Source organism: Magnolia sinica, chromosome 4 (genome assembly GCF_029962835.1).
Source record: "Magnolia sinica isolate HGM2019 chromosome 4, MsV1, whole genome shotgun sequence".
NCBI lineage: Eukaryota > Viridiplantae > Streptophyta > Magnoliopsida > Magnoliales > Magnoliaceae > Magnolia > Magnolia sinica.
In genome coordinates, this window is record NC_080576.1 from 23,733,612 (window position 1) to 23,805,700 (window position 72,089).

General features: G+C 40.5%; 4 protein-coding genes across 7 annotated transcripts in view; 1 reads left to right on the top strand and 3 right to left on the bottom strand.

Annotated features, from left to right (window-relative positions):
* The window catches only part of LOC131242794 (MAG2-interacting protein 2), an 18,469-nt gene extending 5,797 nt beyond the window's left edge, over positions 1-12,672 (top strand). For all 4 annotated transcript variants that reach the window (XM_058241674.1, XM_058241675.1, XM_058241676.1 and 1 more), the window contains 6 exons: positions 238-1,208; positions 1,341-1,459; positions 5,559-5,918; positions 6,852-8,106; positions 8,915-9,180; positions 10,033-12,672. In XM_058241674.1, coding sequence (XP_058097657.1) covers positions 238-1,208; positions 1,341-1,459; positions 5,559-5,918; positions 6,852-8,106; positions 8,915-9,180; positions 10,033-12,657 — 5,596 coding nt within the window. In that variant the 3' untranslated portion in view covers positions 12,658-12,672. The remainder of the gene's footprint in view (positions 1-237; positions 1,209-1,340; positions 1,460-5,558; positions 5,919-6,851; positions 8,107-8,914; positions 9,181-10,032) is intronic.
* Positions 12,673-15,006: 2,334 nt separating this feature from the next.
* Positions 15,007-19,488, bottom strand: LOC131242795 (putative 12-oxophytodienoate reductase 11). Its single transcript, XM_058241678.1, has 5 exons — positions 19,297-19,488; positions 19,031-19,171; positions 18,758-18,888; positions 17,533-17,706; positions 15,007-15,729 (listed from the first exon to the last, which is right to left on the bottom strand). Exons 1-5 carry the CDS (start codon positions 19,392-19,394, stop codon positions 15,137-15,139), a joined length of 1,137 nt encoding a protein of 378 aa, XP_058097661.1. The 5' UTR covers positions 19,395-19,488; the 3' UTR covers positions 15,007-15,136.
* A 9,605-nt stretch (positions 19,489-29,093) lies between these two features.
* On the bottom strand, positions 29,094-36,607 carry LOC131244083 (putative 12-oxophytodienoate reductase 11). Its single transcript, XM_058243741.1, has 5 exons — positions 36,469-36,607; positions 36,214-36,354; positions 35,617-35,747; positions 31,040-31,213; positions 29,094-29,686 (listed from the first exon to the last, which is right to left on the bottom strand). Exons 1-5 carry the CDS (start codon positions 36,564-36,566, stop codon positions 29,094-29,096), a joined length of 1,137 nt encoding a protein of 378 aa, XP_058099724.1. The 5' UTR covers positions 36,567-36,607.
* An 11,043-nt stretch (positions 36,608-47,650) lies between these two features.
* LOC131244084 (uncharacterized) lies at positions 47,651-49,546 on the bottom strand. Its single transcript, XM_058243742.1, has 2 exons — positions 49,025-49,546; positions 47,651-47,914 (listed from the first exon to the last, which is right to left on the bottom strand). Exons 1-2 carry the CDS (start codon positions 49,544-49,546, stop codon positions 47,651-47,653), a joined length of 786 nt encoding a protein of 261 aa, XP_058099725.1.
* Positions 49,547-72,089: the final 22,543 nt, after the last annotated feature.

The following is a 72,089-nucleotide window of genomic DNA, read 5'->3' on the forward strand; positions in this document are numbered from 1 at the left end:
AGCATCCATGACTTTTAAGTTTTGTTGCATGACGTGTGATGTATATCTGATGTTGTATGTCATTAAATTTCCATAACATCATTGCCATGCTGTTATTTGGCCTTTATCAAAGTAAATGAGAGAAACTTAGCTGTGTTTGAGACCCTTATTCTGTATAAGAATCACTTCTCAAATGCTTTATTTGGCTTGTTGCGTTTGCTTATCATGATATCTAGTTGCTGATATTATTTGATGCAGGTTTTCTGCCCCCAAATACAGAAAATTCCGGGTTGTGCCTCTAAATGAAGCTGCTGTAACTCTTGCTGAAAGTGGGAAAATTGGGGCCCTAAACCTGCTTTTCAAGCGTCATCCATTTTCTTTGGCTCCTTTCATTTTGGATATTTTAGCTGCAATTCCTGAAACAATTCCTGTCCAAACTTACAGCCAGCTTCTTCCTGGTAGGTCTCCTCCCAACACTGTTTCTCTGAGGGACAGAGACTGGGTTGAATGTGACACGATGATAGATTTTATTGACAAAGCATCAAAAGATAATGAGAGCAGTATCCAAGTGAGAACTGAACTCATTGTGAAGCAACAGACAGGATTTGTTTGGCCATCAGATTTTGAACTTTCTCTGTGGTACAAGAACCGAGCACGAGATATCGATAGCTTAAGTGGGCAGCTGGAAAATTGCATCTCTATGGTGGAAGTTGCTTGTCAAAAAGGTATTATGGAGTTGAGGCTGTTCCATGAGGACATCTTATATTTGTCTCATCTTATATACTCTGATGTATGTGATGAAGAAATAAATTTCACCATGAGTGTTGTCGCTTGGGAACAATTGGCTGACTATGAAAAATTCAAGATGATGCTTAAGGGAGTTAAAGAGGAAACAGTAGTGGGAAGATTGCGGGAAAAGGCGATACCATTTATGCAAAACAGGTGTTACACAATGGCCTCTGCTTCTGAAGATCAGCGTTTCGAAGGTCATAAGCAGACAGACTCTTTTCTGGTTAGATGGCTGAAGGAGATAGCTGCAGCAAATGAATTAGACATATGCTTGCTGGTCATTGAGGAAGGATGCAGGGATTTCCAGACTGAATGGGTTTTCGAGGATGAAGTTGAAGCTGTAGAAACAACCCTGCAATGCATATATTTGTGCACTCTCACTGATCGTTGGAATTCAATGGCTTCCATTTTGTCAAAGCTTCCGCAGATTACTCTACAAGGTAAGACCACCCCAACTAACAAGAATTTCAGTTCAAGACTCGGAATAAGAGGTTTTTGGCCTCGTAAATTTTTAACACAATTCTTTATTTGGAAAGATTTACTGGATCTGAATTTCGGAATCTCTATATCAGGAAATACTGGAGGATATCTGGAGCCTAAGAATATTGACAAATCTGTTGAGAGCATAGAGAAAAGAGTCAAACTTGCAGAAGGCCATGTAGAAGCAGGAAGGCTTTTGGCATATTACCAGGCTTGTATCTTTTCCTTCATGCTCACCGCATTGTGCTTATGAAGCCATAATGTTTGAAATTTTAAGTAATAGGATCAGTACCTTAATCCACTAATAGGATTATTACCTTAATCCACTGGTGCTGAAATTTGGTTACAAACTCTATAAATTGTATCCTACTAGGAAACTGGGCCCTGTAATTTATAAATCACTAGTCCATGTATATTTTACCACACTAGGTTTCTCAGCTTTTAAGGTTACTGCATTCAAACTCATTGCTCAGTTTCACGTTCGAAAATTTTCTTTGAAATTAGTGTCCTAGATTTAAACAAAGCCTTATGCAACCGCTTATTGTGACTATCTAACCTAAGTATGGACATGCATGTTGTGGTTGATAGTAGAAATGAGATGTTTGGGGATTCTGGAAACCAGGATGCTGACAGATTGACACAACCATACTGCTGATATGCTAATATTGGAAATGTATGTTATATTAATAGTAGTTCATAGAGCAAAAGATAGGAAACCATATTTTGATAATTAAAAATATGTTAAGACTCTATAGATTGTGCACAAATAATAATAGAAATCAGGAAAAAAGATCTACCTGTGTTGACATGCATCTAACAGTTTTTTTTTTGGTTTTGGTTTTTAAATGGGGTGTCCTTGTTACATGGCTTAGAGAGTTGAGCAGCAAAACTGCATAGAACACATAAATGTTTGCAATGTCGATAATATTGGTCGATATATCAGTTGATATTATCGATATCGCATGTCAGCGATACGAAATTGGTGAGGAATAACAAAAGGATGCCCAAATTCCTGAATATCGGTGATAATATTGCCAGATATCACAATGTATTGGTGATATTGTCGATACCTCACAGGAAACACACATCGCCCTTTCCTAAAACCCTCCAAATTGATTTTCCCCATTTTTTCTTCAGATATCTCTTTTCTAACCTCGTAGTGGGTGGATTTCGGTCCATCCTTTGCTTGGATTTGGGAGAACCCACGTTTGAAATCAGAATAAAAATTTTCTTGCATTTGGGGCCGTTTCTCATTCAGTGAGTAATTTTTTGTTTTGATCATACAAAATAAGTGTGAAATCATAAGAATATTTGATTCTTCATGTTTTGCATGGAAAATTAATTATTTCAACTTTCGATTTCGAGATGTGAGTGTAGGTGGCCTTACCTGGGGAAAATTAGGAAAACTTTGAAAATTTCCCAATTTCTCTCAAATTGCTTGCAGTGTTGCACTCCAAACATGAAGTCAAGCATGTATGAGGCCTGATCTACTGATTTATTAACTTTTTTTCAAATTTCAGAAAATTAAAATTATTTTTAATTAAAAATTATTAAAATATTAATTTTTTTCTCCAAAATTTCCCTTCAACTAGCTGTCAAATGAGACTAATTTCTAAGTACTTAGGACTGTTTGATGAAATAAGTATCACATACACTAATTTCGAAATTCAAGTGTAGGTGGCCAAAGTTGGGGAAAATTCAAAATTTTTCCAATTTCTCCCAAATTGCTTGCAATGTTGATACCAAACATGTATGAGGGCTAATCTACTGATTTAATGGGTTTTTGTCAATTTTCGGAATAAAAAATTATTTGTTATTTAAAATTTTTTTTTTATTTAAAAAATAAAAAAATTATTAAAATTTATTTTTTTTTGAAATTTATTTTGGATATAGTATCTTGCCATTGTGCAACTCTATGTGTGTGTCTAGGCCATAACCAGTCACATCATTCATAGGTATATTTCTCAATTTATACTTCTTCTTTTGCTTTTGAATGAATAAGTTGTGTTTTCAGACATGTCTTTATACATTTATAAATGTTATGTATTCAATTGAGAAATTTATAAATGTTATGCATTTAACTTTTCTTTGCAGCTGGTCCGCCTCGTCTGCAAATTAGCGTTATTTTCCCTTTGTTTTTGCTTCTCCTTTTGCTTTATTAAAATTTCAATAACCTTCCAAAAAAAAGGAATATAGTTACATTAGTTTAATCAGACAACGCATGGCTTAGGATCCTATATAAAGGAAACCTTTTATGTGAGTTTTTTTTCTTTTTTGAGATGTTATGATTTAAAAGTGTATATAAAGGGTTTTTGTTTTTTTAAAAAATAACAACCACTGAAGTTTCATTGAAAAATTCAACCATTTTTCCAATGTTTCCCCATGTTTCCTAAAAGGTACAATAAATTACCTGATACAAACGATATATCCCATGCGAAACTGATACATATCTTTATCCCAAGGGTGCGATGTGTAACGCGATACAGATATTTCAAACACCGGTACAGATCCAATTAGTGAGATTTTTAAAGACTTGTGCCTTCAAATCTTGATGTGGATCAGCTTTCAGGCAACTCAAGCATATGCAACTGCAAGTACAGATTCAGATCTGGATCTTAATGCAACATATTTGGATCTGGCCTGCTTGGAGTAGATCTGGACGCTTTTTTTTTTTGAGACGGTAAAAGATAATTTTGTTGAAAAAGGCCAAAAAACACCAAAATAAGAGAAAAAGAACAAAAAGAGACCACACTACAAATCTAACCATCTAGATGGAAATTGAGCAGCTGGGAACACATTAGCTGCATGCACCCACTCAATTACATAGGAACCACCCCACAAGGTCTACGACCATCAGACCAATGGTGCTCATGACATCAGGCCAAGAGAAAGCTAACCCCATCATATTATTTAAGCAAAAGAAAGCATTGTTTTGTTCATGACCATCCATTGTTTTATACGCATTGTTGGAAGTCTAAATATGAAAGATAGAGATCCGACAGGGCTTTCAAATCTGAACTCTTGACTCCATATGACACAAGACAATAACTAAAAGATAACAATTTTTTGAAAGATTATAAATCTCATAAGGGCCTGTTTGGGACCTAGGAAAGTATTTGGGTGGAAAATACTTTCCAAGAAAATGACATTTTCCCCTGATTTGGAGTTCATTTTTTGGTGGAGAATATTTTCCAAGACTCAATTTTATTTTATTTTTTAATTAAAAAAATGACTTGAATGTGTTTTCATAGAATAAGTCGTAAAAAATTTTCCCAGTCCTCCCCCTCTTTTATTTTATTTTCTTTTTAATTTAATCTCTCCAAATGCTTTCTTGGAAATTACTTTCAAGGAAAATGTCACTCTCTCCTATTTTCCACTCCCAAATAGGCCCTAAAAGATATTCTCCAAAATACCCAAGACATCCTGTGTATGGGCTGGGCTGTTTTTACAATCAACATTTGTGTAGGTGAATTATTGCTATTTTTTGGTTCCTCTATCAATGGCTGCCAATCACATGTATGAACAAAGTGGGGCCCGTTCTGGATGCATGTGACCTGGATCTGGATGGATTGAGAGTTATAAGAAAAAACTCTTATTGGCTCTATTTTTCTAACTTCAGAACCCTGAAAGGAGATGCATGAACTAATGCATGTCCTGTTGAACTGTTAGGGTGTTTCAGTTGACTCCTTGCAGCAGTGCAACCTATGTGTCTCTGACAAGCTGTCTTGCACGTGGTGTGAGTCTATGCATGGTGTTAGTGCAAACATTTGGCTTGTATTCCACTTCTATTTTCCTGATGAATGGTCAAGCTAAGGCTATACTATTCTTTAATTGGTTAAAAAAACACTCCCCAACTTCTCAAACCATCCAGTAGGTGGAAAGATGCATCAATCGCTTGATAGCCAGAAGCCACCTATCATTTTCCTTTAGGAAGGCCTAAACCATTTGTGAAAAAAGAATATACTTACTGCCGTGGTTCCATCACTGATCATATAGAAATTAGGGGTTTCTCCTTCCTGTAATTTTGTTTCACTTGAAGTGTTCAATGATATGCTGAAAAGCTGTATTTCTCAAACTGGATGATCAGCTTAAGTGTTTTCTCTGATCTTTGATAACTAACTATAATATCTGATTCCAGATGTTAAACTCATGCTTCATGTGATTGAAATGGCTGTCGTTGTTATCTGATCATAAACCTGATTAATTGCTTTGGCCGTTTTCATATATACATGCTTTATGCTTTACAATTTTGAATATCATTGGTAATTAAGGCATGGGCTTGAATCCTCTCCGCTACTTGTTTATTTCAGGTGCCAAAACCAATGAGCTACTTTCTAGGAGCTCATTCAGATGAAAAGAGCGTGAAACAGCTTCTTCGCCTTATTCTTTCAAAATTTGGGCGTCGGCAGCCTGGCAGATCTGATAATGATTGGGCTAACATGTGGCGTGATATGCAGTGCTTTCAGGAAAAGGCATTTCCCTTTCTGGATACAGAGTATATGCTAATGGAGTTCTGTAGAGGACTGCTTAAAGCTGGGAAATTTTCTCTTGCCAGGAACTATCTGAAAGGTACAGGTTCCATTGCTTTGGCAACAGAAAAGGCAGAGCATCTTGTTATTCAAGCAGCAAGGGAATATCTCTTCTCAGCGTCGAGCCTTGCTTGTACAGAGGTGAGTATTCTTACGTCTGCCCAAACATATTGTTTTATACACACATGACACAACAGTTATCTGTGGGATTTAAAACCTCTATACCCTTGACTGTAAATTTTATCATAATCCATGATTGGCTAATTCGGCCAAAGCTTCTTTAGAAGATTTATAAGGTTGTGTCATGACATCATGAATGAACTTCCAAACTCAGTGGAAGGATCCGCCAGCCCAAGGTGCATCCCTTGCTCAGGAAGTTCACTTTCGCTCCCATTCTAGCCTATTCTCCCTTCTATCACCAGCTACCCCTACAATGACACCATCTGTTCATCATTTCCACTTTTAGCACTATCTTTTTTCAACTATTTATTTATGATTTGCTGTTTCTTATTGCTTCTGGACGATAGATATTGTTAAAAATTTTCATCTGTGTTAAACACATGGTAAACATTTAATCATAAACTGAGCTTCCCAGCTGCTTCATCTCCCCGATGGTTTGCAAGCTGCTGTCCACCTCCTGCCCCTAAATTCTGACCTGCTAATGGAACTAATCATCCATTTAGATATGCTTTTTACCCCCATGCAAAAGAAGGAAATTTTGCTTTGTGTGTGTGTATGTCTCCTCCTTTGGAATCTCCCCCCCTCCCCCCACCCGGTTGGCACACACCAGGTATGCATCTGCAGATATGAATGATTGGTATTTGCCTGTATGATTTAAATGTGTTCTTTTTTGTAGTTTCTTCATTCTTAATCTGAAACTACCATTTCCATTTTGCTATAGGCTTTTTTTTTTTTTTGGTATACTATCTGGGTTAATATTGGTTGTGTAAAGGACGTCTCATGTTAGAAATTTTAGTTTGGCGTGTTTAATTTTCTCATGATAAAGTTATGGTTTCTTGTCACACTCTGACACTCCTTATTTCACTAACAGAATATTGTTGTCTCTCTTTACAGATTTGGAGGGCTAAGGAATGTTTAAACCTTTTCCCAAATAGCAAATATGTTAAAGCAGAGGCTGATGTCATCGATGTTCTGACTGTTAAACTTCCAAACCTTGGAGTGACTCTTCTGCCCATGCAGTTTAGGCAAATAAGAAATCCTATGGAAATTATTAACATGGTAATTACAAGTCAAAGCAGAGCCTACCTCGATATAGACGAACTCATTGAAATCGCCAAACTTCTTGGTTTGAGCTCCCAAGATGATATAGCAGCTGTGCAAGAAGCTGTGGCAAGAGAAGCTGCAGTTACTGGGGATCTGCAGCAGGCTTTTGATCTCTGTCTTCTTTTGGCTAAAAAGGATCATGGTTCCATTTGGGACTTATGTGCTGCAATAGCAAGGGGCCCTGTCCTTGAAAATATGGATACAAGTTCTCGAAAGCTGCTACTGGGTTTTGCTTTAAGCCACTGTGACGAGGAATCTGTTGGAGAGTTGCTGCATGCATGGAAGGATCTAGATATGCAAATGCAATGTGAGAAGTTAATGACACTAACAGGGACTGAGCCTCCAAACTTTTCTGTCCAAGGTTCTTCAATTATCTCACAACCTGCCCATGATATTCAAGATATAGTTGGTCTAAGTAATTTCTCTGAAACAGTTGAAGGTTCCTCCGGCCAGGAAGGCAATGATGATCAAGAAATTCACTTTGAGAACATCAAAAAGGTACTTTCTACTGTTGGAAAAGACCTGCCTATGGAAGATGGGGCTAGTTGGGATACTCTTTTGAGAGAAAATGGAAAAGTTCTCTCTTTTGCTGCTTTACAACTTCCATGGTTGCTTGAATTGAGTAGGAAAGAGGAATATGGTAAGAAGATGACTTTGGACAAACAAATTCCTGGAAAACAATTAATGAGTATAAGAACACAAGCTGTGGTGAGTATCCTCTCGTGGTTGGCTCAAACTGATATAGCTCCCAGTGATGATCTAATTGCCTCTCTTGCGAAGTCAATAATGGAACCTCCTGTCACTGAAGAGGAAGACATTCTTGGATGTTCATTTCTGCTAAATCTTGTGGACGCTTTTCATGGAGTGGAAATAATAGAAGAGCAGCTGAGAACAAGGGAAAGATATCAGGAAATCTGCAGCATTATGAGTGTAGGTATGATATATAGTTCGTTAAACAACTACAATGTCGAATGCTCAAGTCCTGCTCAGAGAAGGAAGCTGCTGCTGCACAAATTCCAAGAGAAGCATGCATCACTCAGTTCAGGTGATTTAGCCTTGAACTTTTGTCACACTCTCTTATGTTATTGTTGTTATCTGAGTCTATCAATAGCACAACATGCCGGGTAGATGAAATTTTATGAAGAAGAAAATGGCATCGATTCTCATCATGTCACTGGTGAGCACAGTGTAAGTTTAGGATGGTAACTCCTCTTGATTACCCTAAAGTTGTGAAGGGCAAAATGACTGAACTACCCTAACAAGTAACAAGAAAGTATGACAGATGGGACTGTAAACATGAAAATTCCTGCTTCAAATCTTGGGAATGATTGGAGGAACATGATTCACAAAAGCTGACCCCAAATTGCTGTGACAAAGCTAGGATGATGACACGCACATACACAACATGTAGGAGTGGGAAGAGGCTCCACTTCAGGATTGAATTCATATTTAGTTCCAACTTGATTTCAAACACACCTGTTGCACTAAAATGACACATGCAAATTACTGTACTTATCTCTGGGCTAAATCCAAGTAATAAACAAGCCTGGTTAGTATTTTACTTTATCATGAAATGTGTACTTTCAGTAATCTTGAAATCCACCTCATATCTCATTTTTCACACAGACATCTTCTTTTTTTTTTGAGTTTATTTGTTCAGTTAGCAATCCTTGCATGCTGATAAGACAAAACTAGGTAATAGGCAAGCCAGATTACTAATTTACTTTATCATGACAATGCTTTTACTTTCAGTATTCTTGAAATCCAAATCATTTCTCATCTTTTCACAGGTATATCTTCTTCTTTTCTCAAGCTAAGATACTCAGTTTATTAATTTTTTTCATGTTGATCAGACGCAATGGACAAAATTGACAAGGCACAGCCTACGTTCTGGAGAGAATGGAAAACAAAATTAGAAGAGCAGAAACGGTTGGCTGATCAGGCAAGAATAGTAGAGCAAATAATGCCTGGGGTGGAAACTGCAAGGTTTTTATCTGGGGACTTGAACTACATTCGGACTGCTATTTTCTCCTTTGTTGATTCAGCAAAGCTGGAGAAAAAGCCTATCTTAAAGGAAGCGCTGAAATTAGCCGATACCTATGGCTTGAATCGCACTGAGGTCTCCTTCTCTCTCTATCTCTCTCTATCATCACTATTTTAATCCCACTGGTGAAATTAGGATCTCTAAGTATCAATTGGAACAGTGTTCTCTCATCTATAGTTAAGACACATTCCTAACTATTACTCAGAAGCTCATTTCCCAATGAGTGACACGGATAGCCAGAGGAATCCTGGATGATGGATGCAGATGCCTAGCCATGCCTCTTTGTTTGTTTGTTTTTAAAATTTTGGTTTTTTTTTTTTTTTTTCGTAATTTCAGTCTACAGGCATTTGTTTCTAAATCACTCGAGATGTACTTTAACACCGAACACCCTCAAGTATAGATCCAAATATTTGAGCACAGCCACAGTGTGTGTGTGTGTGTGTGTGTGTGTGTGTGTGTGTGTGTGTGTGTGTGTGAAGTAAACATCTGCCTTGTGGGTGGGGGCCATGGGGCATGGGGAGCTCCATCCATCCTTTCTAAAATGCACGAGGATAGGTACCCAGCTGGAACTTGAGCTCTTAGTTTTCATTACAGATGGAGTGGGAATTAAAGAAGCATGTAGATGTGGAGATTCATGGATGTGTCCCAATGTGAATGCTCAAAAAAAAGAAAGTGTCCACATGTGTTTTTGCTTATGCATGCACATTCTTGCTTATGTACATGAAAGCATATGCACACCTACATACTGCCATATTCCTATTTGATCTTTAAGCTAATGTGCTTACTGTGCTATTACTATTTTATCTATTAGCCAGCGTGCTTCTCATTGCATGCTGCCATATTTCTATGTGATTTAACATATGCCTACTGGCCTATTCCTATTTTATCTATTAGCCAATATGCTTCTCATCGTTGCTATTTCTCTAGGTGCTATTACGCTACCTTGCTTCTGCTCTTGTGTCGGAGCTTTGGGCAAATGATGATATACAAGCTGAAATTTCAGACTATAAAGAGGAAATGGTTACCTGTGCTGCAGAAGTCATTAATACTATTGCCACAACTGTCTATCCTGCAATTGATGGGCGTAACAAGCAGCGTCTTGCCTATCTGTATGGAATGCTCTCTGGCTGCTACTCAGAGTTGAAAGGAACTGAAGAGCTAGTTTTGGAACTCCACCACACTCCAGGGCAGACACATACTTCAGAGTTATCTCAGTTTTACAAGTTTCTCAAGCAAGAATGCAGAAGGATTTCCTTTATCAAAACCTTCAACTTCAAAAACATTGCTGGATTAGGTAATTTGAATTTCGAGCATTTCAATGAGGAAGTTTATGCGCATGTTCATGAATCTAGTGTGGAAGCTTTGGCAAAAATGGTTGAGTCCCTCACTGGCATTTATAAAGATTCAGTGGCCAAGGGTCTGATATCATGGCAGGATGTTTACAAGCATCACATTCTAAGTTTGTTGACGGTCTCAGAGACTGACATTTCTAAGCTACATCCTCTCAAACCTGATGATTTGAGATCCTTTATCAGTGAACTTGAGCAGAACTACGATTGTTGCGGGATTTATATTCGATCCTTGTCAGAAGGATATATTTTAGACATTATGGGTAGGTACTATACATCAAGTCTTCCTCATAATTGTTCTGAGAGTGTATCAAATGAATCGGAATGGCTGGATTGTCTCATATTGCTTCTAAATTTCTGGATCAGATTGGTTGATGATATTCAGCAGATTATATTCCATGAAAACTCCAAAGAGAAACAGAGCAAGTTTGATCCAGCAGGACTTTTAGCTTCTCTGAAGGTTCTCAAAAAGTTGATAATGGAGGATGAAATCTCGGCAAATCAAGGCTGGGCCACTGTTTCTGCCCTTGCTGAACGTGGGCTTATGGCCACTGACACCTCCAATCTCTGCAGAGCCATGGTTTTTTCAGGTTGTGGTTTTAATGCTGTTGCAGAAGTATTTTCTGAAGCAATAGCAGCATCTTCCACCTACTTGAGTTCAGTCACGGACAACACTGTTAATCTGGACGCCACTTATAATCTTGCCCATATTTATGTAAATATGACAGACTTGGCTTTGCTAGACTTGGGCAGCAGTGATTCCGGTGACACCCGTAATTTACACCATTTGCTGTTGTCACTTAGCAAGATGGAGGGCAATCTAGCGGATTTGAAAAGGGTCAGGTATGCAGTTTGGGAAAGGTTGAGCGCATTTTCTCATAACATGCAGCTGCAGAGTCAGATTCGGGTGCATGCTTTGGAGCTTATGCAGTCTATTACAGGAAGAGGTCTTAGAGGTCTTCCTTATGAACTTGTATCTGATGTTCAACCGTGGGAAGGTTGGGATGAGTCAGACTGTGCTGAAAGCAGGGAGGCTGCTGATCAAGGTGGCCCACAACAACTAGATGTGCCTGGCAGGTTTACAAATACTTTAGTTGCCCTCAAATCAACTCAATTGGTTGGAGCTATTTCAAACAACATAGAAATTACTCCCGACGATCTCATGACCCTTGACTCAGCTGTAGCTTGCTTTCTACGTTTATCTGCCGCTGCTAGCTCGGAACGGCATTTCGAAGTTTTACAAGCCATTTTAGAAGAGTGGGAAGGGCTTTTTAGCACAAGCAGCAAAGATGAGGAGGAATCTGGTGAAGTGGCCAAACCTAGCAACGATTGGAGTGGTGATGAGTGGGACGAGGGATGGGAAAGTTTTCCGGAAGAACCAGTTGATAAAGAAGGAAAGAAAGGCAGATCTGTTTCTGTTCATCCCCTGCACATATGTTGGATGGACGTTGGGAAAAAGCTTGTCGGGCGGTCCCAACTTGCAGACGTGATGAAATTAATTGACCGGTCATTGTCAAAATCTAAAGGCATCTTATTAACGGAGGACGAGGCCCAGAGCTTGAGTCAGCTTGTACTAGGGATCGACTGCTTCATGGCTCTGAAAATAGTGCTCCTACTTCCTTATGAAGCCATTTGGTTACAATGTCTAAGCACAGTTGAGGCTAAATTGAAAGATGGAGGCATTCTGGACTTGATACATGGAGACTGCGAGCTTTTAACTCTCATCTTAGCATCAGGAGCTCTTTCAACAATTGCCACTGATTCTTCTTACAGCGCCATCTTTTCATATTTATGCCAATCCGTGGGTCATCTCTCTCGTCTATGTCAGGAAGCCCAGTTATCCCTGCTCAAACACAGAGGGATGGGCAGAAATAGAACTGACACAAATGGGTTCTCTCTTTTCAGTCGAATCCTCTTCCCATGTTTTGTGTCAGAGCTTGTGAAGGCGAGGCATTGTCTTTTAGCAGGATTTCTTGTTTCATTGTTCATGCACACTCATGCTTCTCTCAATCTCATAAATGTTGCAGAGGCAAGTCTCAGAAGGTATTTAGAGGGGCAGGCCCAAGCACAAGAAAGTTGTGGGCCTATTCTTGATGAGATTAATGGCTGTAGATCCTTGGTAAATAGTGTTTCCAACTTGAAAGGTAAGTTGGGAACTTTGCTTCAAGCTGCTATGTTGGTCCTTTCAACCAATGTGAAATGAGGTGTTTTTCTTTTTCCCTCTCCATCAATTGCAACCTGAAATATGATTTTATTTGAAAACCGTTGTTCCTGGGGCCCAAACAAGGATACATGCCCTAACCTAAAGACAGGAACCATCTAGCCATTTGCAAGCTGAACGATTACAAGGGCAGATGAATTCGGCTGTTGGCCTCTGTAGTGACAAAACATGGGTTGGCAATATACCTACAGAGGCGCACACCTTGAATGCTTAGACTTGAGAAAGCTGCTGCTTGGACATTCACATCCTACCGTAGGTTGGTCAGGTACTTTCTCCAAGTTAAGCTGATTCTATTGATCCTTTATTTCTCGAAAAATGGATATTAATGTAAGATATATTGTCACAGATCAGAGCGGATGTGACTCCATTCCTGATCGATATTGTAACAAATCTTGGAGCAGCCGTGATTGCATGGGTGGTGGTTGAGGCGTCTTTCGTCCTTCTGTAAAATCCACATGTTTTTATCTTTGCCGGGTCTGGTCTCTCATAAGCACTTAAAGAATCATACATCTACATTTGAATTGGAGGAGATGTACACTGCTCGGTCTGAATTACCACATTTCCATTCCACCAGCATTCCAAACAGGCGGGTCCATTTCTCAGTTACATACCAGTACCATTAATCCAGTTGCTGACACCATGGATGAATGCTGCTGCACAATGCTTGCAAATAGATGGTTAAAATGAAGTGCAGCCAACAATCTCTATGTGCAGCCATACAAATACCACAGATAGGACGGTTGGGATCGTTAAATGGAAGATATCTTTTTATCATTGTGATTCCTACTGGTTGAGCAATCGGGATTGATGGAAAATGGTCCTCACTAATATGGGGTGCTGGCTTAATGAAAGCTGGGTGATTTAGCCAAGCATTGTATAATAACCGATTTAATCATATTCAATAGAAGAAGGAAATTAGAAATATTTGAGTTTCGAAGTACTGGTTCGCATGATACTTCTGGCGATTCTTTTTCCACAAAAAATTCTCAAGATTTATGATGTTCACAAAAAGAACATTTGATTTTTTTAAAGCCCCAAAACAATCCTTATTAGGGTAAAATACCAAAATGTTCTTTTCTTATAATTTTTTTTACTAATAAAAGTGGGGTCGAGCATTGCGGACCGGTAACATGTGTATGACATCCAATCTATCCAGCAGGCGTGCCTAATCATGATGATTCAAACAGCCCAAAAGTCAGGCCGATCGAAACAAAAGGTTGGTCAGATGTGAACTTGGATGTTTTGGGTGGTGTCACTATTTTCAATGGTGTGGCCTGCCTGATGATCGGATCAGCCTGATTTTTGGAGCGTCTAATCAACATGGTGGATGGGTTGGATTTCATACACAGCATGCCCCACAATGCTTTGACTCCACCTATTTGGAGAAAATATGCAAAGGCTATTTTGGTCATTGCAACCCTTGAAAAGTCTTTTGGGAAAGTCCAACGGCCTGTTTGGTTGCCAGTTTAAAATGAGTTCTCATCTTGGTAAGGACTAAAAATGATCTTGATAAATAATGATCGTGATCACTGATACATAATTATGATTAACTAAAATGAGATAATTTCAGTTTGAGTGGGACCCAAACAGGGCACCCCCCCCCTCAGATTTTTATGATGAAATTTCCGAACCTTCTGCTTGTTCTCGTTTGCAGTTTGTATAAATGGGCTTGTGGTTCAGCGATCCAGACCAATCATAGGTTTGTTGTGGCCCACTGTGGATGAATCATGACCAAAATCTCTAGCCACCAATCTTAGGTCTCTCTTAGGGCCATCCTATCCAGAAGATTTATAGGAGACAGTCTATTCACTTTGGAGGCTCAACTAATGGCCTCGATCAGTGAACCATGGGCCTCACTTCAAGCCAGCTTGTGTACTGTGCATATCATCGCATCAATGATCATGTGAAAATTGGGTAGCCATTCGCTTGAAAATTCATCTCGAATGTACAACAGCAAAGAAGTCTATTCAATCGTAAAACAGTGAGAAGATGTAGACTATTGACACAAGCTAATGTATCAAATCAAAGGGTTTTTTTTTTTTTTTTTTTGCTAAGCCCACATTCCGGTGAGAAGGGAGCCCATCTACATGCCACCACGTGTCAAAGTGGCACACATGTGCAAGATCCAGGCTGTCTAGCTCATGGATTGAGTTAATCTCAAGACCAAGTTTCCTAGTCCTCTAGAGTCTAGGAAAAGTCAGCGAGATTTCAAGCTGAGTTGAAATCTCACCAGTCGAGTTCACTCAACCGAGTTTTGAGTAAACTTGGTGAGTTTTAGTACTATTTATCAGAAATCAGTATCGGTGTGTCTCACATGGCCGGAGAACAATCTACACTAACTGCTACCAAACTTCATTATTACTCCCTTCTACACTTCATATTCCATGAAACTGAAAGAAGCCTTCCCAAACAACATCAATACAAAGATAACACATCTGCCATACCAATAAAAATTCAATATCTAATCGGTAGTAGATTCAAGAAATGGGTAGTCGGTGTAACCGAGAACCGGATTGGGCATGTAGACAGTGCTTCTGTTATACTTATTAAGTGGTGCGTCAAGTTCAAATCTCCTTGGTAGATCTGGATTAGCCAAGAACAAGCGACCAAATGCTATCAGATCTGCATAACCGCTGGCAATAGCTCTGTTCCCTTCTTCTCTATTGTACCCCTCAGCAGCAATGAAAGTCCCCTTGAAAGCATTTCTCATGGGTTGAAGGCTGTGGGGAGTTACAAGCTTCTCTATTATTGCCATCCTCTGCTCGATCATGTGGCAATAGCAGATTCCATATTGATTGAGCGATTTCGCCATGTAAATACCAAGAGCTTCTGGGTTTGAGTCTGTGCACTCCATCAACTCGGTGAAAGGAGAGAGCCTCATACCGACTCTATCTGCTCCAATCTCATTGGCAACAGCTTCAACAACTTGTAGAGCGAAGCGGCAACGGTTCTCTAAGCTGCCACCGTATTCATCTGTTCTGTCGTTGACTCCGTCTTTCATGAACTGTTCGATCAGGTACCCATTTGCAGCATGGATCTCAACTCCATCAAAGCCTGTACATGGAAGAAATTTGAATGCCGATTTTTCTGAGAGGAGTTTGTTGTTTTGTGTTTTTGTGTTTAACGAGAAACAAATTTTACACAGATGCACACACATAGATAGAATTTATTTATATTTATAAAATGTGGGTAGTAAGAAAGGGTATTTTTGCCAAACGAGACCTTGGTTCAAATCTGCATAAGGGCAGTTCATAAACACACATGATTGCTGGTTGTAGGGCTGCTTGAGCGCCTTTGGCACATTCATTGAAGTGCGTCAAAACTTTGGCACATGCACATGATTATATTTGAGCTTGAGAAGCCTTATAATTTTGATGAATGGTCTGGACCCATCGAAGCCATGGTACATCTAGGCATGAACAAGGGTTCCCATGAAGGGTCCAACCCACTAGCACGTACAGGGTTAGCAGCTGGGGTAACAATCTTTATCCAAATGCGAGAGTGGTAATTTGGCTCAATCGTAGATACTTTGTGTTTTAACACTAAAGTGTTATATTCAAGTGCACATGTGGGGTGAGCGTCAGTAGTGTGAGTGTCATGGAAAGCACAGGATTATTTGTTCTAGAATAGAAAGATAATTCAATTCATGAGAATTCACATGTTGCTTTATTTTGCTCTTTGACAATATCAACTACCATTTCTTGAAAATAAGTTCAATACTTAAAAAGGTGTAAATCTTTATATTGAGAAATTACTAGTATTTCTTGAAGATGAGATTAATACTTAGAGGTGCAAATCTTTGTATTGAGAATTTACATTGTGACTTTGTAATTCCGACTTCCTTCTTTTACACTCGATCCAGTATTCAAAAGCAGAGCATCAAATCTACGTTGAGATATTGGTGTGAAGTAGAGATTCTAACTTGAAACAATTACGACGGTAGACGCTATTTTTTAGGGTAATTATTTTTCTCGCTACCGGACGGGTGGACAGGCAGAAGAGGATTTTTAGGGTACGGGCGGACGAAAATACCCCTTGGTTATGCTCAGGTTCAGGTAAGAAGCAGGTAAAAAAGGAGGGTTAGTTTTGTCCGAAATATGTTGTCCGCACAAAGAGGAGTCTACTTTCGTATGTAAGTTTTGTGGTCGGTAGAGGCGGGTGAAATAGGTAAAAGGTTGTGTCTACAGTAAAAAAGAACCCCAACATTTTAACTTTCATACACCTATAGATGTTCTGATCTTAAATCCATGATTCCTCCATCGTGTGCCACTTTCTTTTCGACGTGTGATGACTCATAAGGGTCCTTACTCTTGCTCGGGTGGTAGACTCTCAGGACTTTCAACTCCCGGTCAGGGGTTCGAGTACCCATAGGTGGTGAAATTCCACTAGCGTGAGTGTGTAGGGTGTGTGTGCGTGTGTTAAAAATTTAAATTTAAAAAAAAAAAAAGGGGGCTGTGTATTATGCTTGAATTTTTCAGCTTGTTCAAGTGGGGCCATGATTTGTTAATTCCAGACCATTGATCAGATGGCTCCCGCCATGGATGGAGTTGATGAGGCGTGATGCTTTGAGAAACATATCTCTCCAGCCTTGTCCCTCTTGACCACCGTCCGTTTTGTATAGACCACCAGCGGAAATATCATTAGGACTGTCCTATTGAGGAGATCCTTGTATCGGGGTCCATCAGACCAGCGGTCTGGATGACTACAAGGGTCCCAGAAGTACTAACCAAGGACCTGAGGATACTCTACATTAAACACATACTCCTGTTGATGACTGTAGGATTCAAGGGACTAAATTTTCCATTTACTAATCATGCAGCAAAATTGAGAATGTGGTTAGATCAAGAGGCTTTCTACCAGCTTCAATGGCATTCCTTGCAGCCATCCTGAAATCATCCACGACCCGAGGGATCTCGTCCGTCCGTAATCGACGTGGAGGCGAGAATTCATCTTTAGTGCCATCTTGTCCCAGCTGAGATGATACCGGCTTGTCCGTACAAGATATTGGGGGTTGCCCGTTGGGTTGAAAGCCTGTGTTAGTGGGAATTCACATTAGTTCATATTTCAAATTAATCCTACAAAACCAAACATGTGTATTTACTCCCTCAGTTGCACCACCTTGGCCTTGGATTTGAAAATGAAAAAGATCAGATGGAGGATGGCCATCTGGCTTTCTTTTTTTTTTTTTTTTAAAAAAAAAATAAAAAAAATTATGAATCGTTGGCTCACAGACTGCTGACGGATGATGGCCACAACGACAAATCTCGTTTTTTGAAATTTGAATTTCTCAAGAGATTTTCATATCCTGATGATTTTTGGTTAGTTGGATAGTTTTCACACTTCATTGTTAGCCACCCCCATTAGGGAATGGATACCATGACCTCAGTGTTGAAACGAGGTATCTTTCACTCAGTCTACTACTTGAGCTATTTTTATTTTTATTTTAATTTTATCAATTATATGTAAAAGGAAATGAGTAATAATTATAAATTATTTTATTTATCTAATAGCTTGAAAGTATTTGACTAGAATGATTGTATTGCTTATATTCCTATGTACTTAATTCCTACCTTCTCCTCTTAAGTTTTTAAGAAGAATTTCTCACAAACATCACAATGCCCAAAATAGCTTTTGTCTGCAGCAACGTGGTGTGGGATAAGCTCCTGCGGTTAAAAGCTTGGTGGGGGCCACCATGATGTTTGTGAGAAATCCACCCGGCCCATCCATCCATTTTGCCAGATCATGTCAGGACAAGGCTTAGGATCTTCCAACATAGGAATGCGCTGAGGAATCCACCATCACCACGCAGGGATCCATCAGATCAACAGTCCAGATTAAAAAAAAGAAAAAAAAAACGAAAAGGGGCCTCATGAGAGAGCCCTAAAATCCTCGTTGCATGGTAAGTGTGGAACATCCGGACCGTGTGTACCTGTAGGCTCCACAGTGGATGGCCCAAAGTCCATACGTCTCACCGGTTAGGCAGTGCCAACAACCAAAACAGTAGAATTGCCCATCTATATTAGATGAACGGTCCAGATCTTTTACACGCGAAAGAGAGTACAACAAGATGGGAGTGGAATACCGTAATTAGAAACCCTCCCAGCGTGCCAAATCTGGCAAAAGAAGATGCCCCCCTTTTCATGAACAGCTTTCACGATTGGTTTCCATCCTTGTATCTGTTCTTTTCTCCAAATTCCTGGCGTGTTTGGGTACCTTAATAAAATAAAATAGAAAAAGAAAGGCCCACTTCAACGCGTTCATAAGATACGTGTGCTGAATGGATGATTGCAACCATTCATATACGTAGATGGATTTAGAACAATTAAATTAAGATGATTTCCATTTCCAACAGTACCCTTGAGCGGTGTCCGAAACGCCGGTAGCCTCTGTTATCAAGAGCCCTCCTTTGGTGGTCCGCTGCGAGTAATACAAAGCCGCATGTGACTGAGGCACATTTCCAAATGATCTCTGTCTCGTCATCGGCGCTAATACAATCCTGAAAACCCAAAAAATCAAACAAACCATACATGTGAAACTGATCAAAATAAAACCCTTTTGGGTCCGCCTTTCATGGCCTTATGGAAGATCTTACATCGTGGAAGGAAAGTAAACGGTACAGACCTGTTGGAGAGATGGAACATTCCCATCTGGTATGGAGTGAGGAGAGGTATCTCAGCCATCGATGCTTTGTCCTTCTCATTTCCTTTAGTCATTTCCATTTCTCTCTGCAAATGTTGGTAAGCTACGTTTCCATGAATTTGCCCTCATTTTCCACCGAAAACGATGTCGCTAGAAAAACGAGATTACGTGAAGAGAATGGTTAGAAAAAGAGACCGGCAACCTGGGATGATAGCCTTTGATAGGAACTTACTAGGAGGGGAAGCAACGTGGCCCCACCATGATATTTGTCAGAAATCTCTCAAAGAGAGCGGATTAGAAGATAACTGGCCTTACCTAAGACAGGTGCGGCCCTTACCGTGGGGTTGCCAGGAGCCCATCTTGATGTTTGTATTATGTGTTCACGTATTTTTCTAGATCATTTTGGAGTATTATCCGAAAACTGAAGGAGAGCCAATTATCAGTTGGACCATACCATAAGCGATAGTGGTGATTGACCATCCTACCGTTCAAAAAATTTTAGGGCACACCTTAATGTTTCGGTGGTCTTTATTTACCATCCAATCTGTTGATAATGTCACGTAAGGGAAAGAAACGAATATTAGCTTGATACAAAACTTTTGTGGGCCATTAATGGTCATTCAACACTGTTTCCTATGGTATGGTCCACCTGATAATTGGCTCTACTTCATTTTGGGTTGATGCCCTAAAATGATATGAAAAAATCAATGGACGGCATGGATGCATAATACATACATCAAGGTGGGTCCCACGGTAATTCCACGGTTAAGTTGTACACGAGTTGAGTTTGAGTCGAGCTAGACCAAGCTCAGCTCAGCTCGATCGCACCATGACCCAAGCTCAAGCTCGAGCTCGGCTTAACTCGGTCTTCCAGTTCACCCCTTTAACTCACATTGGCTTGTTGGTTCGAGCCGAGTCGAGTTGAGTTGAGTTGGGATCGAGTTGGGTCGAGCGAGGTATTCTAACCGAGTTGGGTTGAGTGAGCTATTTGAGCCGAGTCGAGTTGAGTTGAGTTATATGATTTTACAAATTATTATAAAATAATTAAAATGATAAAAATTAATATTGTTAGAAGTGATACAGGTGCATTGGCAGTGCATAATAAGTTATTACAAGCTACTAAATAACAATATGAGAATGTTTGTTACTAGAAAACTTTAAACTCATCCTAAACCCTGACCCAACTCGACGCTTACTCAACCCGAAGCAACCTAAACTTGACCCAACCCAAACACTGACCCAACCCGACACAACCCCAACCCTGACTCAACCTGACGCTGACCCAATCCGACGCAACCCAAGCCCTGATCCAACCCAACGCTAACCCAACCCAACCCTAACCCAACCTGACGCAACCCTGACCCAACTCAATTGCATCATGCAAGGTAAAAAAATCAAAAATGTTACATGGCTTGAAGAAGGAAAAACAAATCAGAGAAGGAGAGAGTAGAGAGAGAGAGGGAGGTGGGGTCACTCTCGTCAGTCATTGTTGCTCGGCTCGTCCGGTGGTGGGGTTTGTCGACCTGCCGCTCGCTCATGCTCAGGTAGGGTAAAACGAAAGAAAAAAAGAGGGAAAGTGGAGGGGTAGGGTCGGGTAGGGTAGATTTAGGGTTTTTACTTTAAAAAAAAAAAAAAAAAACTTATATAATATAATATAATATATTTCGAGTGAGTCGAGTTCAACTTAGGTTTGAGCTCTGTTTCAAGTCGAGTTGATTCGAGTTTGACCAAGCTTAAACTCGACTCGATTTTTTTCGAACTACAGTTTTTGGCGCTTGTCTTGACCCGAACCATATTGCAAGTCAAGTCGAATTGAGCTCAGCCTAGTCGATTCGAGCGAGTTTCTTGAGCTAGCTCGACTCGTGTTCAGCTCTATCCGCAGTAAGGGTTGCACTGTCTTGGACGAGGTCAGGGTCTCACCAAATCCGGTCTCCGATCTGAAACTTAAAGTAGGCCGTACAACTGGAAATGTAGCTTATCCCTATTTTAAACGAATATAATGTTTTTTTATTTTATTATTTTAGTAGATTGAGCAATTTAATTATTCATAAGAATAAGAATGCCATGCGCTAGCATGTACATAAAATAGAGTTAGGGTAAAACCAACATCTCAATCTACTAACACATTGGTACTCAAACCCAGGACTTCTAGTGTTGAAATGCAAAGCATCTCTTACTTAAAAGGTTTATCCATCCTATTATTGAAGTTGATCTCCGCTGTAAAATTTGTCAACCAGTATATGTAATAGATAATGCAAGTGTTGATATATTTGGATTAACCGCGTTGTTTTTTTTTTTTTTTTTTTTAAATATTTTATCCCTCATAATATAGCGTTTTGTTCCCATGCATCACATATATTACTTTTAATTTGATACACACAGAATACAGTGTCCTGTGCACATGCATCATACATGTTATATGTGTGATTGTTCAAGTACTATAATGCATGTTCACATGTGATACCAACATGTACCACATATGCCATTATTTGCATTAGCTCCGTGCATGTGCCATAAACTATCTTTACTCTATAAGTTTGGCAAATGAGGAATAGAATACTGAGAATAGCTAGTCCAAGTCAAATATCAGTATCATAACTTAAGTAGCCTACTTTGGAGAGCATAATCTTAGATTGCATCTTCTTCTTATTCTTCTTTATTTTTTATTTTTTATTTTTTATTTTTTACTTTAAGACGTGCACACACACCCCCAGGCACTCACACCGTAGTGGGATTTCACCACCTATGGATACTCGAACCCTTGACCAGGTGTTGAAACTCTTGAGAGTCTACCACTGGTGCAAGAGCAAGGATAAATTATGCTGACAACTTTCCTTTCTCCCAAATAGCTAATGTGTTTTAATTGAGAATAAATTAGGAGAAACACTCACTTTACAGTGACAAGACTTTAATTAGCACTTGCGTAGGAAGTAACCCAATAAGCTGCTTGCCTTTGACTTTTTACTTCCTAAGGAAGTATTATTATCATTATTATTATTAAAGATAAACAGTGGGAAATAATTTTACTAATATGAAATTTAAAGAATTTCACTATTATGAAATTTAAGATGATAAAATCGATGGAAGAAGAGATTTCTCTCTCACCACACGGTAAATTATTTAGAGGGAAAAAAAAACTATTTTTCAAGAATTTCATTTTACCGAAACAAAAAGGTGAACATGGGCAGGTGATGTACCAATCTGTACCATCAATGTATTTTCCAAACATACATGACGGACGTTTCTGGCCATCAAACCGGTGGCCATCGGTATAAAATAAAAAATGGAGAAAAGTGACGGCTAGGATTGTGCAGAAAGTGTGAATTTTAAAACGTGAGCCATCCTTTATAAAATCCACTAGATGTACGGATCTGATTTGTGCATATTGTGGCCCGTTTAGCATGGAGAAATGGACTTGTAAAATTCCGGAATGGACTCATAAAATTACGGATCTTGGGTGATCCACTGTATCACTACTGAAGAAAAAAAAAATTACATTTAAAAATATATAAATTCCTGGCAACCGTCACAAGACTTTCAATCGGGAGGGGATCCGAGGAAGGTGGGGAACACTGACTTCGGTGGGGTCTTGACCATGGCCCACTTTAATGTACATGTGTTGTATGTATCCAACCAGTTCACCCTTTTTGCAAGCTCATTTTAGGACAGTCTAAAAATCAAGCAAATCGAAATCTCAGGTGGACCACATGATAGGAAACAGGGTTATTTGAATACCCATTTTTCCTACCTTGAGGTCTGTGTAACCTTACGCACATGTTGGATGGCGAGTAAATATTACAGTGGCCCCTAAAAAGGTTTCAATGGTGAATGTTATTACCTCACATTTTTTCTGTGACATGGTCTACTCAGTTTTATACTTGCTTCGATTTTAGGCTGATGACTAAAAATGAGCTAGCAAAACGGACGTGATAAAAACACATACATCACAAGTGAGCGCTATAGAGTTCAGTAACTAGGGATACTCTGTTCGCGTCACAACCGGCGTTCCTTTGAGAAATGCGGGTTGGTGGCTCCTATTTTATGCTGTCGGTAGCTAGGTGGGGGCCATCTTGATGTTTGTGAAAAATTTACCTTGTCCGATCATTTTTCCGGCTCATGCTAGGTCACGTGCCCAATGATAATGAAATCGGATTGTGCGGTGTAAACTCTGTTGGGCCTACTGTAAGTTCATATGGTTTATCCACACCGTCCATCCATTTTTGAAGATTAATTTAGCAGTTGAGCTCAAAATTGAAGTATATAAAAATCTTAATTAGACCATATCAAAGGAAACAGTGGAAATATTGTTTCCACTGTTGAAACCTTTCTAAGGTCCCGTTGATGTTTATTTGTCATCCAAACTGTTCATAAGATCACACAGAATAAATGAAAGGAAAACACAAATATCATCTTGATCTAAAAATTCTGTTGGCCCTATGAACTTTTCAATGGTAGACTTCAATTCACGCTGTTTCAAGTTGTGTGGTCCACTTGAGCTTTGGATATGATTAATTTTTTATTTAAAGCCTTAAAATTATATAATAAAACGGATGAATGGAGTTAATACAATGCACGAATGATGGTGGGCCCCACATAGTTTACTCGGTACACTGAGTTACTCAGTACGCAATCCCCTTCCAATAATAATGTAGATTGCAAGCAACAACAGAATATATAGATTGCACGCAACACGAGATGGTGGGGGAGAAAAAAGCCCGGAAGCGGATTGGCTGGTGTACCAAACACCAGCTATATAGCTGGTGTGAGTACGTGTCGTGGGAAGAAGGAAGCAGATTGTCTGGTGTACGAAACACCATCTATATTGCTGGTGTATTAACTCAGCAAGTTGTATGGGTCCCATCATAAGGTATATGTTATATCCAAACTGTACATCCATGAGCTCATCTTAACGCTTGAGCCAAAAAATAAGACAGATGTAAAGATGAATAGGAACACACGGCAAAAAACAGTAGGGTTTTGAACTTCTACCATTGAAACCCTTTCAGGGTCATAGAAATTTGGTATCAATATGAAATTTGTTTTTTCCTCTTCATCCATGTATTTGTATCCTTATTAATAGATTGGATGGAAAATAAACGTTATGGTGGGCCTGGAAAATTTTTTAACTGTGAACATCATCATCCTCACTGCTATTTTTGGTGTGGCCTATTGGTGTGGCTCCTTGAGCTCCACAATGATGTATTTATTATATCCATACCTTTCATCCATTTTTTCAAGATATTATAGAGTATTATCCAAAAAATGAATCATATCAAAAAATCAGTTGGACCACACCACAATAGTAGTGGGATAATGATTTTCACAATTAAAAAATTTGTAGGGCCCACCTAGAGGTGTACACGAACCGAGCTAGCTCTGTTAGCTCGCTTGACTCGACTCGACTTAAAAAAGCTCAATTCGACTCGGTTCAAAGCTGAGTTCGAGCCGAGTAGAGCAGATTTTTTGAGTTCAAAAATGAGTTCGAGCTGAATTTGAGTTGCCCCAACTCGACTCGACTCGGATCAAACCCAGCTCGAATCGAACTCGAATCGAACTAGTTCGGTGACCCTGTTACTTTGATATTGATATTATTCCCCAACTGTTTGATGAAATGACTCAATGAAGTGTGGCTGGTGGCAAGAAAGGTATGTATATGAAACAAATACCTTTTTTGCAAAAAAAAAAAAAAATGTTGCTTGGAAGGTATTTGATAAAATATCTTAACAACCTTTACTGCTATTTTACAGATAATAGGATTTTGAAGGTGCAGTCCGGGTGTTTGTGGAAATGCCGCATAGAAAAACTCAGCTCGATCTTGGCTTGAACTCGACCTGAACTGGCCTGAGATGTTGACCGAACCTAACCGAGTTAGCTGGTCGAGCTTGAGGACCGAGCCGAGCTGAGTTCAAGCTGAGGTCGGCCGTGCCGAGTAGAGCTGAGGCAACTGGACTCGGTTCAGCTCGATGTACACCCCTAGGCCCATCATAAGTTCAAAAAGACCTGGGTGAAGAGGAAAAACAAATTTCATATTGATCCAAAACTACAGTGACCTCGAAAGGGTTTCTATGGTAGACATTCAATTCCCCGCTGCTTTCTGCAGTGTGGTCTACTTGATAGTTAGATCTGTCTTATTTTTCATCTCAAGATTTAAGATGAGCTCGCCAAATGGATGAATGGTTTGGATATAACAAATACCTCATGATGGGACCCATAGAACTTGCTAACGTCAATACATCAGCTATATAGCTGCTGTGTGGTACACCAGCCAATCCGCTTCCAAAATACCCACCGTTGGAACCTTCTGAAGGGTCGAAGGTGATGTTTAAATGCCATCCAGACCGTACTTTTCATAAGTTCGTTCTCACTGGAATGAACTGAAACTGAGAATACTAATGTATTAGCCTGATTCAAAACTTCGGTGATCCCACGAATGTTTCAACCGTGAAGCCTTTAATTCCCAATTTTTCCCTATCACATGTCTCACCCGAGTTTTAAATCTATCTCATTTTTGGGATATCATAACATGAACTGGCAAAACGGATGGACGGGGTGGATTCTCACAAACATCAAGGTGGGCCCCAAGAGTCGCAGGCAATTCGTAGGGAGAAGATGACCATATCCAATGCCTGCATCTAAATTTGAGGAATGATTCAGTGGATCCATGCCCACCAACGTTCCGTGCAATCTACCTTCCACTGTACACATGATAGTGGATATGATAAATCAATACGGTACATATAGTTGCAACTATGATCGAATGATCGTGATGAAAAGTAAACACTAAACAGTTAATCTCAGCCATCCTTTGGTTGTCCTTAATTTTGACAATTCAATCAAAATTAGTTAGTGGCTACAATCATGTAATTGTGGTGGCTTTAAACTGTGGGCCATAAGATCGCTAGGTTATGATCCATTAACGAGGTAGCTGACAAATCAACAGTCGTGATTGCCTTAGACATTTGCCACGTAAAAAATAGAGATGCTTGAAAGGCATCCCTCCATTTTGCAGCAGGAAGCTTTGGAATTTTGGCCGCTGTCTTGGGTCCATTTTGATCACTCAACCGTTCATACGATGGGTCTTAATATGGATGGTGTATGACCAAAAAACTCTCTGATGGAAACATTTCAACCGTTTAATTATTTAGAGGGACATGGATGATTTAGGATTTCTCAATTGTCTTTGGTCCATTTTAATCACCCAAACCGTTTATACGATGGATCTTAATATCGATAGGATATGACCAAAAAAAAAACAAAACACTGTTGGATGGAAACATTTCAACCGTTCGATTATTTAAAGAGACATGGATGCTTTGGAATTTTGCGGTTGTCTCTGTCCATTTTGATCACCCCGGGCCATTTATACGTTATCTTAATCTCAGTAGGTTATGGTTTTTATTTTTTATTTTTTTAATCTATCCGGAGGAAGCATTTCAACCATTTGATTGGTTTTTTACAAAATGCTACCTGATTAATGTAGCAATCACATCTCAGGAACCGGATTGCTTCCTGGCCCCGCTGGAAGATAATTCGTCCAGACAATGCTATATAGGGACCACCTTGATGTATGGGTTTCATCTACTCCGTCTATCTATTTTTTGATATCATTTTATGGCATGAACCCAAAAATAAGACAGAACCAAGGCTCAACTGGACCACAAAGTGGGGATTGAACGCCGGTCATAAAAAACTTCTAAACAGCTGAAGAAGTTTTGGATCAAGCTGATATTTGTGTTTTCGCTTTATCCAGGTCCATATGACCTTATGAATAATTTGGCTGGAAAATAAACATCACGGTAGACCCTAGGAAGGTCTCAACGCTGACTGTCATTAACACCACGGATTCTTTTGTTGTGGTCCAGATGAGCTTTGGACCTGACTCATTTAGGGGTTCATACTCCGAAATGATATGGAATAATGATGGACGGCATAGATAAAAACCATACATTAAGGTGGGCCCTGCCAGTACGGATGATCGTCTAGCGAAGGGCAGGAGGGAATCGGCTTCCCACATCCCAATAATTAAACGAGTTCACCAATAAATATAAATTAATTGTGCCATCCATTAGTTTTCTCATATTGGAACATGCTTTGTTTCATAAATGACAAAAATGCCCATCACGTGCCGTGGCACATGTTAAAATATAGTGATAGGATGCGGTGAAGCCTACCTGGGAAGGCGGTATGTGGTGGAGCATGTGAGCGACTTAGGTGTGGCCCTGTGGGGATTACCTTGATGTGTGTATTTTAAATCTACGCCGTCCATTTTAATTTTTTAATTTTTTTTCCAGATCATTTTAAAGAATGATCACAAAAATGAATGAGATCCCATTCTCAGGTGGACCATATCATAAGAAATTAGCGATTTACCATTGAAAGTTTCTTGTGGGTTGCTAAAGTTTTGGATCAAGTTGATATTTGTTTTTCCAAAAGTTTTTAATGGCATAGCCTGCTATCGCCACTTCCTATAGAATGGTCAACCTAAGATCTAGATATGTTATCCTTTTTGGTTTATGCCCTAAAATGATTTTGAAAAAGTGGATAGACTTAGCGGATCTAAAATACATGCATCAAGGTAGCATGTGCCACACCGTCTTGGATGAGGTTGGGCCACACCATCATCCACAGTAAATATTAAATAAGTCAGTCGCTAATTCATGGTCCCGCCCATCGGAATATTTGGGTGGAATTTTTACATAGGACCAGAATTTGTAAATTGATATTTCATGATGGATAGTCTGTCGTAAATTTTGTGACGGATTAAATCCATCACAAAATTAGTTTATTTTCAACACATCACCCATTGACACCTGCATTTTATAAAAGCTTAATTTTGCCAAATTTCTTAAGTTTTGCCCAACCCTCAACATTATTATTATTATTATTATTTTGTAGAATTTGATGAAAAATTATACTTTACTTGATCAAAGAAGTGTTTTAGTAGAATTGGTAACTTTTGCCCTGAGCTTCAATATCATATTTTTAATGAATTGATTGAAAGTATCAATTTTTTTTCTTATTTTTTTGTATCAATTGAGTGAAATTTATGTTTATTTTCACATCAAAACTGGTTTTTAAATGCATGGCAATATCAAATGAAAAATCCCCTAATTAGTAGTTTTTGAAAAAAAAATGAAGATTTTAAAAAAGTAAGTAAATTTGGAAAGAAATTGAGATTAAAAATAAATCAAAATTTTGACAAAAATATATGATCTTGAAAAAGAAAATTCAGAAGTAAAAAATAAAAATAAAATGAGATTTTGAAAAAAATTGACATTTTGCAAAAAAAAAAAAAAGGCATTTCGAAAAAAAATAAATTGAGAAGTTTGAATAAAATTGATTAGTTTGAAAAAGAATTGATTTTGAAAATTATTGACATTTTTATGTAGAAATTGAGAAACTTGTTTGAATCGGTAAACTATCTACTTTCGTAGTGTATTACTCGCCGCTTTGTGTCGTGGTTTTTTCCGGCAAAGGTTTTTCTATATAAAATTCAAATTGTTCTTGTTTGGACTTGGTTGTACGATTGTGCGTACTTCGCTTGATTTGTCTCCAGGTGTTTATGTGGTTTCCAACCTGTATCATAAATCAGTCTCCGTGTCTCACATTGACGTATAATGAAAACTTACTACCACCATACTTCATTATTACTCCCTTATACACATTTTATTCCATGAGACTGAAAGAAGCCTTCTCAACCAAGCCAACATCAGCACAAATTCCAGCAAACAACATCAATACAAAGATAATACATCTCTCCCATATCATAAATTCAAAATCTAAGTGGTAGTAGATTCAAGAAATGGGTAGTCTGTGTACCCAAGAACCGGTTCCGGTACATAGAAAGTAACTCTGTCGTACTTATTAAGTGGTGCACCAAGTTCAAATCTCCTTGGCAGATCTGGATTAGCCAAAAACAATCGGCCAAATGCGATCAGATCGGCATAATCACCAGCAATAGCTCTGTTCCCTTCTTCTCTATTGTACCCACCAGCAGCAATGAAAGTCCCCTTGAAAGCATTTCTCATGGGTTGAAGGCTGTGGGGAGTAACAAGCTTCTCTAACCCTCTCATCCTCGGCTCGATCGTGTGGCAATAGCAGATTCCATATCGATTGAGCGATTTTGCCATGTAAATACCGAGAGCTTCCGGGTCGGAATCCACACACTCCATGAACTCGGAGAAAGGAGAGAGCCTCAGGCCAACTCTCTCTGCTCCGATCTCATTGACGATGGCTTCTACGATTTGTAGAGCGAAGCGACAACGATTCTCTAAGCTACCACCATATTCATCTGTTCTGTCATTGACTTGATCTTTCATGAACTGTTCGATCAGGTACCCATTTGCTCCATGGATCTCAACTCCGTCGAAGCCTGTCCATTGAAGAAAATTCACAATGTAGAATTTTCTGTGAGGACTCGTGTTGTGTTTTTCTTAAAGGATAAAAAACCAAAATGTAGTGTTTCAGAACTTTAGAAAATATATTATTTTAAGTAACTTCTTCAAAAAGCTCATGTGGGTAGTAAGAAGAAATATTTTTACCCATAAGACCTTGGTTCAAATCAATGTTGGAATTATAACGATGTAAAATAATGTAAATATGCGAATATAATAAAATGGAATAAAGGAAACCTACACCTGCACTCGAGATCCTATGAACATGAGCTTGAGAAACCTTATAGTTTTGATGAATGGTTTAGACCGTCCAAGCCATGGTGCATCTAGGCATGAACCTGGATTCTAGGAAGGGTCCAACCCACCAGCGCATATGGGGGTAAACAGGTCCTTGTCGAAGAGTGGTCTGGGCAAGCCCATGATCATCTCTCCAGAAAAGACACAATGTCCATGTAAGATCTACAAACATGGGATATTTCAATTCATGAGATCTCACAAGTCACATTAATTTGCTCCATCTTTAGATCCACAATGATGTTAGCATGGAGTTTTATGGAGACTTAGTTTATTTGGAGTAGTATATATTCTCATGAAAGTAACTTTTTGAAAGTTAAAAAAGTTACATTTTTGGATTTTGCCTTTGAGAATAATGGATCTATGTGAATTTATGGATGTATTCAAAGAGAATTATGTAAATCTGTGTGTTGTGGTTTGATTCTTTTTCTATTTTCTTTTTATTTCAATATTTGAGAAAAGATCTTTTCCTAACAAATCAGCGAAAATTTTCTAACAGTATCAATAGCTATTTCTTGAAGTCGAGTTTAATACTTTGAGGTGCAAATCTTTGTAGTAAAAATCACATTATAAATTTTAATTTCCTTCTTTTACAATCGCTGGAGAGAATGACAACAAATGTATTTTCAGATAGTGAAATCCTTTTTCCTCTGTTGTGTACTACCGTTCGAAAGAATGGTAATAAATATATTTTCAGATACCAGAGAAATCCTTTTCAACGTGTGATTCATAAGCAGCTGGGTATTATATGCTTGGGTTTTCCAGCTTGTTCGAGTGGGGCTCATGAGTCATTGATTCCAGACCATAGATCAGATGGGTCTCACCATTGACGGATTATTAGGATTCCTTATTGAAGAGATCATTGGGTGGGGGTCCATCGGACCTGCGGTCTTGATGACTACAAGGGTCCCAGAGAAGTACAAACATAGGACACACATGCTACTGTTGAGAACTGTGGGATTGAAAAGACGAAATGGTCCATTTAACTAATCATGCAGCTAAATTGAGAATGTGGTTAGATGAAGAGGCTTTTTTACCAGCTTCAATGGCATTCCTTGCAGCCATCCTGAAATCATCCACAATCCCAGGGATCTCCTCCGTTTGTAATCGACGGGGAGTCGAGAATTCTTCTTTGATGCCATCGAGCCCAACCTGAGGTGTTATCGGCTTGTCCGTACAAGATATTGGGGCTTGACCGTTGGGTTGAAAGCCTGTATTAGTGGGAATTCAGATCAGTTCAAATTTCAAAGTAATCCTACAAAACCAAACGTGTGTATAATGCCTGTGCGGGAGTACCATATTACTTACTCCCTCAGTTGCCCCTTTAGACGAGTTCGTTGGGAAGGGTATGTGTGAATTGGGACCAACTCATGTTGTGGGTGGGGCCCACCATAGTAACAGATCCCGTACTCTGCAATTTCTCGGCATGGGAATTTTTCAGGAGATTCTTACATTTTAACGTTTTTCTTACATTATTCCCGCGCCGAAAATGAAATTTTCAGAAAATTGTAAGTGGTTTTTTTACGTTCAAATACAACAATTTCGTGATAAAATCACGAGAATATCACGATATTTTTAAAATCTTGATGATTGCAAGGACCATGGTGGGGCGGCCCACTACAAGGATAGACCCGTTTCATACGGAAGCGGATTCGCTGGTGTACGAACGGTTCAAAGGAGATCAAAGTTATATGAGCCCAAAAATGATGTATTTATTATAACCACCTTGTTCATCCATTTTTCGAGATCATTTTAAATTATTAGCCAAAAAAGAATCATATCCAAAGTTCAACTTGACCACACCAAAAATAGCAGCGGAGATAATGATTTTCACCGTTGAAATATTCATAGGGCCCACCATAACATTAATTTTCCATCCGATCTGTTCATAATGTCATAAAGACCGGGAAGAAGAGGAATAACAAATATCATATTGATCCAAAACTTCTGTAACCCCCGAAAGGGTTTCAATGGTAGACGCTCAATCACCCATTGTGTTTTCCAATGTGGTCCATTTGATCTTTAGATATATCTTATTTTTTTGCATAAAGCCTCAAGACCAGCTCGCCCAATGGATGGACGTTTTAGATATAACACATACTTCATCATGGGACCCATAAAACTTGTTAATGTCAATACATCAACTATATCGCTAGTGTTGTAAGTGCTATGGTCTTATGTTCCTTTGGTTGTCAAATTTTGTTGTGCCATAACTCTATTTGTGTCTTGTATTTGTATGTTGTTATATATGTTTCAGACATTGCTTCACAAGTGCTTCAAGTTAAGTACAATGATCGACTTCAAGCCAAGTCAAGCCATGTACTGTAAACATCAATGTTCAGAGCTACATCAATAAAGAGTACAAGACTCAAGTACATTTCAAGACTCAAGAGCAACTCAAGTTGAAGTTTGATGTCAAGCTTTCGAAGATCTCAAATCAAGCTACATCAAGTCGAGATCTCAAGCTTTGTAAAGTTCAAAGGTCAACAATCATTTGATAGAATGGAGTTTCAATGTCCATACTTCATGTCCCAGATATGATTGACCTTAGATTGACTTAGGGTAGGTCATTTTGGATACATAATTCAAACTGTATGTTTATATATGAATTTAGTTTGTTCTAAGACTAGTCTTGGACCTTGTTCGACTAGTCCTAGCACTCGTTTGACCAGTCCAAGAAATTCCACGACCAGTCCTAAGTTGTTGAAGATTTTCAAAATTTTTTGGTTAGCCCACGACCAGTCCTGGAGGTCCTTCGACCGATCATAGGTGTGTTCATGACTCGAACTTCGACCAATCGTGGGTCCTCGACTCAAACTACAACGACCTACTCATATGGTCTACGACCAGTCTTGGGTCATCTACGACCGATCGTACGTGGTCCACGACCAGTCGTAGACACCCCACGATCAATCGTAGAACGGTTTTCAAAGATCGCGCTTAAAAATTCAAAATGTCGTTGAAGCTACGACCAGTCGAAGTTTCCCTAAGACCAGTCGTAGACGTGATTTTTGCTTCTATAAATTGAGCACGAATCTCAGAATTTCATAACTCAATTCAAAGAAATTCAAGGCTCCACTCTGAAATAAGTTAGTGTCCATTTTAAGCTAATTTGTGCATAATTAATATTTCGTTTTGTTAGCTTATTTTTATTTGATTTTGATTTACATTCCAATCTGATTTGAAAAGGAGAAATTTTGTAATTCTTTCTTCTTGGAATCAAAATCAAATAGAGCTAGCCCATTTGATTTAATTTAAAATCAATTAGAACTTAGAACCATTTTAAGTAAGTATTGGACATTGAACATTAATTCGAACTTCTACTCCGATTGGTTCTTCCGGGCTGCTACGAAAGGAGAAATCCAGGTATTTTACATTTATGTAAAATTTCTATTTTTTTGGTTTTTTTGAGATTCGCCAGAAAAATCTTATTGTGTGGTTCTCTAAGGAAAGCCAGAAACTCAGAAAGTGTGGGTTTTTGGATTGTGTAAGCCCAAGTTAAAAAGACACAATTGTGAAGGTTTTAGGTGAACCTGTGAAACCTATTTTGTTAGTGAAATCTAATATCCTCTGTGTGAGGATATTAGGAGTGAAGTAGCATTCTGTGTGGCTGTTGTGAAACAGTTGGTGTACACACAAGCGAACCACTATAATTATTTGTCTTGTGGTTTGAATGCTTGCTTAAGTTTTATATCTTTTATCATTCAAGTTTGTGGGATGTATGTGTGGATGTGAATGTTGTAAAATTTACATTTCAAGCAAGTGTGTAAAATGTTGTAATAATTTAGATTTAAATTTCTACAATTTATTTCAATTCCTTACTATTTATTTATTGCTCTTCAGATTGAGTTTTTGATACAAAGAATGTTCTAGAAATAAGGTTGTCCTGCCATAAACCCTTTGTTTTTATGGTGTAAGGTTGTCTTTAGAACTGAATTCGTATCAACTTCTCAATACTTTTTATTGAGGTTGATTTTATTTCAGCATTGTGAATTAATTTATTTTATTTGACTATTTCTTTATTTTATTTCGCTGTTATAATTAGAATTTGGCATAGTCCTATTCACCCCCCCTCTAAGACGTATAGCTAGGCCGTTTTACGTGTGTGGTACACCAGCCAATCCTCTCATTGTACTAAGTAAACTCTGTTGGGCCCACCGTGAATGTATTTGGTCTGTCCACGCTGTTCATCCATTTTCCATCTTATTTTAGGGGTTGAGACTAAAATTAAAGCATACCCAAGGATCAAGTGAACCATACCATAGGAAACATTGGGGATAATTATTTCCACCGTTAAAACCTTTCTAGGTCCAACGGTGATGTTTATTTCTCATCCAACATGTTCATAAGATCACAAAAACATAGATAAAGGGAAAACACAAATACAAGCTTATCGAAAACTTCCCGTGGCCTCCAAGAAATTTTCCATGGTAGATGTTCAATTCACACCATTTCCTATGATGTGGTCCACTTGAGGTTTAGATATACTACTTTGCAGGTTCAAGCCATAAAAATATCCGGTGCAATGGATGAAGAGAGTGAATAAAATATATAAATCATGGTGGACCTCACGAAGTTTACTCAGTACCCAATCCACTTCCGCATAGAAGGAAGCATACGGCCGTAATGAGTAACTCAGTACACTAACGTTTAACGTACGGAGTAAACTCCGTAGATCTCACCATGATTTATGTATTTAATCTACTTTGTCCGTCCATCCATTTTATCATATAATTTTATTTCCTTAACCCAAAAATAAAGCATATCCAAAGATAAAATGAACCAAACTATAGGAAATTGAGTGAATTAAACTTTTACCGTTGAAAATATCTTCGGGGTCACGAAGTTTGGGATCAGGCTAATATTTGTGTTTTCCCTTCATCTATGTCTGTATGATCTCATGAACAGGTTGGATGATAAATAAACATCGCTGTGGGGCCTAGTAAGGTTTCAACTGTGGAAGTCATTATTTCCACTTTATCTTTTGGTATGATCCACTTAAGCTTCGTATATGCTTCAATTTTGGGCTCAACCGCTTAAATGAGCTGGAAAAACGGATGAACCGCGTAGATAAACCACATACATTCACGGTGGCCCCAACTGAGTTTACTCAGTACGATAAGGATCACTGCCGGTGGTTTGGTGCTACTCCGGCAGGATTCCACAATGGGAAGTCGGGCATGGTTTGCTTGTTCAGATGATCCAGACTGTTGTTCTGATGGCCACCGCCATGGATTGGGAATGTCCATAAAATCTTCCAGACTGGAAGATCCTAACCGTTTGATCTTTGCGTTTTCTCTGTTGAATGGCCATAGCAATATTTCATTTGTTAGACGTCTATCAGAAGGCAGATTTTGAAGGCTTAGGAACTTCCAGCATCCGGACTGTGGTCCCCACAGTGGATGGCCCAACGTCCATATATCGCACTGATTGGGCAGTGCCAACCATCCAAATCGAAGAATGCGCTTGCCGAACGTCTATTGTCAGTTTCATGTATCGAATGGCAAGGATTATCAGATCAGATAAAAATTTGAGCTGTTGCCCATCTATTGTAGATGAACAGTCCAGATCTCTTAAACGCGAAAGAGAGGCCAACAAGATTGGAGTGGAATACCGTAATTAGAGACCCTCCCGGCGTGCCAAATCTGGCAAAAGAAAGTGCCTCCCTTGTCATGAACAGCTTTCACGATTGGTTTCCATGCTTCTACCTGTTCTTTTGTCCAAATGCCAGGCGTGTCCGAGTACCTTAAGAAAGAAAGAAAGAAGAAAAAATGAAGAAAAAGAAAAGAGGCACACTTCAAACAGTGAGTATGAATTCCTTCCTTTATTACCCCCTATGGCCCACATGCCGAGTGGTCCGATGATCTGAACTGTCCATGCTGTGAAATAAATGATCAAAGGGGGACATGTACTTGTGCTGGATGAATGATTGCAATCATGAGAAAATCTCAGCACGCAGGCACGAGTACACACGCCTGGATCCCGAGTTGAAACCAACTCGAGTGCATGAGAAAGTCTCCTTCTCCAAAACTAGACTCCACACATTAGGTGGGCCACACACATGATCCATGGAATATAGCCGTCGGTTCACTTTCTTCCCAACGGTCCATTTTCCTTATATCAGTGGGGCCCACTTTCTTACTCGAGTAATTTTTTTTTTTTTTTTTCCTTACACGAGTAAGTTAGAGATGATTTGGATATTCAACTGTACCCTTGAGCGGTGTCCGAAACGCCGGTAGCCTCAGTTATCAAGAACCCTCCTCTGGTGGTCCGCTGTGAGTAATACAAGATGGCATGTGGCTGAGGTACATTCCCGAACGATCTCTGTCTTGTCAACGGTGCCAGTACAATCCTGAAAAATTCAAAAATCAAACAAACCATACGTGTCAGCAACATCCTTTTTGGGTCCACCTTCCACGGCCCATGGAAGATCTACCTCTCATAATGAAAGTTTATTGGTACAGACCTGTGGGAGAGATTGAACTTTCCCTTGCGATATGGAGTGAGTAGAGGAATCTCTGCCGTCGATGCTTTGTCCTGCTCCTCTTCTTTATTCGCTTCCATTTCTCTCTACAAATGTTTGCAAGCGACGTTTTGAAGAATTTATAGACAACCGTTGATTCCAAATGCCCCTCTCTTGAAAGACCGACGGATACAGAGAGAGCTACTCGATCCTCTGGCAGAGCATGACGCCTGGTACGTCGGCACTTACAGACAACCGTTGCTCTCAGGCTTTTTTCAAGTTTGCTTTAACTTGATTTTTAAAACTAGGAAAAAGAGGTTTTCCTTTATGGGGTTGTAGATGTTTTCCTTGTTGTTAATTCACCGTCAACTTATTTCTCAAAATTTCAGTCCTCCTTTTATTCATTCGTATCACAATTTTAATGTTTGCATAATTATGTGAAGAACATTCTCTGTCACGTGACAAGTGCTAGCAGCTAGAATAGAATCTGTGGCTCAATTCAAACCAAACAACAATGACCCCCGGTGTCAAAATAGGTAAATACATAGTATGTGATTGATATCAAATGAGATTGGTCGCTTCTTCGCCCACTTGAATAATATATCAAAATAATTAGGTGATAATCATATGTTAAGGTTTGTCCTCTAATAATGGGTTATATATTTGCATTTTGTACTAAATAGATTTTTTAATACAGATAAAAAAATTCTTATATTTGATCATGGAGAACAGTCTCAAAACACCTTCTAGAGTAGAGTATTCTGATGAGTGCTTGAATTGAATCCAATGTATGAGTATATATCCAAATTATGCTAAAATTTGAGCATAGATCCAAATTACATTAAAATAATCAAGTACTTAATTAACACTATAGATTACACTAAGGAATATAAATATCAAGCGAAAGTAAATGATTAAACTACAAAATGTAATTGATTGATAGATAAATAAAGATATTACACAAATGAATGTAAATGACAGATAATTGAAATGATAACTGAAAGATGGATTTGGTTTGATTGGGTTGGTATGAGAATTTGTTTCGTTGAAATCATTCACCATTTATAGCCTCAATTCCGCCATCTAGATGCTTCCCACGTTCTAATGGTTAATGTAACCGTTTAACACGTCTTAATACTCTTTGCTTCTGAACTTGTCATCTATTCTGGAACTACTTATGTACGATCATTCTTCATTTGACCACTTAATGGATGATGTGGTGTTGCTTGATGCCCTTCAGTTGTATTATCGTAGAATCCTCTTTGTATATTTCCAAATATCTTTAAATACACTATACAAATCCATCCAAATCACACGCAACTCACTTTGATTGGCTTTCGCAGGAATTTGCGATAATGGTGATGAATACTAATCAATCCCATGCATGTATTTTCTAAACAAACCAGCTGCCGGTTTTATGCATGAAACAGGTGCCCATCCTTATAAAATGAAAATTTCAGGGGTTAATAGTCCATTGTTGAAAATTGGAGAAAAGCAATTGCTAGGATTGTGTAGTGGTGTAAATTTTAAAATATGAGCTGAAAGCGAGTTAGGTGAGACCCACAATCCACCGAGGTGGGTGGGACCCCTGACTATGGGGCTCATAGTGACGTATGTGCCTTAAATCCACATCGCCCAACCATTTTGAAAGCTCATTTTAGGGCATGATCTCAAAAACAAAGCTAACTTAAATATAGGTGGACCACACCATAAGAAATAGTCTTGCTTGAATCCCCACCATTAAAAACTTTATAGATTCCATCGGAATGCTTATTTGCCATCCAACCCGTCAATAAGGTCACAAACAATTAGATAAAGAAACCACACCAATATCATCTTGTTCCAAATCTTTTGTGGCCCACAAGAAGTTTTTAATGGTCAATTGTCATTGTTTTTTGTACTTTGGTTAAAGCTGGGCATTGAGTTGAGTTGGATCGAGTTAGGGTTGACCTAGCTTGATCTAGTTTTGAAATAGACCTGACTCAAACTCAACCCGACTCGATACCGAGTCCAACATGCCTAACTCAATTCGAATCCAGGTATGCCCTGGACTAATCTGGACTGAGTTTGACCCGGTCACAAGTACCGAGTTGGCATCGAGTTTGGTCAGGTGCAATAGGTATCCATATGGGCTGAAATCACAATTCAAAATGCAGGTACACCTGATAGAATTGCCGCCTCTCCATCGGGTACATGACATCCCAGATCTCAAATGTTTAATCTAGGGTTCTATACATACACAAGTCAAGTTTCATATGGAGTCGACTCAGTACCGAGTTGAATTCTGGGTCGAGTCAAGTCGAGTTACTGGGTGACCCAAACTCGGCTCGTTTTGAATTTGAATTGGGTAAAGTTTACTCGGTCCGAATGGACTCGCCGACTCGGTTCATGTCGAGTCGAGTCCAAAGGAGTCAGACCAATCGAGTTCGCCAAGTGGAGTTCGCTCGTGCCAGCTCTAACTATGGCGCATCTCGGATTTAGAAGTGCTTCATTTTTTTATTTTTATTTTTATTTTATAACTAAAATGAGCTTTCAATACGTATGGACGGCATGGGTATAGTCACATACATCACAGTGTGGACCCCACAGTCTCACCTAATACGCTTCCATATGAGCCATCCTCTATAAAATCCACTCGATGGAGAGAGCATCTTACCAAACTCTGAATCTTAGGGGCTCCACCGTATCATCAACGAAAAAAAATATTATTATTTAAAATATATAGACGTCATGGCAAAGGTCACAAGGCTGGCAATGAAAAGCAGCTAATGCTGTGAAGAGGAGGAATTTCAGGTGCATCACAGCCTGAAGAATGTCCTAATGGGCCACTTTGTACATGTGCGGACCATGTTTCTGGACTCCCGACCATTGATTTGAAGAAGCCTACAATGGATCGGTGCAACATACAAAATCTCCTAGATCAGACGATTGTGACTCTTTGATAAGACGTAGGGAGAAAACAAAGAGACGGTCCCTAATGACAAAGGCTACTGGGATGGATAGATATGTCCAATATCAATATATCTTTTTTTTGGGATGATAGCTCATGATAGGCCATGTCATATTAATGGCCTGGATCTCAGAGAATGGGGCCCACATGTACAAAATACATGCATCAGAATAATATTTAATTTATGATGCGTTGGACCGTATAATTTCTGGATACAGTAAAAATGATTGGAGGAGCCACACCTACTTTTGGGGGAAAATGACTATATGCCATGCGGGGCCGTTTAGCTGAGGGGGAGCGGATTGGGTGTTACCCGGGTAACACCTTCGTTGGTGTTAGCCGTACGTTAGAGGCTCACCTAAAATGAATTTATCTTATATCTAGGCCGTCCATCCATTTTCTAGCTTATTTCAGATCCATATCTCAGGTGGACCACACAACTAGAAGCAGTGGTGAATAACCATTAAAAAGTTTTTGTGGGCCACAAAAGTTTTGGATTAAGTCAATCTTTGTATTTTCCCTCCATCCAGATCTGATTGACCTTAACAACTGGTTGGATGGAAAATAAACACTGCAGTGGACCCTAGGAAGTTTTTAACTGTGGTTGTTCAATCACCATTGTTTCCTGTGGTGTGCTCCACCTGAGATTTGAATCTGCTCAATTTTTTAGAACAGAAAAAGGTGCTGGAAAAACAGAAAAATGGCGTGGATGCACGAAAAATCATCAGGGTGGGCCCGACGTTAACCACTAAGGTGTCACCCGGGTAACACCTAATCCAATTCCTAAGTGAGGAGGGGTGGGGAACGGATTGGCTACGCCCCCTGCCACCAGCCAATGGCTGATGGTCGGTGCTCTGTGGGCCCACCATGATGTATTTGTTTCATCCATTCCGTCCATCTATTTTTACATATCATTTTATGACATAGGACCAAAAATTAGGTAGATCACAATCTCAAGTGGACCACATTACAGGAAATAGTATTGAATGAGCGTGGACCATGAAAAACCTTTTAAGGGCCATAAAAGTTTTGGATCAAGATGATCTTTGTTTTTTTTCTTTCATCTGGCCCCTGTGAGACCTAATAAACATATTGGATGTCAAATAAACAGTAAAATGGGCCTTAGGAGGATTTTAATGGTGGATATCCAATCATTATTGTTTTCCTATGGTGTGGTCCACCTGAAATTTATATCCCTCTAATTTTTGGGATCAAGCACTAAAATGATCTGTAAAAATGGATGAAACACATACATCATAGAGGGGCCCACTGAGCACCGACCACGGTGGCTGGGGAGTACCCAATCTGTTTCCGTCCAGTCCAGGATGCGAATCCCCTGCGAAAGCCTTCTGCGGGAAGGTCCTGAGCTGGGAACGCAGGTGAGGCCACTGGGATGTTTGTGAGAAATCCTCATCGTCCATCCATTTTGTGAGTTCATTTTAGATCTTGATACTAAAAATTAGTCATGTCCAAGGCTCAAGTGGACCACACCACAAATAGCAGTGGGACGATGATTCTCACTTATAAAACATTCGTAGGGCTGACCATAACGTTTATTTTCCATCCAATCGGTTCATAAGAGAAAAAAATATATATCATATTGATCCAAAATTTCTGTAACCCCAAGAGGGTTTCAATGTTAGACGTTCAATCCTCATTGCTTTTTACCGTGTGGTCCAGTTGATATTTGGATATATCAAGTTAGAGGAAACGTACATTATTGAAGTAAAATTAGAGAAAGAAAGCATTTTTTTTGAGTTGCTCTATTGGAGTGATCTGAAATTGCGATACAACTTGGACATCATACATATTGAGAAGAATATATGTGACAATGTCTTCAGAACATTGATGAACATAGAAAAGAAAACAAAAGATAGTTTTAAGGCTCGATTAGATCTACAAGCAATGGGTTTAAGGAAAGAGTTGCACTTGCAACCACATGGAAATTCATATATTATACCAGCAGCCTGCTTGTAGCGCCTTGAAATTTGACGGCCAAGTAGCTACTCGGCTCCCAAATTCCCGAATGTCACGTGTGCAATAATGAGTCACGGATGCATGTATTTAACAGGTATTAATAAGCAATGGTGAATTAATCTAAGCATATTCAATATTCAATTTCTAATTAGGTGATTAAGATTCAAGTGCCACTAACCAACTGAAGTTTCACAAAAAGTTCTCATCCACTATATCAACTTAATAAATTTAGTTTAACAGTTATCCATGGATTTAGTCTCAAACACTCATCAATCCCCAAAATGACCTGGGCTCTGGCCCAGTCCCGCCGACAGCCACCTCGCTAATATGCCTCATCAAATTCCTGGTAGTACGCCCGCTCCTCGTCGTCGTCGGCACCAACATCGTCCAGTGGGTGCTGCTCCAGGGTACCTGCAACTATATCGGGTTCTGTTTGGTGTTTTAGAACACCGTCCCAGAGTGAGAGTGAGTGATCAACTCAGTGGTGCCATTAACAATAGGCATCGAATTATCTTACATAGGATACATTTAATGAACAACAACGATCATTAATTCCTAAACACTGTTATTAATGCAAATACATGATTATGATATGATGCATGCTCCTCACAAAAACTAGCACTCCCTCAAGCGATGACATTTGACGTTCGCAATGAAACAACACTCCCTCAAAAGAGACCTCGACTGCATAATCGTCAACAATATAAATGCAATGCAATGGAACATGTTAGCCAGGTTGATTAATTAAGTTCATTCGTCCAGCAAATTGGGGAAACTAGAATACCGTTAGTGAAGTTTTTACCCTAACCTGATCGCGCGGCTCAGGGGCCGTGGTCATATGACTCTCGCAATCATTAGCCCTATATTAGAGTCATTAATCCCAAACAAAATACAACATGGACGAAATTAAATTGAAACTTAGATGTCTCACTCGCGATCACCGTAGGGAGGTCGTCACTCCAACATAGGCTGACAACATGGGTACAATGTCCCATACCACCGTTCTTGGCTCACGAGTCCAAATGCTCAATGGACACTACGGGGAGGCTCGTCACCCCGGTGTAGGCCGACAGCACGGGCATAGTGTCCCATACCACCATCCCCGGCTCATGAGACTTTGTGGGTCGTAAATCATATCTTAAAATGGGCGCAATGGTCTTAAGGTAGGGTTGTACACGAACCGAGTTAGCACTGGTTAACTCGCTCGACTTGCCCACCCGGCGAGTTCGGGTCGGGACGGGCCATTTTCTTCAACCCGGCGAGTTCGGGCCGAGTTCGGATAGGTCCCGACTTGGTCTACTCGGTCCGAAACCCGACTCGGCTCGACCCGACCCGACTCGGCCCAATGGTGTATATATATCTCTATATATATATATATATATATATATATATATATATATATATATATATATATATATATATATATATATATATATATATATATTTCAAAACCCTATTCCTTCCTTTCCCCTTTACCCTTCTAGGATAGTTCATCCTGACTAGTTAGATTTTTGTGGAGTCTATAGTTCACCAACCCGGCCCGACTCGGTCCAAGTTGTGTGTGTGTGTGTGTGTGTGTGTGTGTGTGTGTGTGTGTGTATTCAAAACCCTACCCGTCCATTTCCCCCTTACCCTTCTGGGATAGTTCACCGCCCATCTTTGAAGTGACAATGATTCATCCACCTCACAGACGTATAATTTGAACGACTTAGATTCATCCAAATATAAAAAAGAATTATAATGTCCTGACTAGTTAGATTTTTTATGGAGTCTATAGTTCAACTATCTAAACCGTTGATCGAGGGCCTTGTAATGGGACGCGGATTACCTACCAAAGCCCTTCCCATGAACTTGCGGTAAGGTTCAAAACTGGCCCAAAATCGGCCCGAACTCGCCCAATTGCTGATCGAGCTGAGTTCGGGCTGGACATGTTGGCCCGGTGACCGGTCTGGCTGGGTTCGGGCTGGGTGTGGCTGGTGATCGGACCGGGCCGGTTTGAGCCCAGTTTGACTCGGATCGACTCATGTACACCCCTACATACAAGCGTGATCAAACAAGGTTAATGTACAAGGATGGTCAAATAATAGTCAATGTGCCCTGACGGTCTGAACTATAACTAATCGACCTGAGAACAAGATCTAGTGTAGTCCAACTACAGCCAATGACCTACGGTTCAACTGTTGGGCCAGATTCACTTAGGGACAGGTCTAACAAGGACCGTCCAAGAATTTCTAAGTAATCGGCCGATCCATAAGAGAAATATGCAACAATGCACCACAAACATGGATTTCTTGGATATAACTCAAGTATGGAAGATAAGATTTCAGTGTGATCATTACAAGGACAACACCATACAATGTTCCACCTGAATTTACAGATTCAAGATGACATATTTTAGCCTATACGATCACATGGACAACCATATAACAATATACTGAAATAAATCTTTTATAGGCCAATCGTACATCACATTATTCAGCCATGACTTGAAAATTTAGACAAGTGACTCAACCAATCAACAACTTACAATGTTTTATGCTTTCACCCAAGCAGGATTAATCATAAAATCAGGAAATCAATCATTAATTACCATTTTAAAGCAATCCATGTCATCATATTAAGCATAGTTAATACTAAACCAGGATAAAAAATCAACTAGTAGCAATTTGGGAAAATTTAAATAATTGCACCCTACATGAGCATGCAAATGCACAATTCACCATTTGGGATATTAGGGCCAAATCCCTGCCCAACAATTTGTTGATTTCTAGTCCATTAACCTATATGTGTAGTTCAAATGAAAATTCAGCCACATGCACTAACAATATACCAATCACGTTCATTAAATCTATGCTAGCCGCGATAACTGGCCACCTAAGGGTAATGGTCCTCACCTAAATTTGGTTGGAGGTTGCTGAGATGATTCTAGCGACGCCGGGTCTGCAAGATTGAGGTGCCGGGGCCCTGCATTGCATTGGATGGACAAAAATTACATGAATGTTGTAGAAATAAGGGAAATAAGGTGAGAAATCCCAAATTACCTTAGATGGGTTGAAATTTCTTCTTCTAACGATGGAGATTAACCAGGATTTCTGGCGGAGGAGGGGAGAGGTTGTCGGAATTAAAAAGATCCGGGCACTGGGGCCACATGCAAGTGAAATGCCCCCCTTTTCTCTCTCCTCTTCACACACACACTCTCTCTCCCTCTCTCCTTCTCTCTCAGCTGCTGGAAAAGGGTTTTGAAAGAGAGGGTTGAGTTTATATATGCCCAGAATTATTTTCTTTGGCCCTGACGTTTGAGGAAATTCCCCAATTAGCCGATGGGGCCTATTTTATGTTATTGGAGCTACTCTGATGGACCCCTGGCCCATCTGACACATGGGATAGGTGTCTCATGGCTCGATGAAGGGTTGGGTGAAGTTTGATTATAAACGGATGCGGGATTTTGTCGTAGCGGCCCGATTCGCGATCAACGGTCATCATCACATGATCAACGACCAGATTTTATAAGCACGGGCCTAAAATTATTTCCAACATTCGATGTGAATTTAGAAGAGATCTGACGGCTGGAACGCTTGGATTTGCGGACTCAAGCAGCAAGGCTATTGGGTTAAATTTCAGAATTTGATTACCTTTGGTCAGGCGACTTGCGGTTTGCAAGTGTCAGCAGGGCAGCACTGTTCAACCATCTCTGGGCATCTTTGGGGCCTGACATCTGCGTGGGACCATAAGCCCAGTGGGCCCAAGGACCTGACAAAGTTTTGAAATTTTGGACCTTTCTTGGACAATACATGGCCCGTACGGATGGTCGCTAAGTATGACTCGGCCAACTGGCTTTACAGACTATGCTCGACTCGATCTTAATTTAATTTAAGTTGTACGGAGGGTGGATTGGGGTTAATTAACCCGTCTTAAGCCCACACGTTCGATCCAATCATTCGGTCTCAAGTCGATTAGCACGTGAGTATCTCAGGACCCTGTTTCCTTTTTGGACAGGGAATTACAATCTACCCCCCTTACAAAAAAAAAAAATCATCCTCGAAATTGTACCTACTCGTATTGCTTAAGAAGGTTGGGGTAGTATTTACGAACTTCGGTTTCCATTTCCCAAGTAACTTCTTCTTCTCCGTGGTGCGTCCATAATACCTTTACTAGAGGTGTTAGCTTTTAGTTACGGTTTGATCTTTTTTAGCTACGGTTTTAAGCCGTAGTAATTTAGTTACGGTCTATATCCGTAGCCAAAAGTTGGCATAGTCCATAGCCTTTGATCCTTTTTTTGGTAGTGACACCGGCGAGGGGAGTAGGCAAAGCCAGGTGATATGCAACCAGTCTTATCCGACCTAAGATCTGGAAAGGGCTGTTATATCGTGAGGAAAGTTGCCCTTTCTTACCAAAACGTAGGACTTCCTTCATTGGCGAGGTCTTTAAAAATACGTGATCTCCTGCTTCGAATTCCAAATCTCTTAGCCTTGTGTCCGCATAACTCTTCTGCCAATTTTGGGCTGTCAATAGTCGTCGCCTGATAATTTCGATCTTTTCAGTAGTCATCTGTACTATTTTAGGTCCCAACAAACTTTTCTCACCAACTTTAGCCCAGCATTGTGGAGCTCGGCACAAGCTCCTGTATAAGGCTTCGTAAAGTGTTATGCCGATGCTAGATTAGAAACTGTTGTTGTAGACGAACTCAGCATAAGGGAGACACTCATTCCAACTGTCTAAGAAATCCAATGTACACGCTCTCAACATATCTTCTAGTATTTGATTCACCTGTTCTATTTATCCTTCAGTCTGAGGGTGAAAAGCGGTGTTGAACCTCAACTTGACTCGCATGACGTCTTACATTCGAGTCAAGAGCATTGAAGTAAATTATGTGTCTCGGTCTGACACAATTTCCAAAGGAACACCATGAAGTCGAACTATTTCTTTGATATATAATATGGCTAGGTCGTTTATAGAGTACGAAGTTTGAATAAGGATGAAGTGAGCCGATTTAGTCAATCGGTCTACAATCACCCAAATTGAATCATGCCCTTTCTTTGTTTTGGGTAAACCCGAAATGAAATCCATAGAAATGTAGTCTCATTTCAATTTAGCAAGTGGCATGGGCTGTAGGAGACTTGGTGGTTGACGATGTTCTACCTTGACTTATTGACATGTAAGGCACCGAGATACAAAGCCTGCTATCTCTCTTTTCATGTTGTCCCACCAGTAATTTCGCTTGAGGTCCCCGTACATCTTGGTGCTTCCAGGGTGCATAGCTAGCTTGGAGTTATGGGCCTCGGCTAGCAGCGTTTCCTTCAGCTTAGGATGATCTGGGACATAAAGACGGCCTTGAAAGTGTAAGCCTCCATCAGTGCCGATTCTCCATTCAGAATCGCTTCAAACGGCCGTGAGTTCTCTCATTTTCAACAACAATTCATCGCCCCTTTGAGCCTCAATGATTTGGCTGTCGATCATAGGTTGGGTGTGGATATGTGCAATGACTTCATATGGTTCTTCTATTCTCAGTTTTAGCTCGAAGTCTCGCACAAATTCTACCATATTCCACTCTTCTACCATCAGTGGAGCCACAAATTCGACAGTCTTCTTTTGGCTCAAGGCGTCTGCCACTAGATTGGTTTTACCAGGATGGTAGGAAACCTCGAATTTGAAATCCTTTAAGGTCTCCATCTATCGTCGTTGCCTCATATTTGAATATCTCTAGGTGAAAATGTACTTGAGGCCCTTGTGGTCACAAAACAGTTCAAATTCTTCCCCATATAGATAGTGTCTCCATATTTTCAAGGCAAATATGACTGCGGCTAGTTCAAGGTCATGAGTGGGGTAATTTTCTTCATGCTTCCTCAATTGCCAAGAAGTATAAGCAATAACCCTGTCATTCTGCATAAGGACACAACCTAGACCCACGTGAGATGTATTAGTTAAAATGGTGTACTTAACCCCTTGTTCAGGCAGAACGAGAACTGGGGCTGAAGTTAACTGTTCCTTTAACTCCTTAAAGGCCACTTCTGCCTTTTCATTCTAAGCAAACTTAAGATCCTTTCGGGTGAGCTGGGATAACGGTCAGGCGATCTTTGAAAAATCTTTAATGAATCGGCGGTAGTATCCCGCCAATCCCAAGAAGCTTCTAACTTCTGTCACTGAGCTCGACCTCTTCAAGTCCTGTATTGCCGCCACTTTGGCCAAATCCACAGAGATGCCTTCTTTAGACACCACGTGGCCCAAAAATTCCACTTCTTCTTTTCAGAAGTCGCATTTTCAGAACTGGGCATATAGCTTGTTTCGCTTGAGCATTTTTAGGACCACTTGTAGATGCTCTTCATGTTCCTGGCGACTCTTAGAATAAATTAGAATGTCATCTATGAACACGATGACAAACCGATATAAGAACGGCCTGAAGACTCTATTCATTAGATCCATGAACACAGCTGGTGCATTTGTGAATCTAAAAGGCATAACCAAGTACTCATGGTGCCTAAAGCTGGTCCTGAACGTCGTCTTTGACACATCTTCAGGTTTAATCTGTAGTTGGTGGTATCCAGATTGCAAGTTGATCTTTGAGAAGTATTGAGCACCTCTCAATTGATCGAATAGATCATCAATTCAAGGCAAGGGATATTTGTTCTTTATGGTGACCTGATTCAACATTCGGTAGTCAATACACAAACGCAGGGAGTCATCTTTCTTTCTCACAAACACAACCGGGGCTCCCCATGGAGACACACTGGGTCGAATAAAACCCGCTTCTAACAATCCATCAATTTGAAGTCGGAGTTCCTCCATTTCATACGGAGGCATCTAATAAGTTGGGAGAGGAATGGGCGTAGTGCCCGGCACCAAGTCAATGGTGAAGTTGATCTCCCGTCGGGGAGGAAGTCCCAGAATGTTCTTGAATACATCAACGAAGTCACTCACTATGGGGGTACAAGTAAATGAAATCTCTTCGCAATCTTCTTCTAGCAAAGCATAACAGAGTACTCGTTGTGGGTAGCTAACATATATTATGAACGTGAAGGGAGAGCTACCATCTTCATATATGGTCACCGTTCAATCCTCGCAATCGATTTCGGCTCTCATTGCGGAGAGCCAATTTATTCCCGGGATTATGTCATAGTGAAAGACCTTTGTGACAATGAGATCCACATGAATCCTCTTTCTTCCAAAGTCTACGGGACAGCCTCGATAGACGGATGTGGCTTCGGTGAATGTTCTGGCTGCCGCTATAATTCTTACCCCCGACATGGGAGTAGTTGGTAGTCCTAGAATTTTGACAGTTGTGGATGATATAAGTGAAGTTGTGGACCCAATGTCTACAAGAAGAAATACGGGAGTACCTTGAACATGAGCCGTGACCTCAAATGCTGCAGGATTAATTGTGGCTGCATCAACGCCCTCTGCTGTCAAAGCGTGCACTCGTGCTTTCTGAGGTCGGTTGGGTTGGTACGTAGGTTGAGACAACGGCCTAATATGAGGGGCCGGTAACCTATGTGTGGCCTGCGGCACGTTGAGGAGGTGCAGGTAATGATAGCTGTGGCGGATGGCTCACTCGCTGAGGGGGTACATACTTGTGATCTCTCATTTTTGAAAAATAGTAGGCCTCTAGTGGCCCACCTTCTGACAATACCCGCATACCCGGTCAGGACGAGCGTGTGCGGGTGGTAGAGGCATATGCTGGGGAGGTGGATTGGGTGACACTCTTCTTCCTGATGAGGACAAGGATTGTCCTCCTGTTCTTCCTCTGGACTCGGCTTGTATACGTGCCCGAGAAATCCTTTCACCATCCTGCTCTGACCACAAGGACATCTCCACCAGTTCTACATAAGTTCGAATATTTGCACAACACATTTTCGTGGGAATCTCGGTTCTTAAACCCTCAGCAAAACACCTCATGCGCGTCTCTTTGTCGGCCAAGATCTTCGGCGCATAACGAGATAATTCGATGAACCGATTTTCATATTCGGCCACCAACATACCTCCTTGCTGGAGGTGCAAGAATTCGTTCTCCTTCTCTATACGGTAGGTACGTGAATACTTCTGGAAGAACCGCATCTCAAAGTCTTCCCATGTCCACACAAAAATTTCAGGGACCGTTCTCAACACACTGTCCCGCCAAACATCAGCTTCCTTCTCGAATAGGTAGGATATCAACTCCATTCGCTCGGCTTCCGAGCAATGAAGAAGTTGGATTGTCTTTGTAACTCGGACCTTTGAAAGCGCTAAAAAAGATTGTATGTCACTGCTAATGTCCTAACTTGACCTAACGATGGTGCATTCATATGATGGGCCATTGCTCCCACCAAGGTATGCAATGACTATTGTTATTATTACATCATGTGCAACATCTGCTCCATGGTGCCTCCAACTGGGGCGGTCTGGTGAGTAGAGTTCTCACCATGAATTTGAGGTACCCCTGGGAGTTGGGTCGGCATCTAACTGTCCATATCCACTTGATTGGCTCCAACTTGACTAGAAAGTAGTTCATTAGGGGCGAGCCGTTCACGGTCGTCTCTCTCGCCCAAGGCTAGGCGGACCAGATGGCTGTAACTTATGGCCTAATTGTCCTGAAAGCCAACGTCTCAACATTTAGATAACAACATCCACAGACTCAGGGCATGTTAGTCACATCATGATAGTGTCATCACACATACATCATCAATTCACCAAACATTCCACAAATCACTTTAACCAAAGTAGTTTTTCATGCATTTCATTGGCAAAATTTGTCACTGTTACATATGCCACGGCATTACATGTACAATGACATAGGATGCATGATTACTAATCCAACAGAAAGAAAAACTCCAATATTCACAACCTAAATAACCAAACTAAGCCCATCCAAGGCTAGTACAAAAAGAGGAAACAAACACATACTACACTCCTAATCCTCTGACTCCGGCGAAGGTGGAGGTGCTCCCTTATCCTGCATGCAGCATAGGAGGGCTTTCAGAGTGCGAGACATCTTCTTGAATTTCTTTTTCAAATACTCCAAGTTCTCCACCACTTTGGCCAGGGTTTCCCGCTCACTATGGGTGGCACGAGGCTCCCAGTTGGAGTCTCGGGCTTTGACTTCCTCTTCCTGTTCTTCATCCTCACTCTCCTCATCTTCAATCTCTTCTTCTATCTCGTCCCTCAACTTCTCCAGTTGGGTCAAACGCTGCTTGGGGCCCATTTTCATGTTATTGAGGGTGTTTTCGTTTATGGAGTAGATAGGGGCGAGATCATCCAGGTACAGTCTGAACCCAAAATTATGGGCAATTTTGCAAATTAGTTGACCAAATGGGAGGGACTGATCCTCCCGATTGGATTGCACTGCCTTCACGATTTGGGTTAAGATAAGAGTGGGTAGGCACACCTTATCTCCTTGTCCTACCTAAAACAAGAAGTCCACCATGAATCTAGTGCACCATGCGATTGCTCGACCTAGGATACACGTTATACGTGCATATATGGTGGAGCAAACGATAGTCAGGGGTCATGTGGGTTGTCTTAAGGCTATTCTCTCGCCTCCATTCAGCAGGTTGGCCGCATAAGAAACACGTGCAGCGATCTCTCTCCCGCCTCTCATTGAGATTGGTCTCACTGGCATGAACAATGCCGCGTTCTACTCCCATGATGCGAGCCATAACATCTACATCAACCTTGGCTTCTTGTTGGCCCAAAGGAATGATAAATTGGAGAGGCTCAAGGGTTGGGTCTCTAATGTGGGCATAAAACGTTCGCATAAAGCCCACACTAGTATGAAAGTTCCCTTCAAACATGGGACCCCAACCATTTGCCAGAAGGTGATCAATCATCAGAAATTCTCCAAATAACTTCTTATCCACATGAGCCTCAAAGATAACCTTACGTTGATGAAACTTACCTAGCTCAATGCCTGCCGGTAGAGACCTCGCCAAAGGGACTTGGGGATCAAGATCCCGCTTCGACCTTCGCTCGGTGCTCGAACTCAACCAACACTTATCTTCCTCTTAGATTCTCTCGGAAGGCTACGCCCGGCTTCATCCGAGGCCGCTTACTTCTTTCCCATGAGAGAAAGGAGCATGAAGATAGAGAAAATGGAGGTTACCAACTTGAAGAAGGCCATGGGGATGGAAAAGTGTATGGAATGGAGAGAGAATAGGAAAAGCAATGATGCGATTTAAAGGTTTGGGAAATAGGGATTTGAGGGTGGAAATGGGGTTTGGAGAGGATTAGGAAGGGTAGAGGGTTTGAAAAAGGGTGGAAATGAAGAAAGGAGGGGTGGTAGGGTCGTTTAAGTGGTCCCCCACTCATGGGAGGGGCCCACACACTCGGGCCAGTGGCAGCGCGCCGTCGATCTGGCGGTGCTACCACACCCTGCTGGAAATAATAGCGGTGCACCGCTGATTCGGCGGGGTCATTACGCTCCCCCCATGCCCCGCTGGCCTTTCTGGTGGTGGCCACCCCTCTTGGGTCGTTATTCTCTATCTATGAGACCTCCTGGGCCCCATAAATCCATTTGTTTGGCCCCCGAGTCAATCGGGTCTACTTAACGCAGTCTAAAGGACATTTTATAATGTTTTTTAGGCCCAGGTGGTTTAGAATTGATATAGACACAATCTAGGTTCGTCTTAGCTGAGATCAAGCTGATCCATCGTCAATTAGGGTTGTTAAATCCATAAATTGGACTATAAAAGTCCCTTGTGCTACTAGAGTGACTTAGGCTTACATTGTCAACCACCTGATTTCTAGTTAGGAGTGACTTAGATTACTTCATACAACTTAAATAGTCCTACTTAATTTCCTAAGCTAGCCTATAAGGGTCGACTAGCCGATTACCCAAAGTTTCAGGATCCTAGTACTGTCTTTAAATTCAGTCGCTCCCTTCTAAGTCAAAGTACGTCGTGTTGAACCTATTACCCTAGGCCTAGTTTAATCCAAATCATGCTCTGATACCAAGTTGTAGCACCCCAAAATTTGAAGGCCGAGTAGTTACTCAGCTCCCGAATTCCCGAGTGCCACGTGTGCAATAATGAGTCACGGATGCATGCATTTAACAGGGATTAATAAGCAATGATGAATTAATCTAAGCATATTCAATTTCTAATTAGGTGATTAAGATTCAAGTGCCACTAACCAACTGAAGTTTTATAAAAAGTTCTCATCCACCACATCATCCTAATAAATTTAGTTCAACAATTATCCATGGATTTAGTCTGAAACACTCATCAATTCCCAAAATGACATGGGCTCTGGCCCAGTCCCGCCGACATCCACTGACCTAATAAGGATTGCCAAACTCTTAATAGTACGCCCGCTCCTCTTCACCGTCGGCACCGACATCGTCCAATGCGTACTGCTCTAAGGTACTTGCATCTATATCAGGTTCTAGTTGGTGTTTTACAACACCGTTCTAGAGTGGGAGTGAGTGATCAACTCAGTGGTACCATTAGCAATAGGTATCGAATTATCATGCATTGAATACATTTAATGAACAGTTAAGTTCATTCTTCTAACAGGTTGGGAAAATCGGAATACCCTCAATGAAGTTATTGCCCTAACCCGATCGCGCAGCTCATAGGTCGTGGCCATGTGGCTCTCGCGATCCTTAACCCTAAATTGGGGTCGTTAATCCCGAACAAAATATAACATGAATGAAATCAAAATTGGAACTTAGATGTCCCACTCGCGGTCACTGTAGGGAGGTCGTCACCCCAACACAGGCCGACAACGCGGGTACAGTGTCTCAACCACCGTTCCCGGTTCATGAGTCTAAATGCTCAATGGACACTACAGGGAGGCTTGTCACCCCAGCGTAGGTCGACAGCATGGGCATAGTGTCCCATACCACCATCCCCTGGCTCATGAGACTTTGTAAGCCGTAAATCATATTTTAAAATGGGCGCAATGGTCTTAGGGTACTTCGGGTTCATACAGGCGTGATCAAATAAGGTTAACGTATAAAGATGGTCGACTAATAGTCAATGTGCCCCGACGGGCTGAACTATAACTAATCGACATGAGAACAAGATCTCGTGTAGTCCATCTACGGCCAATGATCTACGGTTCAACTGTCAGGCCAGATTCACTTAAGGACATGTCTAACAAGGACCGTCCAAGAATTTCTAGGTAATCGGCCGATCCAGAAGGGAAATATGCAATAATGCACCACAAACATAGATTTCTTGGATACAACTCAAGTATGGAAGACAAGATTTCAGTGTGATCATTATAAGGACAACAGCATACAATGTTCCATCCGAATTTACAGATTCAACATGACATATTTCAACCTATACGATCACATGGACAGCCATATAGCTATATACTGAAATAAATCTTCTATAGGCCAATCGTACATCACAATGAAAATTCAAACAAGCGACTCAACCAATCAGCAACTTACAATGTTTCATACTTTCATCCAAGCAGGATTAATCATAAAATCAGGAAATCAACCATTAATTACTATTCTACAGCAATCCATGTCATCATGTTAAGCATAGTTAACACAAAACCAGGAAAACAAAAATCAACTAGCAGCAATTTGGGAAAATTTAAATAATTTCTCCCTACATGAGCATGCAAATGCACAATTCACCATTTAGGATATTATGGCTAAATCCCTTCCCAACAATTTGTTAATTTCTAGTCCATTAACATATATGTGTAGTCCAAATGAAAATTCAGCCATATGCACTAACAATACACCAATCACGTTCATTAAATCTATGCTAGGCGCGACAACCGGTCACCTAAGGGTAATGGTCCTCACCTAAATTTGGTTAAAGGTTGCTGAGATGATTCTAGCGATGCCGGGTCCACAAGCTCGAGGTGCCGGGGCCCTGCATTGCATTGGATGGACAAGAATTACATGAATGTTGTAGAAATCAGGAAAATGAGGTGAGAAGTCCTAAATTACTTTATATAGGTTGGAATTTCTTCTTCCAACGACGGAGATTAACTATGATTTCTAGCGGAGGAGGGGAGAGGTTGTCGGAATTGACAAAATCCGGGCACCGGGCCACATATAAGTGAAATGCCCCCCCTTTTCTCTCTTCTCTTCACACACACACACACTCTCTCTCCCTCTCTCTCTCTCTCTCAGCTACTGGAAAATGGGTTTGAGAGAGAGGGCTAAGTTTATATATGCCCAAAATTATTTCTTTTGGCCCAAACATTAGAGGAAATTCCCCAATTAGCCAGATGGGGCCATTTTATGTTATTGGAGCTGCTCTGATGGACCCCTGGCCCATCTGACACATGGGATAGGTGCCTCATGGCCCGATGAAGGGTTGGGTGAACATTGATCGCAAACAGATGCGGGGTTTTGCTGTAGCGGCCCGATTCGCGATCAACAGTCATCGTTCCACGATCAACGGCCAGATTTTGTAAGCACGGGCCTGGAATTATTTTCAACCTTTGGCGTAAATTTAGAAGAGATTCGACGGCTGTAACGCTAGAATTTGCTGACTCAAGCAGCAGGGCTATTAGGTTAAATTTCAGAATTTGATTACCTTTGGCCAGGCGACTTGTGGTTTGCAAGTGCCAGTAGGGCAGCGCTGTTTGACCATCTCTGGGCATCTTCGGGGCTTAGCGTCTGCATAGGACCACAAGCACAGTGGGCCCAAGGACCTGACAAAGTTTCAAAAATTTTGAACCTTCCTCGGTGATACACAGCCCGTACGGACAATCGCTAAGTATGACTTGGCCGACTCGCTTTACAAACTATGCTCGGCCTGATCTTAATTTAATTTAAGTTATATGGAATGGTGGATTGGGGTTAATTAACCCGTCTTAAGCCCACTCATGCGATCGAATTGTTCGGTCCTGAGTCGGTTCGCACGTGAGTGTCTTAGGACAACGTTTCCTTTTTGAATGGAGCGTTACGCTGCTACACATTGACAAAACTAGAGAAAAAGCATTTATGTAAATGGCCGAGATCGGTGAAGTTTTTCGATGGGTATGTGTCAAATATCTCTCGGCGCATAAACATTACGGACTATAAGGTAATGAGAATGAAAAGTCATGATTTTCACGTCCTTCGTAACGTCTACTACTGGTTGCGATTCGTGGATTCCTGAGCAAGGATATCAGTGCGGCGCTGATTGAGTTGGGGATATTCTTTAAGGATTTTTTTTCGAAATCATTGAATATAGAGTTTATTAAACGACTCGAGAGGGACATTGTCATTATCCTTTGCAAACTTGAAAGAATATTTTCACCTGCGTTTTTCGATGTCATGGTACACTTAGCGATTCACTTACCGCAAGAGGTGAAGCTTGCAGGCCCAGTACAATATTGTTTGATGTATCTGATCGAAAGGTGGTAAAACCTATTAAAATTTTTATTCATTTCATAAACTACATATATCCATGTTTTCATACGTATAACATAGTGGTTTTGTGTACAAATACCTTTATACACTAAAACGATTTATGAGGAATAAGGCAGGTCCAGAGAGATCCATTACTGAGGCGTACATTGATAATGAGTGCCTGACATTTTACTCCATGTATCTTTGTGGCATAGAGACTAGATTCAACCGAGAAGATCGGAATGCCGACGAAGGGTAGGAGCATGAACAAGGACTCATATTTGTATTCGCACATAACGTCTGTCCTTTAGGATCCCCGACGTTTTAGGATATGGACATTGGGGATTAAGTAAAGGCGCAGTGGTATGTGTTACATAATTGTGAAGAAATAGAGTCGTACTTAGAGTAAGTCAAATCTCTCGATAATTATATCTCTACATACGATGATCTTAATGTTTCTTACCAATGACGTGCCAATTATGTGTAGTAAACACATCGAGGAGATGAAGTCGCAATACCTTACAAATTATGATCGAATGCATTAGGATCAGTTTCCAGAATGGTTCAAATAACGTGTAAGATTTCACTTTGTATCTCACCACACTTAGAATTTTGTTGTATTGCACAATATATAAACTTAAGAAAATTCCTAAACAATTACTCTACGTGATAATAGATGAAGACGTTGCACGCTAGTAACTCTTTGAATGCATCTGATGTACTCTACTCACTGGCGTGTGGCCCTGATAAATGTGTATCTAGATATACAGGTTGTATTGTAAACAGGATTCGGTTCCACACTGAAGAACGTGAGAAGTATAGGACTACACAAAATAGTGGAATGGTTGTGAAGGGAACGCATGAGGAGGTAGAAATTGACTTTTATGGCGTTTTGACGGATATTATTGAGCTGAGTTATTATATGAGAAAGTGGGTGTACTTATTTAAATGTGATTGGTGGGACATTGAAAATAAGAAGTTGAGAATACAGATTAATGACTACTTTACGAGCATAATTTTATCTCGGAAGTGGTTTAAGAACGATTCATTTATCATCGGCAGCCAAACCGAACAAGTATTTTACCTTGATAATACCAAGTTAGCGGCTCTTGGCACGTGGTGTAGAAAATAAAACCCAGGAACGTATTTGACGTTCTCAAACTAGACGTTAAAGATAGCGAGGACGGGAAAAATGAAACGTCTAGGGTTGAACAAGCATATCAAGAAGACAAGCCATCTAGGGATAGAGGGACTGATCCAAATGTTAATATTGATGTGGTGCAATTGGATAAAGATAATGTGCTACCTGATTATGTTGATTTCTCAATAATACATGACATTGTTAGAGATGATAGCGGTTTCATTGATGACGACGTTGTAGACAATGAAGAGGAAATACTGATCAGCGATAGTAATGGTGAAGAAGAAATAGTCCTAAGCGATAGTGAACAGACGATGATTATTAAATGTACACATGATTTACATATCATTTTTTAATTCGAATAATTTGATTATTACATGTATATGTGAAAATTACAAGTAATGATTTATTCCTTTCATTAGTTTGTTTCTAATCCACATTTGTAGTTGAGTCAATTTTTGATCATGTCCTCCTCAAACCGGAGCATAGCGGAAACACGCAGCATACTTCATCAGCTGTTACGGATGGACTTTCTGGCCCTATCTTCTTCTGGTGGGGCCAAAGAGATACCCGGTCTAGTCGATGAGTGTAGGAAGAAATATATCGACAATGACTCAGCTGAAAGATTACACAATTTCAAAGAAATTTCGGACCTGATGGAGGAATATAACCGCGGGAAACTTTGTATGGAAGATGCGATTTTTTCACTTGTACATCTAAATGGAGTCCCGAGAGACTAGATTTCTTCTATTGTGACTGACATGTTGGCTGTAATAATGTCAAGTACCTCACACAGCTTGATATATACTTCTACAACGTATGATAACTTACATAAGGAGTACTTCGGATAGTTGATCCGAAGTTGTTTCGTATTATAATGAAATACATATATTTACTATAAAATGACAATGTGTAATAAAATTTTCAAATTTTACTAAAATAGTTACGGTTTTATTATATTCTGCTTGCATTATAGTGTAATGGTCTAATCATATTTTAATCATCTCTCTAAGCATAAGCACAAATTCATTCTACCATCAACACTACTTGTATAATGTTTTAGTATATTCCACTTGCATTGTAAAGTTTAATATATTTATTATATTGATGTTCATACACTTGTACTGACATTGTTTAAATTTATAAGTTCGTAGTTCACACATATTCAGTCATGGCACCAGGTGGGAGATCAGGTCGTTCTCGCACTGGATCTACTCCTTCCACCCGTGATGCGACGGAGACAGCATTGACGTTACATGCTGCATCACAGGCGTCTGAGCCCTCGGTTGAGCATACACCAGGCATTGCATGTAAGTTTAGACATATATTTATTTAGTGACTTCTGTTTATGTTTAGACTTATATATTTCTTTTACGACAGCATCGTCAACCAGCCAACGAGGACATGGATCCACGCGTGGGTTAGTTTTAGAGTGAATTACGCGTGAGGGTAGGGTAATGATATAGTTCCCACAGGATTGCCTTAGACCTGTTGGGGACAATGGCAGGTTGTTTACATCGGAGGTCGGTGTCCTATGACGATCTTTGATCCTCGCTACCACCCCCCGTTGGGCAGACGTGACAGATTATGTGCAACAGCTCATCCGTCAACATCTTCAGGTAAATTTTAGTAAATTAAAATTTCTTTTATGAAAGTTCATTTACGGTTAAGTTATTTTCTTAATAAGTTTATTACCTTAATCTATTATTTACGAAATTGTAGGATAAATTTATCTTATATCTGAGTGTTCCCTACATTTCCCATGCCGTCAACGACATGGTTAGGGAGCAGTTTAAGGAGTACCGCGGAGAGTTATACCAATGGTATAGGCGGTGTAGGACCCACGATGGGACCGTACTGTCCACACCGCCGCACATGACTATAGACAACTGACTGATACTGTGCGAGAGATTTTTATCTGAGGCTTTTCAGGTAATATTTACGTATTTATGATATCTTAAGGTAGCAATTAAATTCACAATTAATAACAATGTATTATGAATAATGTGTTCAGAAGAGGAGCAGAATAAATTCTGCGAACAGGGAAAAATTATAAGTGAACCACGTAGCTAGCTCAAAGTCATTTGTACGACATCGTTACGATATGGTAAGAACTTACTGATGATTATTAAGTTGATATATTATTTTCATGCATTTATATTAACTCTATTGTCCTTTCAATTGCGCAGCGAGATTTCATCACCGGTTAGGAGCTTGGACTAGTAGACCTCTATAGAGGGACTCCCTGTCGGCAGGCGACAGAATCTTGGGTTCATCCTAGAGCCAGTAAGAATTAAGTAAAAATCCTTACATTGTAAAATTTAATTGCATTAAATTATAATAATGTCATTCGTTATGAAAATTCATGTGTTTTCATTACAGGCGGCAATGGACACCATATGTAGTCAGCCCACTCCCGATGGTAGTTAGCGGAGTGAGCCAGATATCCTAAGTGAGGTGCTTGGCATCCGTTCTGGATATGTGTGTGGGCTTGGCCATGGTGCTAAGCTTATAACACCCGCTAGAGCTGCCTCCAGCCGATTCGTCACTAGGGAGAATGCCCTACGCCGAGCTGATATCGTACAGAGAGAGGTTCAGTAGCTATGGGTTGTCGTCGATGAGATCAAAGAGCATATGGAGAGGTAGATGGAGGAGGAGGAGAGGCGACAGGAGCAGAGGTGTAGGGAGGAGGAGGAGCAGAGGCCGAGAGAGGAGGAGAGGCGACGGTAGGAGCAGGAGAGGAAGATCGAGGAGATGCGGGTGGAGCATGAGCGATAGATGTAAGAGATGTTTCAGGCTCTCACTGCATGCTTTGCCACCGATGCCCCACCACCTCCGCCTTCATCTTCATAATTTTTAATTTTTTTTAATGATTTATTTTATATACGAATGTTAAACTTATATGTATTTGTGCGTGGATGAATGTGATGTGAATAAGATTGTTTGTATATGGATGGATGTGGTTTGTGTTTGGATGGATGTAGTTTTGTGTTTGGATGGATGTGGATGTGAATATGATGAAAATGTATTGTAACAGGTGTATATCAGGAATTTTTTCCTGAATTTTGAAAATAAATGAAACCAGAAAGAAACAGACTATTACTAACAAAATATTTCGTTAGTAATAGTATGTTTAAAACTTATACCGGTGAAATATTTTGTAGTTAGAAATTAATATAAAAATTTATACCAACAATCTATATATGAGATATACCGACGAAATAATTTGTCGGTAATAGTTGGCTTATGCCGACGAATATAATCGTCGGTAATGTTGGTATTAGCGGGCTTATGCCAATGAATTATTTCGTCAGTAATAGCGGGCTTATGCTGACGAACATACTCGTCGGTAATGTCGATATTAGTGGGCTTATATTGAGGAATATCTTCGTCATTATTATTGTACCGACGAAGATATTCATCGGTATAAGTTATGTTTACCGATCAAATATATTATTTTTTTCTACCAAAAGTAACATGCTTGGCCGACGATTTTAGTCGTCGGTATTTGTTTTATCATTGCCAACGAAGTCATATTTCGTCGGGAAAAACCTTTATCCATGGTCTTATTATGACGATCTTAGCAACGACATATTTCGTCGGTAATAATCATTACCGACGAAAAAAGACGAAATAATTCGTCGGTAAAAAAGCAATTTCCTGTAGTGATATACCCGTGTGTGTGTGTGTGCGCACGCGCGCTTAAATGTTATCGAGGATAGAATGTGGGATTGTTGGACCATGATATCCAATGTCATCATTACCGTCAGCGAATTCATTATTAGTGAGAATGGAGATGCACACTGTTGTAACCTTCTTGAAGCCACCCATGATATACCACCCAAACCCTTCAAAAGGCTAGTTTTCCAATGGCGTGTGTTCCTTGCCCACATGTTTCATGTGGCGTGGGCCATCTGACTTTTTTATCTGCCTGATTTTTGGACTACTGTCCTATTGTAATTGCTTGATGAACTGATGTGCAGAGTGGATTTCTCCTGGCATTTGGTAGGCCCATATAGCTTCCGGCCACGGGAAATTCTGATGGGTAGGGGGAGACACCACAAGAGTGGGGACGGGACACCCATCCTAGAGATCATCCTCCGATCCGCTGAGATGTTTATATCCCTTCCAGCCCACGCATGAGGTGAGTCTAGAAAGGATGAAGTGAAAACTCAGATGTCTGCCTAAATTCGGTAGGTCTCGATCGAGAAGGTTTCAATATTAGGCGTGCCTAGACGCTGATGGCATACTACCCTGCCAGTAGCGACTCACTAGCTCCTAGCTAGTACTGTACGGTGCTGTATGTGCTCTGCCATGATTTATGTGTTTTATAATCCCCACTGTCTTTCCGTGGTGTGGCCTACTTGAGCTTTGGATCTGCTTCAATTTTGGGCTCCTGCACTCAAATGAACTGGAAAAATGGATGGACGGTGTTGATACAAAACGCAAATATTACGGTGGGCCCCATAAGATCGTAGTGGCATGGTCACCAGGGAATCCGCTTCCCTCGTTACTATCAGGTTTACTACTAAGTGGAGTGGGTCCAAAGCAATCGATGGATCTAGAAGTTCTTCCTACCATTGTGAGAGTATTTTGAGATGTTTTGGAGCAGATCTATGGTGTAGATATTGGATCTAACATATTCTAATAATCAACATTATACGTATTGGATAATCCTGTCCATCAATTCTCTCCAATTTTATGCTATTCAACAGCAGGGACATCTCACCGAAGGTTGATTTGGACCACCCAACTAGAGAAAACTATTCATATAGTAATTAATTTTATTTATTTGTTTATTATTTTATTTTATTTTTACACACGCACGCATACCCCCACACACTCATGCCTTAGTGGAATTAATTTCAATTGATACATCTTCATTTCACGTGTTACGTGAAGAGTTGGCTTTAGCATGCACGGGTTGTAAGGGCTGTAACATAACATCTCAAGATTCTCAGAGTTGAGCCGATCGATCGATGTCCTAAAAAGATTAAAGCCATGAGGTGGACATGAGGTGGAGATAGGACATGGCTTCTCTCTACCAACTTACTCATCAAGGTAGCCGACGATATATGGGGCATAGCTTTCTTCAACACTTATTTTTCAATGTCCCTAGAAGATACGTGGGAAATTGACTGTACTCGCCTCAAGTTTGGGCAAATTACCTAGAAAGCTAGATCATTCCCTGTATTCTTAGAATGGCCTTCTGACATCCTTTGAAAATTGTTTCGGACGAAAATGCCCTTGACTTTGGTTTAGTGGTTGCACAATTTTCTAGGGACTAAGAAGTTACGTCATATTTAATGTCAATAAAGTGATGTGTACGAAATCCTTTTTGTGCATGGGCAAGGACTAAACTCGTGGGGCCCATATTGATGTATATGTGTATAATCCATGCCATCCATCCTTTTTACTATGTCATTTTAGGGCTTGGGCCTAAATATCAGCCTGATCCAGAGCTCGTGTGGGTGACATAATAGAAAATAATAGTGACAATAGAACCCGCTATTGAAACTTTCCATGCTCACTGTGATATTTGTTAGAAGTGGACATTACCTAAGTCAGGACTTTTTGGGCCCATGCCAAGTTGGCCGACAAGGTGGACAAAACGGATCTCCCCATTATTGGCCTCAGGCTATTGTACCAATGAATATCTTTTCATTTGGTAGTAAAGGAAGTGAATATGTAACAACCGCGACCTGGGAAAACTACGACCCATGACAATCACGGCCCATATAACATGAGAATTACGACCCTTACTACAATACAATCACGACCCTTACCATATTACAACCACGACCTAGGTATGGGTCGTGGTTGCCATGTTATATGGGTCGTGGTTTTCATGAGGAAAGGGTCGTGGTTATCATGAGATAAGAGTGTGGTTGTCATGCTATGCGGGTTGTAGTCTTTATTTTAGAGGCCTTGACAAGGACCAACTAGTGGGGCCTACATTAATGTATGTAAATAATCTATGTCGCTCATCCTTTTTGTTGTGTCAACCACGACCCTTATCTCATGACAACCATGACCCATTTAACATGACAACCACACCCATGTATAATGACAACCATGACCCATGGAAACGACGACTCATTACAACCACGACCTATATCATATGAGAACCACGACCCATGGGATTTCTCATTGATGACTAGGGGCGTACCATTTCTGTCATTGAGCTATAGAGTTGATTAGGTCGTGTATCACAGGATATCTCTTGCTCTCATGTTATATGGGTTCTAGTTCTCGTGTTATATGGGTCGTGGTTCTCATGTTAAATGGGTCGTGATTTCGTGTGATATGGATCGTGATTCTCATTTCCTGTTCTCAAATTACATGACAACCACGACCCATACCTCATAACAACCATGACCCATATAACATGACAACTACGACCCATATAATATGACAATCACGACTCATATAACATGAGAACCACGACTCATATAACATGACAACTACGACCCACCACCATGTATGTGTTTCATCCATGCCGCCCATCCTTCTTGCCATATCATTTTAGGACTAGAGCCCAAATATCAGCTCGATCCAGTGCTCGTGTGGCCCACATAATAAAAAATAATGGTGATTGTTGAAAGTTTCTAGGCTCACTGTGATGTTTGTTAGAAGGGGACATTACCCAAGTTAAGACTTTTTGGGCCCATGCCGAGCTGGCTGATAAGGTGGATGGATCGGATCACCCCATTGTGAGGCTTAAGCTATGATACTAATGGTTTGATAGAAAAGAAATTGAACACAAAATACGATCTATACAACATGACAAGCACGACCCATATAACATGGTAACTACGACCCATGTAAACCACGACCCAAATGGGCCGCAATTGTATGGATCGTAGTTTTCATGTTATATGGGTCTTAGTTGTCTTGTTATATGGGTCTCAATTGTATGGATCAAAGTTGTCCTGTTATATGGGTCGTAATTATCCTGTTATATGGGTCGCAGTCGCAGTTATCCTGTTATTTGGGTCACAGTTGTCCTTTTATATGGTTCGCAGTTGTATGGATCACAATTGTCCTGTTATATAGGTCGCAGTTATCCTGTTATATGGGTCACAGTTATATGGATCGCAGTTGTCATGTTATATGGGTCGTAGTTGTCCTGTTATATGGGTCGCAGTTATATGGATTGTAGTTGTCATGTTATATGGGTCGTAGTTGTCCTGTTATATGGGTCATGGTTGTCATGGATAGTGGTTATCCAATCACCATTGTTTTCCTATGGTGTGGTCCACTGAAGATTTATATCCCTCTCATTTTTGGCATAAAGCTCTAAAATAATCTGTAAAAATGGATGAACGGAATGGATGTAACACATACATCATAGTGGGCCTATAGAGCACGGACAACAGCAACAGGAGTAGCCAATCCGTTTCCGTCCCAGATACAGACGTGGATCAAAGGAAGCGGATTGGTTGGTGTACCTCACACCAGCTATATGGCTGTTGTATTGAAGTCAGTAAGTTATGTGTGTCTGATCATGAGGTATATGTTATATCCAAACCGTCCATCCATTTGGCGAGTTCGTCTTAAGGCTTGATATGAAAAATAAGATAGATATAGCTATCAAGTGGACCACACTGCAAAAAGCAGTGGGAGATTGAATGTCTACCATCCAAACCCTTTTTGGAGTCACATAAGTTTTGGATCAATATGAAATTTGTTTTTCCTCTTCATTCAGGTTTTTGTGACCTTATGAACAGATTTGATGGAAAATAAACGTTATGGTGGGCCCTACAAATTGTTTAACTTTGAAAATCATTATCTTTAATGCTATTTGTGGTGTGGTCGAGATGACCTTTGGATATTATTCATTTATTGAGTAATGGTCTAAAATGATCTCTAAAAATAGATGAACGGTGTAGATATAATAAATACATCATTGTGGGGCCATGTAACTTTGATCTACTTTGAACCGTTTGTGGAACTCGAAGCTGGAGCATCAGTCCTCACATGACATGTACCTTAGCAGTCCTCGCACGACATGTACCTACAACAACTGGTGTGTGGTACGCGAATTGCGCTGGGAACCCAGGTGGGGCCCACTGTAATATTTGTGAGAAATCCTATCCATCCATTTTGTGAGTTCATTTTAGAACATGATGACAGAAATGAACCGTTTCTAGAGATCGAGTGGGCAAAAAACGTGATAATTGAGCATCCACGGTTGAAATATTTGTGGGCCACAGAAGTTTTGAATCATGCTAATATTTGTGATTTCAGTTCATCCCAATAGGAATAAAGTTATTAATGGTATGGATGACATGTAAACATCACTGTCCAACCTAGGTAGAATTCAGCGGTAGGAATTTCCTTAACTACATTTTCCTTTAGTACGCCCCACTTGAGCTTTGGATACGATTCATTTTAGCATGATGTCCTGAAATGAACTCACAAAACAGATGGAAGGGGATGATTTCTCACAAACATCACAGTGGACCCGACCTGGGTTCACAACACACGAACTTCCTGAGAAAGGCTTCCGCAGGAAATCCGCGTGCATGGGCTGGGACGGGATTGGGAAGTGGATTGGCTGGTGTATCGACGTCAGCAAGTTCTGTCAGTCTCATGACGAATTTGTTATATCCAAACCGTCCATCCATTTTGCGAGCTCGTCGTAAGGTTTGAGCCGAAAAATAAGACAGATCTAAAGATAAACTAGACCACACTACAGAAGTGTTGGATTGAGCTTATATTTATTTTTTTCCTTTCATCCATGTCCTTGTGATCATATAAAAAGGTTTCAACTGTGGAAATCATTATTCCAACTGTTTCATATGGTAAGGTCCACTTGATCTTTGGGTATGATTAAATTTTGGATTCAACTGCTAAAATAAGATGGAAAAACGGATGAATGGCGTGGATAGACCTCATACATTCACGGTGTTACACCAGCCAATCCGCTTCGGCTTTCGACGCGAATTAGCAACTTCCGTGTAGCTGTAGGAGTCTTCGAGGAGTCCAGATTCCCAAGACCTCGAGAAGACTATTTTAGTAAGTCATGTTACTCGACTTACGCATCCCAATATATGTAGAGATTAATGGTCTTGTTGGGCCCATTGTGATGTATATATTTTATCCATGCCGTCCATTCATTTTGAAAGATCATTTTAAGGAATGAACCAAAAAATGAGGCATATCAAAGGCTCATGTGGACCACACCATATAAAGCAGTGAAATTGAAAACCTACTATTGAAAACCTTTTGGGGCATGACAACCACGACCCACATAATATAATAACCATGACCCATATAATGTGATAACTACGACTCGTGACAACCACGACCTAGATGACAACCACAACCGATAAAACGTGACAACCACGACCCATATAACATGACAACTACAACCCACAACCATGACCCATATAACTTGACAACTACGACCCATTACAACCACGACCCATATAAATGACAACCACAACCCATATAACTTCACAATAATGACCCATATAATATGACAACCTCAACCCTTGCTATATGACAACCACGATCCGTTCGAAGGGTCGTGGTTCGTATGCACAATGGATCGTGGTTTTCATCTACAAAGGGTCGTGGTTGATATTTGACCATATCCCTAAAATGATACAAAAAAAAAGGATGGGCGACATGGATTATTCACATACATCAATATGGGCCCATTTGAGTTGTGGTTTACATGGGTCGTAGTTGGCATGTTATATGGGTCGTGGTTGTCATGTTGCATAGTTCGTAGTTTGTAACGTGTTTACCTCCTTTTTTACCAAACCATTAGTACCATAGCTTAAGCCCCACAATGGGGTGATCCGATCCATCCACCTTGTTGGCTATCTCGCTGTGGACCCAAAAAGTCCTGACTTGGGCATTATCCACTTCTAACAAGTATCACATGAGAACCACGACCCATATAACATGATAATTACAACCCACGACAACCACGACCCATATAAGATGACAACCATGACCCTTAAAAACTACAGCCCTTACCACATTACAACCACAACCCATATAACGTGACAACCACGACCCATATAATATGACAACCATGACCCTTACCATATTACAACCACGACCCTTACCACATTACAACCACAACCCATATAACATGATAACTACTACTCGTGACAACCACGACCCAAATGACAACCACGACCCCTATAATATGATAACTACGACCCATATAACATGACAACCATGACCCATATAACATGACAACTACGACCCGGATGATAATCACGACCCATATAATATGACAACCACGACCCTTGCTACATGACAACCACGATCCATTTGAAAGGTCGTGGTTCGATCGTGGTTTTCATCCACAAAAGGTCGTGGTTGATATTTGACTCTACCCCTAAAATGACATAACAAAAAGGATGGGCGGCATGGATTATTCACATACATCAATGTGGGCCCATTTGAGTCGTGGTTTGTATGGGTCGTAGTTGCCATGTTATATGGGTCATGGTTGTCATATTACATGGTTCGTAGTTTGCAACGTGTTCACTTCCTATACAAGTTGAAGTCTTTATTTTGATAGGCCTTGGCAATGACCATCTAGTAGGGCCTACATTGATGTATGTGAATAATCTAAGCCGCCTGAGGCCAACAATGGGGAGATCCGTTCTGTCCACCTTGTCAGCCAACTTGGCGTGGGCCCAAAAAGTCCGGACTTGAGCAATGTCCACTTCTAACAAACATCATAGTGAGCCTAAAAAGTTTCAACAGAGGGTTCCATTGTCACCATTATTTTCTATTATGTGACCCACACGAGCTCTGGATCAGGCTAATATTTGGGCCCTAGCCCTAAAATGATATGATAAAAAAGGATGGACGGCATGGATTATACACACATCAATATGAGCCCCATGAGTTTAGTCCTTGCCTATGCGCAAAAAAGGGTTCCATACACATCACTTTATTGGTATTAAATACGACGTAATTTTCGTCCAAAATAATCTCCAAAAGATGTCAGAAGGCCCATGGAATGACATAGCTTTCTAGGTAATTTTTCCAAACTTTGAGGCGAGTACGGTCAATTTCCCAAGATACTCCATCACTTTTTTCGGTTGACTTTCTTTCCACATTGGATGAAGACAAAGTCCAGCCCACAATCAACAATCAACATCTATTGAGAAATTTTTTCTCCAATGGGGCCCTCAAGAGGAGAAGACTGTGGATCCATATGTGCGTGCCATGTGTACGGTCACTTTTTTTTTTTTTTTTTTTTAAAGCACTTGATTGATATGGCAAAATTTATACAACTAGGCTATTCTCGCGGGACCTGCGCCAACAAGGTAGGCCCACCTATCATATCCTATACAGTTGTGTGTCTATGAAGTTCTCTAATGGAGCCCAAACTGGCTTTGTCCACAAAAAATGGCCCTTGATCAGCCAGGGAAGGGAGGAAACCTCCAAGAAGGATCTGTCTGATTGCATCGTACTACCCTCTTTAGCCAACCCGTCTGCCGGCCCGTTCGCTTCTCTTAGGATTTGGGAGATCCAAAAGGATCCCCTTTCACTAAGATTTTTTATTCTAAACAGCCAATATCTCCATATCCAGGCACGGGTGAACTTCTCGTTTATGCAATCCACCACCCATTTGGAGTCAGATTCAATCAGCACTTTGTCTAAACTGATAGTTACACAAAACTTCATACCATCGAACTAGGCCTGCAGTTCAGCCATGTTGTTGGAGGCAATCCCGTACCCGCTGATGAATGCAAATTTCATTTCGCCATAACTATCCCTACAAATGCCGCCACTTCCTGTTGGACGTGGGTTGGAAAGAGCAAAAGCTATCAACATTTAGCTTAAACCAGCCCACGGAAGGCCCGATCCATTTGATAATATCGAAATCCGGGGAGGGCCGGATCGGACGGGCCTTAAGTATGACTGAAGGATCATCTGGGACTGCGAACGGCTGCTGGGGGTTCCTCATATCTCGAAGGAAAATGGACTTCATCCACCATTTAATTTTGTTAAACACTCCAAGAACTTAAATAAGTCGACTGTCGAGCCTTGCCTCATTCTTGGCCCTCCATATTTTCCAAAGGACGAAGGCTAGGGCTAAACGAAGGATGACAGTGATGCTTCTAAATGGGAGAGGACTTTGCCGCCACCAGTGGAGCCGGTCCTGGACCGAGAGGTGACGAGCTAAGGAAATCCCAAAAAATCCAGCAAGCATATTCCATACCTTATCTGCCAGGCTCCCGAGTAAGAATAGGTGTGACATTGATTCTGATCGAGGGCTGGAATCCAGATCGATACCACAGCAAACACATTTCGAAGTAATGAGAATCCCTTTGTTTTGAATGCAGTCATCGACAAGCAAGGCCCCCTGCAATAACTTCCACATAAATGTGGATATCTTTGGATAAATCTTGGGGTGCCACACCCATTTCGCCCAGATCTTCTTCAACCCATTTTCTCTGCCAACATCCGAGGCCATTTTAACTGAGAATTTTCCAGAGGAGTCGAAAGGCCAGATTTGATTGTCTTCAACTTTCGAGGTGCAAAACCCACCTTGCCGAATATGGGCCGTAACCCAGCCAGGGAGATCAAATGGGACATCCGGCTTGAGCCTGCCTTTACCAAGAAAATCTGCAACATGCAAGCCCATTAAGTCGGGCAGGATATCAAGCAAAGGCAAAGTGTCTAGGGACCCAGCCCAGTCCAGTTGCACTGCCACATGTTGAAATTCCCATGGCCCACTTCCCATTAGATATTTCTGTCTAGAAAGGGGAAGAGGGGAAGAGGCCCAGCCTGGTGCTGGTTGATTAATACTTTAATCAGTCCCTTGAAGAATAAGCTTATTCAATTAAGGGGCTGTTTGGATGATAAGTTACTTATGCCTCAAAAGCTTTTATTTAATTAATTAATTTATTTTTTTATTTTCGCTTAATCACTAGATAAATATGTTTGAAAGTATGCTTTTTAAAACACCTTGTCCAAAAAAACAAGTTAAGTCAGGAAACACTCAGTTGGGCAATGCCATAACGGTGGGGCCCACCTTAATGTATGTGTTATATAGCTACTCCATATATCCATTTTGTCATCTCATATTGAGATATTGGCCCAAAAATGGGCCGGATCCAAATCTCAGGTGAACCACATCATAGGAAATAGTGGTCATTGAACGGCCATGATTAAAAACTTCCTAAGGGCCATTGTAATGTTTATAATTTGCAATCCAACTTGTCGATAAGGTCACATAGACTAGAATGATCGGAAAACACAAATAGCAGCTTGATCCAAAACTTTGTACCCACAAGAAGATTTTTATGACAGGCATTCAATCATCATGTTTCCTATGGTGTGGTCCGCCTGAGATTTGGATCCGCTTGGACTCATGCCCTAAAATGAGCTAGTAAATTTGATGGATGTCATGGACATGCAACACATACATCAAAGTGGGTCCACTGCCACCGCTTGACTAAAGATGTTGTTACCTGACTGAGTGATTGTTGGATGAACCCAACTCTGCATGCCTAGGGCCCACTATGATGTTTCTTAGAAATCCACCCCATCTATCCATTTTATGGATCATGTTAGGAGGTGGGCCTGATGTTTGGGCTCTATGGTAAATTTTGATGGGTCATCTAATGGTTAGAGTGGATTTCATATAATCATCATAGTGGGTGCGTAAAAATTAAGAGTGGACTTCTCTCACCTAATTGTTTCCTTTGGTGTAGCCTACCGGAATCATAGGTCAACCTAATGTTTTGGCCTTGGACCTGACGTGGAATTTTCCATCTAATGGATGGAATGGATTTCACATACACATCATGACAGTTACCATGCATTCAAGCTGTGTGGGATCTAATATGATGTTTGAGTGATATCTAATTCATCCATTAGATGCACCCCTCTATGCATGCTTAGATCTCTAAGTCCAACCTAATCCATCAGTCCGGTAAATCGCACCAAACGGAACAATGGGGCCCATTTGGTAGGGAAACACCACAGATATTTCCAGACGGAATGCTGTGTATATATCATCTAACCCAGTCATCTGGTCTACCACACCAGGATGAAGGGACAAACCAAAATTCAAACTATTCCAATACTTATCTAGGCCACAACAAGATAATATATAGGTTTTAGGTGTGATTATACATTGCTCCCTACGGCTAACCTGAGTTTTTGACAAAGATATTGCCTTCTTTTTTCTTTTTCTTTTTTCTTTTTTTAAAAATGTTAAAGGGAGTGAAATCAGTTTGCCTCTAAGAGGAGGTTTCAAATGACAATGCTGAAGGAAAAAAGATTTTCCCTTGTGGGATTTCAATACAAACGGTTGCAAGTGCAAAGTAAAAGTATTTTATAGGACATTTTTTTGTTTTTATTTTTTTAAAGTGCAAATGGTTTGCTTTCCTAGTGCTTATGTGATTTTTTTAACACACAATATTCATTTCATGAATAGAATATACAGTGCGATCTACATTCTGGCTGCTCCAGAAATATAGCCCTGAGGAAGCCTATCATAGGAGATGAAAATCAGGAAGAAACAGGGCCTAGCCCGCTGCGCACTCCCTAGAGAACTGACTAACGGCTCCCAGCCCAACTCTATCAAGGAAAAGAAGACCCCCGATGTGAGGAGGAAGAGTCGAAGGATGACGGACGAGCAAACTACCTTGGAGATCACTCCCTCAGGGGGCCATCCCATCTGCGGGAGCATTCCCTTCCCTGGTAACGTGAACACATCTAAACTGACCTCTTAGCTTCATCTTTTCAATCCTAGTTGACCAGTACTTCCCGATCCAAGCCGGTTGAGATCTACCATTCGTCAAGTCCACCACTACCTTAGAGTCGGATCCCACCTCTACCGGTTGAGATCTTTTCAATCCTAGTGCTTGTGTGAGTTTACCTCCCACTTATGTGATGCATTGTCAACTTTCCTTGTATTTCCCTAACCAACTTTCAATCTATCAAACTTCAATTTCTCAGGCTAATCAAAAGGCTAGGGTCATTATCCCTTCAAAGTTTGATTTGCACCATTTTACCATCCTTGCGTACGGAAAAACATTTCGTATGGCATCGATTGTTCCCGGCAGTATACCATATTATCTCAGGATTCTTAGTGTTGAGTAAATTGGTCCTAAATGATGAAAGTCATAAGGTGGCGATGGAGCATATACTTTTCAAAGAGAAGGAGACAGGACATTGCTTACGTCCCTACACTGATTTTTCATTGTATTAAGAGACAGGGCATCCCCTTTTTCTTCATAGACATTGACTTCTTTTCATATGGGATAATGACTAGATTCAGG

Coding starts and splice junctions, on each gene's coding strand:
- LOC131242795 (XM_058241678.1), bottom strand. CDS start 19,394: ATGGAAATGACTAAAGGAAATGAGAAGGACAAAGCATCGATGGCTGAG. Junction 17,707..18,757: donor TGGGAGGGTTTCTAATTACG/GTATTCCACTCC, acceptor CCACTAACACAG/GCTTTCAACCCAACGGGCAA. Junction 15,730..17,532: donor AAGGAATGCCATTGAAGCTG/GTAGAAAGCCTC, acceptor TTCCATGTACAG/GCTTTGATGGAGTTGAGATC.
- LOC131244083 (XM_058243741.1), bottom strand. CDS start 36,566: ATGGAAGCGAATAAAGAAGAGGAGCAGGACAAAGCATCGACGGCAGAG. Junction 36,355..36,468: donor AAGTTCAATCTCTCCCACAG/GTCTGTACCAAT, acceptor TGAATTTTTCAG/GATTGTACTGGCACCGTTGA. Junction 35,748..36,213: donor GTTTCGGACACCGCTCAAGG/GTACAGTTGAAT, acceptor TTCTTTCTTAAG/GTACTCGGACACGCCTGGCA.
- LOC131244084 (XM_058243742.1), bottom strand. CDS start 49,546: ATGGAGTTGATATCCTACCTATTCGAGAAGGAAGCTGATGTTTGGCGG. Junction 47,915..49,024: donor CACACGCTCGTCCTGACCGG/GTATGCGGGTAT, acceptor CACCAACTACAG/ATTAAACCTGAAGATGTGTC.